Raw genomic sequence first — 52,079 nt, forward strand, 5'->3', positions numbered from 1 at the left:
AAACATGATTTTTTTTTCACAGATTACCTGTCTCATGTCTCACTACTGTCAGGAAACAGTGACAGTTTTATAAAAATAACTTTTTATCATATTTGTTTGTTGTTACCGACTGCAGCTTGACTCTGGTGAGCTCGTGTTTATTTTGAGGTTGAATCGATATGAAATCCTTTTTCTACTTCTACACCCTCATGTGTCACTGTCTGCACCTCCTCTCCACCACAAACGTATGACCCTTTAATATTGCTCTCTCTCCCTCAGACAGCAGGTACATTCATCACCGTCTTTCTTACACAAATTTGATTGAAATAGAGACAAACAAGCGCCACCCTCATATCAAGCTGTGCTGAGGTTCAGTGGCTGGCTGCTGTAAGCGGGCGTGTCTGTCTGCTTTCCTGTCAGCCTGTTTTTAAAGTCTATCTCTGTTGTTTCTCTACTTTTATAATCTAAACAGACTTCTGCAGTCAGAACACGTCGTTTAGTCTTTTTCTTAATTCCACCTTTTCTACAAACCAAAACCTGCAAGATGATATTTGATAGATGCTACAATCACATAAAAAGTCTGAATGTTTGCTGGAATCAGGGTTTGATCTCTTCGACCACCAGGCCTTTACACAGGGAGATCTGACAGGAGGTGACTGTTCAAATGGCCTTTTAAAAGATAATTCCTCTCCTCCTTTTTAAGATGTTTTACAGTGTAAGAATAACCCAAATACCCTGCAGAGAGAAATCAAAGGTCCGGCCAAAGTAAAAGCCTCTGAAATGTAACTCCAGAAAGAATAAGAAGCGTGTGTTGTGCAGATATTTTCAGTTTTGTGAATCCCACACAGTCTTCAGTCTGAAGAAAACACAAGGGAGCAGAGCAACTGGTGGAAAGTCAAAGCATCGATCCATCTCTCCAACATCTGAAATATTTCCAGAGAAAAATAAAAACCAGCTCATCCTCTGTTCTTGCCGGCGTGAATTTGGGCATTAGCAAACAGTTGGAAATGTACGACCTCCGAGGGGTTCAGCCCACACCGAAACCTCACAAACTGTGATCCGGCTAAGCTTCGCAGATTGTGTTGAGAATTTAATGAGCTGTTATGAATTCTGGGCTTGGTCGGGCAGACCACACAGAAAAAAAGCTTTCGTTCTCTCTTCAGAACTTTATTTTTATGTCTAGCATGTTGCTGAGCTTCTTTCAATTTCCGTTGGATCGTCGAGCTCGTTCTCATTCCCAGGGCGTTAAACACCGAGGCTGGTCACAGCCGTCGGCTTTCAGTACCGCTGCACGTAGGAAACGCACCAGGCGTTCCATTAACTATCATGTAAACCCATCTGTGACAAGAGTAAATGCTCTGAGAAAGTGTGCCGGGAGTGTGGTGACGTAGTCTAGAAAACAGTAACGTGTTCATTTGATTGTTGTATATTTACAGGGACTTGGTTGCAAAAACTTAGTTTCTTTTTGTTCTTAATACTGTGAACCTTTTCACATCCCCTCCGCTTGATAGGAAACCGTGTTTACGAAACGTTACGACAGTTTCCGTCGGAGAGAGGGAAGTTCGTCCCAAAGCTTGAAGGGTGTTTCATTGAGCTGTGAGTGTGACCACAAACGGAGTTCACTCCATCACGGAGTCAGTCAGAACAAGCAAAACAAGGCTGTTCCACTACGGTCCTGGTCCTGGTCCTGGTCCTGGTCCTGGAATGAGATTAGAGATGAGAATAGAGTAAAGGAAGTGGTCACTGCAAGCTGCAATTGTTTCAATTAAATAGCAAACACATGACCAACACGCTGCTCTGTTTGCACTGAATGCACTGTATCATGATGTCATGTATTTTGCCTTACCTATTGTTGCTGTTGTGATTCAATGTTGTCTTGTTATATATGTTGAATGCTGCTATTTGACCCTGTCTTGGCTCGGTCTCACTTGTAAAAGAGGTTTTAATTTCAAAGTGACTTCCTAGTTAAAGAAAGCTTATGAATGAATGAGTGGGGACGGTCCAGTTTGAGAAAGGGACAGAGAGCCAGGCCAGACAAAACAAACAAACTGTAGACAGTCCTCATGACAAAAACAAAGAAAAGCAGCTATTTGAGAAGCTGGAAACAGAGAATATTTGCCTTTTCTGTCCTGATGAAATTGTTGTTGATTACTTTTCTGCAACTAATTAACTAACTGATTAACGGACAACAAAAAGGATCCATGCTGCACAATGTGTACTTTAACTTTTGATACTTCAGGTACATTTTACTGTTATTACTTCTAATTTACTTTTGAAATACTTTTTACTTGTAATGGATCTTTTTATTGTTTAGTATTGCTGCTTTTTATTTGCTTCTTAAGCAAATAATCTGATCTTCCTCCACAACTGAATATAAGACATTTAGTGTTGCACATTCTGAGTGCGTCGTCACTTATTATGTTATTGTTGTTGTTGTTTATGCACTTAAGATATGAATCTAAATGTGATGCAGAAATGATGAGGAAATATTCAACGCATGATGAAATGATAAACAACAGCAGCATGAGAGAATGGGAGAAGAATGAACGATCTGTGGCAGTAAACTATTACATGTTGCTATCAGGGAGCTGTCATGTTGCTCACCTCTTTGTTAAAAGCACATTTCCATTCTGCATTATCCAGAAGCCAACGAGTATCCAGTAGCTGGGGGGGGGGGGCAGAGTCTATATAGTGACTGTCATTAATAAAGTGAGAGTGAAGCTGTGAGGAGAGAGCTGCCAATCAGCTGGAAGAGCAGCATTCGAGTCCCACGTGTTGGTTGTTAAGTGTCAAGCTCAATATCACCTTGGTGGAGAGGATGTCTGTAGGAGTCCAGTCTGGTGTCTGTGGAGCTAAAAGAACCACAAGCAGACTGTGACAGACTGTAACAGGGATGTTAGTTTTATAGAGTTGCATGGCCAGGAGGTGGAGCAAGTAGAGATTTGAATAAAATGCAAAGACAGCTCCATGTTTTAAAGCTAGAGTGAAGATACTAGTATCATAGTAAACTATAAAACTTGATGAATCCATCGGTACCAACCAGGTCAGACTAGCTGGTCATGAAGGAGGTTAAATAACGCTCCACACTTACGCTAAATTTTGTCAAAGAAAAACTGTCATGTCCATGTTCAAAGGGGTCCCTTGACCTCTGACCTCCAGATCAGTGAATGTAAATGGGTTCTATGGGTACCCACGAGTCTCCCCTTTACAGACATGCCCACTTTATGATCATCACATGCAGTTTGGGGCAAGTCATAGTCAAGTCAGCACACTGACACACTGACAGCTGTTGTTGCCTGTTGGGCTGCAGTTTGCCATGTTATGATTGGAGCATATTGTTTTATGCTAAATGCAGTACCTGTGAGGGTTTCTGGATCAATATCTGTCATTGATTTGTGGTCATTGATTTACAATAATAAATATATACATAAATTTGCATAACGCAGCATATTTGTCCACTCCCAGAGGATTAAATACTTGACTAATCTCCCTTTAAGGTTCATTTAGAACAGATAAAAAAATATGTGATTAGTTTATGATTCATCACAATTAACTTTGGACAAACATGCAATTAATCGCTCTTCTTTGCGTAGCAGCATGAGGTGTCCAAGGATGAGATGTCTGAGTTATACAGAGCTCTGGCAGAAATAATGTGGGATGTCAGCAGAGGAAATACTCTGGCAGAGATTCAAATGAACTGGGAGCTCCTGAGAGCCATAACGTCACCGTTGAAGATGTAATGAATTAAGGTTAGATAACATACAGTAGGTGTCGTGTGTTTCTGTCCACACACCACGTTGTCTTCAGGTGTATTTACAGTTGTATCTCTGGACACTGAAGAGCTGAACTAAATGGATAAATCCCCTCAACTGGGCTAAAAGTGACTCCCTTTCCAAACAGTGATTTCCTCCCATGTTCCTAAACTGGAGTTTAACGTTTTCTCTGCGTGTCTGACCTAAAGCTGACCTCTTCTCGGTGTTTCTAGATTGAAGCTGATTTCCTCAGTGACCGAACTGAAGTGGGTCTCATCTGCTCTCGTGACATTCAGCGCTGCCGGGAGAGGAGAGAGTGAGTGATGACAACCCCGACCGTTACGAGAGATGACAAGTGTCTAAACGAACAGCCTGTTCACGTCTCCCCTGTGTTTCCACCTCTCTCTGTGAGCTGCAGACCCTGCTGCTCCTCTGCTGAAGATAAATAATGACATTATTAATTAACACTCACTCGGGGAGGTAACCCCCGTCCTGCTGCAGAGTCCCATCGAACCCGCATGGCAGACCTGAGCTCGCATCACTCAAACACCACATGAAAAACAGCTACGTAGCTGTGTTTCATCTCCGAAAAATAAACCCTGGATCAAGTTAAATGAGGCACTCAGAAAGATAATTTACTCCCAGATTGGGAGCAAATTTAAACCCTTGAAGACTTTTTGGCAATAAATGGTAATAAATAATCATTCAACTGATTATTTCTTAGATTTGTCCAGGTAAATCTAGATCATCACTACTACGCTAACACCTGCTCTTAGTGTTTAGGGGGCGTTACCTATGCTAACACCTGCCCTTAGTGTTTAAGGGTCGTTACCTTTGTTAATACCTGCCCTTAGTGTTTAAGGGTCGTTACCTTTGTTAACACCTGCCCTTAGTGTTTAGGGGGCGTTACCAATGCTAACACCTGCCCTTAGTGTTTAGGGGGCGTTACCAATGCTAACACCTGCCCTTAGTGTTTAGGGGGCGTTACCAATGCTAACACCTGCCCTTAGTGTTTAAGGGTCGTTACCTTTGTTAATACCTGCCCTTAGTGTTTAGGGGGCGTTACCAATGCTAACACCTGCTCTTAGTGTTTAGGGGGCGTTACCAATGCTAACACCTGCTCTTAGTGTTTAGGGGGCGTTACCAATGCTAACACCTGCTCTTAGTGTTTAGGGGGCGTTACCAATGCTAACACCTGCTCTTAGTGTTTAGGGGTCGTTACCTTTGTTAATACCTGCTCTTAGTGTTTAAGGGTCGTTACCTTTGTTAATACCTGCCCATATAGTGTTTAGTGGGTCATTACCTATGCTAATACCTGCCCTTAGTGTTTAGGGGACGTTACCAATGCTAACACCTGCTCTTAGTGTTTAGGGGGCGTTACCAATGCTAACACCTGCTCTTAGTGTTTAGGGGGCGTTACCAATGCTAACACCTGCTCTTAGTGTTTAGGGGTCGTTACCTTTGTTAATACCTGCTCTTAGTGTTTAAGGGTCGTTACCTTTGTTAATACCTGCCCATATAGTGTTTAGTGGGTCATTACCTATGCTAATACCTGCCCTTAGTGTTTAGGGGACGTTACCAATGCTAACACCTGCTCTTAGTGTTTAGGGGGCGTTACCAATGCTAACACCTGCTCTTAGTGTTTAGGGGGCGTTACCAATGCTAACACCTGCTCTTAGTGTTTAGGGGGCGTTACCAATGCTAACACCTGCTCTTAGTGTTTAGGGGGCGTTACCAATGCTAATACCTGCTCTTAGTGTTTAGGGGTCGTTACCTTTGTTAATACCTGCCCTTAGTGTTTAGGGGGCGTTACCTTTGTTAATACCTGCCCTTAGTGTTTAGGGGGCGTTATCTATGCTAATACCTGCCCTTAGTGTTTTGGGGGTGTTACCTTTGCTAATACCTGCCCTTACAGAGTGTTTAATGGGTGTTACCTTTGTTAATACCTGCCCTTAGTGTTTAGGGGGCGTTATCTATGCTAATACCTGCCCTTAGTGTTTTGGGGGTGTTACCTTTGCTAATACCTGCCCTTACAGAGTGTTTAATGGGTGTTACCTATGTTAATAATAAACAATCGATTCATCTTTCAGATTTGGATGGTTAAGAACATTTGGTGCATCTGGAGTTGACTTATTTTTTCTCTATGTTGTTGGGATCACTGAGCATTTTCATTCTGTTTTCTGAGACAGAATTTGACCTGACCTTGGAATTGAATATGCATGTTTAATTTAGTGAACCACGAATGATGGACAGTCGCTCTTCCTGTGAGTGAACACAGACCACGCTGGTTTATATTCAACGTATTCCTAACTTCACTGCCACTGTTCAGCTGGTATTCTTTGTTTTTAAAAAAAAAAGTTTCTATCTAGTTTGAATTTCGCAGCCATCAGTTTGACCTTGCAATTGTATATTTAATTCAGTAAATCATAAATGATGGAGAGCATCTCACTTTCTGAGAAAACAAAGAAGCTCTCTATGGAAAAGTAACCCCCTCTAACAAGATATAATAATACATTCTGTGGACTTCTCCACTGCCCAACAGCTATATAAGGCTGTGGTCTCTGTGGACTTAATTATATTAAACAATCTAAACCTTACAGTTTGAAAGAGCTTACTTTATTAATTATTACACAGCTGTCAGCCTGCAGGTTTGTCACATAAGAACATTTAAAACCAGTAAATGCAGCAGGTGATTTGTTCATTTTTAACAGAGGAGATGGACCCGGTTCATTTCGTTCATTCTCAACTAGCGAACCGCTCCATGAACGACTCTTTTGGGTCTGTATATTTTTAATACCCCGGTTCTACAGTTCAGTGAATATTACAGATCCAACACGAAACTGACTCACAGAAAAAGTTGAATTTACAACGGACAGCACCACGGACAGAGCCATGGATTTATCAATACACAGCTCAGTTAGGCTACTGGTGTTTCTAATGGTCGGGGCCATAGATTCTAACTTGCACAAACCTCAATCAGATAAAGGATCAATGAGTCAGGCACACTATTCAACTAAACAACTGGTTAACAGCAGGTTAACAAGGGGGGTGGTACCTCCCCTCATTCTCCCTCCCATCGCCTGCTGGGTCACTTAAAAAAAAAACATTCAAACTTTATTACATTTGTACATACATGACATTTGACCTCTGCATTTAACCCATCCTAACATTTAGGAGCAGTGGGCTGCTTTCAAGAGCCCGTGGAGCAACTTGGGGTTCAGCGTCTCGCTCAAGGACACTTCGACATGCGGACAGTAGGAGCCAGTGATCGAACCGCTAGCCTTGCTGGTTAATTAATTAATTAAATGTACAAAAAAAAAAAAATCTGAAAAACGTACAAAAAAAAGTCTGAAAAATGTCTGTAAAAGAAAATTATGAAAATTTTCCAAAATGAAAACTCTGAAAAATGTCCTTAAAAAAGTCTGGAAAATGTTTGAAAAGTATCTGGAAAATGTCAGAAAAAAAAAAGTCTGAAAAATAGGTTAATTTTATTTTATTTATTAATTTTATCCCTAGATCAACGCTGTGAGCAGGATTTGAACCTACGCGGGGAAACCCCATTTCGAATCCAACGCCTTAACCACTCAGCCATCACAGCTACTACATGTCATTTTCTCTATATTAGTAACTCAATGAGAAGATTAATTTAATATCAGCTTTCATTGTAGATGTCAGCCGATTAGAATGTTGTCAGGCTGTTACATAGGCACTATCAGTCGCTATAAGCCCCATAGATGTGGGTCAATAGGGGCCTACTACACCCACTAGTAGGATTTATCATCTATTCACTTGGTAGATCACCGAAAGAAGGTAAAAAACAAGACAACAGTGACCTCTAGTGGTCGTAGTAATTATGACAGAAGCAGAAGCGGAGGTCATGTGTTGTAGTTTAGACAACGTGAAACTCCATAAGGGGAAGATGGATAGGACTCAAACCACAGTGTTTTCACCTAGGAGACCAGAGTTCACATCTTGTGTGAAACCGACAATGTGTTGTTGTTTTTGTAGTTATTCTAACCCAAAACACAATGTTTTTCCCTAAACGTAATTGTTTTGTTTTTTTTGCCTTATCTTAAAGAAGTTGTAGTTTTGTTGTCTAAACCTGAAGAAGTTGTAGTTTTGTTACCTAAACCTAAATAAGTTGTAGTTTTGTTGCCTAAACCTAAAGAAGTTGTAGTTTTGTTGTCTAAACCTAAAGAAGTTGTAGTTTTGTTACCTAAACCTAAATAAGTTGTAGTTTTGTTGCCTAAACCTAAAGAAGTTGTAGTTTTGTTACCTAAACCTAAATAAGTTGTAGTTTTGTTGCCTAAACCTAAAGAAGTTGTAGTTTTGTTGTCTAAACCTAAAGAAGTTGTAGTTTTGTTGCCTAAACCTAAAGAACTTGTAGTTTTGTTACCTAAACCTAAAGAAGTTGTAGTTTTGTTGCCTAAACTTAAAGAAGTTGTAGTTTTGTTGCCTAAACCTAAATAAGTTGTAGTTTTGTTGCCTAAACCTAAAGAAGTTGTAGTTTTGTTGCCTAAACCTAAAGAAGTTGTAGTTTTGTTACCTAAACCTAAAGAACTTGTAGTTTTGTTACCTAAACCTAAAGAAGTTGTAGTTTTGTTGCCTAAACCTAAAGAAGTTGTAGTTTTGTTACCTAAACCTAAAGAACTTGTAGTTTTGTTACCTAAACCTAAAGAAGTTGTAGTTTTGTTGCCTAAACCTAAAGAAGCCCTTCTTTGTGTGTTCAAAACATGACGTTTTATTCAGTTTTACATGTTAGAACGTGTTGCTTTCAAGTTTCACAACGTAATGACCCATATTTATGGTGCTTATAGCAACAGTTGATTACTTCATTATATTAACCAAAGAGATTGACGCTGTGAGCAGGATATGAACTTGCGCGGGGATTCCCCATTGGATTTCAAATCCAACGCCTTAACCACTCAGCCATCACAGCTTTCTGAAGGTGCATTCATACTAAATCTTGTCAGGCATTGTCATGATATGGTCTTAGAGCTATACTGTATACACAAACACATGCAGGTTAGTGTGTGTTTTTATCTTGAAAATTCTCCTTTCATTAAATTGAGCCCATCGTCTCATAACCCGTCCATGAGGGTATTGTATTGTTTTTCCACCGGACACGATGTCAAACTATGAAAAGCTCCCCAGCCTGCAGCAGTAAACTCTTATTTGTTATTCTGGATGTGCTCAGCATTAGTCTGAGGTCTTTAACTCTCCTGTTTGGGTCTTGTTTCTGCAGCACGGAGACATCCTGCTTCACGCTGTAAAGTTTTCATCCCAAAAATGCTTACGGTTTTAGGATCAGGTAGTGCCTCATTATGTGATCTATAGATTTCTTTATAAATGAAGTATTCAATTTGAAAGATATGTGTGATGTGCTTTTGATTATTTATTGATCAGTTGTCTGGTTTTCCACTTCAGCAACTTATTAAGATCCTGTCTTTGTCAAACACTTGTGACGGCTACACATTATCAATAATAACTGTAATCCTTCAAAGAACCAAGACACACCATTCTTCCCCAAACAAATTCAACTATGGTTAGCAGAATTAGTAATTGTCAGAGAGAATGTTGTCTTATTTCCTAAAACAGTTTACGTCTAACAGGGTGGGATTGCAAATCTTAAGGTTACTCGTCCAAATTGCCGCAATTAGGAAAATGCTTTGCCCTTTTCCTCCGCCGCTGCCCTTCTGCATGACATTTATATTACAGAGTGTCATGTAGGCGTCAGTGTGCAGCCTCATTATATTGCATGCACATTTTTTTTCTCCAAAAGGTGAACATGTTGAGATTGAGTTTTTCATATCGACCCGTCTCCTGCATTTAAACTGACTTCAGCAGCTCATTAAGATTCTGTCTTGATGAAATCAGCGTGGAGATGATCCCGTCGCCGTTGTACACACGTGAAGAATGTTTTAGAATGTCAGACTTTTCTACAGAGGCTTTCTTTCAATCAATCTCTCGTTTCATCATCATACTGTAGATGGAAATATGGTCCTACCCTCTCCTTTATGGTACAATATGAATGTGTTCAAAATATGGTGTTATAAACAATCTATTGTAATGTTCTTTTTCTTTACAAAACACACAAAGCATTTTCATCACAAAGTGCCATGATGTTGATTTTGGACTCCTGGTGTCTGGGAGTTCATTTTGGCTTTTGCCGGTATATTGTCAACATATTACAGGCTGGACGAGACAAACTTTAAATGGTGTTGCTGCTGCTGAGGTGCTAAAAATGGGCAGTTTCTGCCATCTGCAGGACAAACAGGAAGTCACAACCAGCCACTAAAGGGACATTTCACCCCCAAACACATCACAGACATCACATTTTCACATCACATACAAATGAAACAAAAAAAGGGGGAGTCATTTGGAAACAAAGGTAAAATAAAAATAAATAAGTAAAAAGGCAAAAACAATGTCTGATCCACTGGTCAAACTGTAAACACGGCCGACAGAAAGACCTGATCGTGTGACAGAGACTCGGTCAGATGAGGAGTCTTCACTGTAAAACTAAAGAGAAGTAAATGATGAGTGAAGCTGCAGCTCTTCCAGTGAGGACAGAACACACAGAGCAGAGAGGCGGTCTACCTGGACGTCATGGATCACCTGCTGCTGCTGTGGAGCTCAGGTAGGACTCTGCTTTAAACATCATGTGTTATTATTCACACCTTTATATTGATCTTTAAATCAGAGAACCACCTGATCACACACACCAACATCAAGTTTTTATTCACAGCTTCAGACCCACTGAAACATTAAAATATCCTCCTGCACCATGTCGTATCTCAGGATCATTTTACAGCTAACAGTTTTAGTGACGCTCCAACAGGAATCGACAGCTCTGAAGAGACTTTTGGACTGTTGGACGGACAAAACAAGACATTTAAAGATGTCACCTTAGACTCTGACAGACTGTGCTGCACATGTTTCACTGTTTCCTGATGTTTCCCTTCCTCACTGATTGATTCCATGAATAACAGAACGGACAGATTCATCAACTATTGGTATAACGGTTAGTTACAGCGGTAGTTCAGTCTGCTCTTAAGGACTGTCTGCTGAGGTCGACTCATTTACCAGGAAACGATAAGATCACTCTGACAGCATTAATCTGACAGCAGCATCTCAGCCTGCCCTGGTTGTAACGGTAACAGAAACCACAGTCCTAGAATCAGTAATCTGTCAGCAGCTTCTTATCAAAATATCAGTTCCACAGACACGCAGCTCAGAGGAGTTAACGACTACTACTAGAGTTCACAGTCTGTAAAGATCATCTTTAATGGACAGAATTTAACAAACGCAAAGGCTGCGACAAAGACACCCAAAACAACCACAATACGTTATAAAACAACCTCAAAGACACTCAAAACAACCACAATAAGTTATAAAACAACCTCAAAGACACTCAAAACAACCACAATACGTTATAAAACAACCTCAAAGACACTCAAAACAACCACAATACGTTATAAAACAACCTCAAAGACACTCAAAACAACCACAATACGTTATAAAACAACCTCAAAGACACTCAAAACAACCACAATAAGTTATAAAACAACCTCAAAGACACTCAAAACAACCACAATACGTTATAAAACAACCTCAAAGACACTCAAAACAACCACAATACGTTATAAAACAACCTCAAAGACACTCAAAACAACCACAATATGTTATAAAACAACCACAATAAGTTATAAAACAACCACAATAAGTTATAAAACAACCTCAATAAGTTATAAAACAACCACAAAGAGACTCAAACACAATAAGTAGCAGTGTTAGGGGTAGCCTATAGATTGAAAGCATGATTGCTGAGGAGGATGACATTTCATTATATTATATTACATCATATTACATTACATTATACTACATTATATTATATTATACAGGGACATCTCTACAAGTATTAACCTTAAAGAGGGAAAGTAAGTCAAAGCCATACTGGACAAACGTGAGTTTTAACAGTTCCTTCTGATAAATGAATTATTTTCTATCAGGTCAGTAATTCAGTTCATGTCAGCCTACGGTACACACTCGTCTCCTGAGCGTCTATCAGCGATTATACCTTAACTATCCAGATTCTAAGTAACTGGAGACTAAACTTTATTTTTCTACTCCTCGTAGATCATAAACCCTTTAATATAATAACGACTGGTTGAAATCGGTTGAGAAATGTAGACGTTATAGTGCTTTTTATCCAGAAAAACGGCAGCTCCCCCGTTCACTAGTACAGGGTTACAGCCCAGTCTGGCCAGGTCCATAAAGGCGCCACGTTGACGTATCGCTGCAACGGCCTGAAGCGTCCAATGCTGCGTCTATTTATACAGTTCTATGGGAGATTTCATGACTCGCTGGGCGAGCCGACCCAGTGTGCCCGACCCTACTCTGCCTCTGTTTGGCTATACCCTTTGTGACGGCCCCTCTGTGTCTGGATCTTGTACTGTGTTTGCTTTCTCTCATCAGGCTGCAGACCTGATGAGGCTAATCAGCAGCATGAGACACACCTGGGCCAGGTGTGCTCCCTGCTTAAAGCCAGAGCCTGCAGCAGTCTGGGTCCGGCAGACCTCCTTGCACATTTCACCTTTGTTAAATGGTTTTGGTTCTTTGTCTTTGTTTTACAGCACAACATCCATGCAGCACAATTTCACACATCCACTCCCTACACTACTGACTCTACAGACTCCTCCCAGACATTCTTTTGACTTTTTACAGTTTTAGGTTAATAAATCTCTTTATTTATTCAGTATACCCGTGTGTCTCCCGTTTTGGTCACAGTTCTAGAGCCGGGCTGTGACACCTTCCAGGCGTCTGCTAAACGCTAACATCTATAAACGATTCTTTTCTCACACACTATGAACATTTTTTGAACGTTTGTTTAATGCTAACCAAAGCAATGAACTAGAAAGGCCCGAATATTGGCAGTTTTATGAAAATTGATGTTGAATCAAAGTGACTTTAATAATGAAATAGCATACGAAACGTTGGTCTGTTTCATTGCTGCTTTGGTGCTCGGCCCTCGGGTATCTTCAGACCGAGTACCTTTGGACTACGGGAACAAAAACGTGAGCTGCCGGGTCTAGCATGCTCTCTTTCTCCTTCTAAACACATAGACATGTAAACTGAGAGAGATTTACTCAGTGATGCAGCCTACATACAATTCTCTCCAATATTAGCTAATAGTTAGTTTAGATCAGTAAATGTCTCAGTTCATGACGTTTTCTTTTTTCTAAAAGGTTTGCATACAGAGCCGGTCCTGACCTGAGATGTAAACCACCACCATGCCACACAATCACACCTGACACCCCAGTGCTCCTATTAAAGTGTAACTTCACCCACTGCATCATTTTAAAACAGAATAATAATATAGATATAAATTTGGTAAATGAATGTGGGTCTGCAAAAAGAAAGAATCATGCAGAAATAAATATATAAATACACAAATAAATACATACAATTTAATAATGAATAAATAAATTCAAAAAATGTATTTAAAATTAAAATAATAAATGCAAAAATAAAATTAAAAGTTTACTAATTAAATAAATATATAAAAGACAAAAATTAAATAGAAGAGTAGCGAATTAACACAAAGGTAAATAAATAAAGATCTTTTATGTGACATTTTATCAATTAATTAATGCCTACATGTATTTGTAGTATCGACAGCTCTGAAGAGACTTTTTGACTGTTGGACGGACAAAACAAGACATTTAAAGACGTCACCTTAGACTCTGACAGACTGTGCTGCACATGTTTCACTGTTTCCTGATGTTTCCCTTCCTCACTGATTGATTCCATGAATAACAGAACGGACATATTTATCAACTATTAATATAACGGTTAGTTGCAGCAGTAGTTCAGTCTGCTCTGAACGACTCTCTGCTGAGGTCAACACATTTAACAGGAAATGATAAGATCTCTCTGACAGCATTAATCTGACAGCAGCATCTCAGCCTGCCCTGGTTGTCACGGTAACAGAAACCTCAGTGCCATAATTAGTAATCTGTCAGCAGCTTCTTATCAACACATCAGTTCCTCAGACACGCAGCTCAGAGGAGGATAAATATCATGTATAAAACTAAAGAAGAGTAAATGATGAGTGAAGCTGCAGCTCTTCCAATGAGGACAGCACACACAGAGCAGAGAGACGGTCTACCTGGACATCATGGATCACCTGTTGGTGCTGCTGCTGCTGCTGCTGTGGAGCTCAGGTAGGACTCTGCTTTACACATCATGTGTTATTATTCACACCTTTATATTGATCTTTAAATCAGAGAACCACCTGATCACACACACACCCTCAGACTGTACTATACTAGCAGTACAACCTCATACTATACTAGCAGTACAACCTCATACTATACTAGTAATACAACCTCATACTATACTAGCAGTACAACCTCATACTATACTAGTAATACAACCTCATACTATACTAGTAATACAACCTCATACTATACTAGCAGTACAACCTCATACTATACTAGTAATACAACCTCATACTATACTAGCAGTACAACCTCATACTATACTAGTAGTACAACCTCATACTATACTAGCAGTACGTACTAGTAAGATGTGATTTCCAATAATAAATATATTCATACATTTGCATAAAGCAGCATATTTGTCCACTCCCATGTTGGTAAGAGTATTAAATACTTAACAAATCTCCCTTTAAGGTACATTTTGAACGGATACAAAATGTGTGATTAATTTGTGATTAATCATGATTAAATATTTTAATTGCTTGACAGCCCTAATTTAAAGGAAAAAAAGGATTTGTGTGGCCCTACGCAGCTGCATATTCAGCGTATCTGGCGGGCCGACACTGATCATCACCACACACATCACATCACATCACATCACATCACCTACACACTCAAAGGAAGAAAAGGCAAACAGGGAACATGGATGCTGTAAAACCGTACACATTAAAGTTGATTAAAATAGTTAATCTGGATTAATCACAAATTAATCACGCATTTTTATATCCGTTCAAAGTGAACCTTAAAGGGAGATTTGTCAAGTATTTAATACTCTTATCAACATGGGAGTGGACAAATAGGCTGATTTATGTAAATGTATTTATTTATATATATATATATATGTGTATATATATATATACATTATTGAAAAACAATGACAGATATTGTCCAGAATATTGTACTAATTTTCATAATGAAGTAGAAATGTATAAAGAAAAGAATACAGCAATATATAATCTTGGGGAGATAAATAAGGAAGAAAATGCAAAGGGAAAATAAATAAATACAATTTAATTATTTATAAATTCATTTATTAATTTAAAATAATAGAAAATAAATGCAAAAATAAATATATCAATTTAAATGTCAATAAAATGAATACATAAATACTAGGACTGTCAATCAATTAAAATAGTTAATCATGATTAATCACACACTTTTATGTCTGTTCTAAATTAACCTTAAAGGGAGATTTGTCAGTATTTAATCCTCTTATCAACATGGGAGTGGACTAATATGCTGCTTTATGCAAATGTATTTATATATTTTTTATTGTAAATTAATTAACAACACAAAACAATGACAGATATTGTCCAGAATATTGTACTTATTTTCATAATGAAGTAGAAATGTATAAAGAAAAGAAAACATAAATAAATAAGTTTTGGAAAATAAATAGTGAAGAAATTGCACAGGGAAAATAAATAAATAAATACAATTTAATAATTTATAAATTAATTTATTAATTTAAAATAAATAGAAAATAAATAAATACATTTAAATGTTAATAAAATGAATACATAAATACTACGACTTTCAATAGATTAAAATAGTTGATCATGATTAATAGCATTTTTATATATCTGTGTTTTAAACTTGGTCTCTAAATATTCAGTCTTTAATTTTATTTATCCTATTTTAACACTTTTAATGGTTCTTTTGTGTAAATTGTTTTAAGGTTGTATTATGATTGTTTTAATGTTTATGTGAAGCATAAATTGCGCTATAAGTGTTCTATATGAATAAAATTCATTATTACTGTTATTATAAGGGCGGCCTTATCAAAGTATTTCGGGGCCGGATCTGGCCCTGAAGCCAGTAGTCTGGGTTAAACTGTCAAAGAGAGAACGGGAACGCGCTGCGTGCATTTTACTGACATTAAGCGTCATGATTTCTGGATTTCCTGTTAACTGATCGCTGATATTTTGATGCTTCCAAGTTGCCTGAAGTTTGTTTAAATGAACGGGTTTATATCAACTGATAAGAGATCACCTCAGCTGAACGATTAGACATCACTGGAGAAGATGATCTGGCCTGATGTTTTACAGAGGTGTAGAACCGCTGGAAAGGGTGGACCCCACAACTGGGCAAAAAAATTGCGACCCCACAAGGGAGGAAAACAAGTTTGTGTGTGTGTGTGTGTGTGTGTGTGTGTGTTGAATGCAATAAGAAAAGTGCTATTGTAGAATATTAAAGGCAGAGTTCAACATTTGGCGTCAGGACATGGTTAGCTTAGCTTAGCATAAAGAGTGTAAACAGGGGGAAACACATAGCATGGCTCTGTCCAAAAAAACATTCATGGTTATTTAGTTTTAATCACACACTTTTATATATATTATATGTTATATATTTTTATATATAAATAAATGTAAATGTTAATAAAATTAATACATAAATACCAAGGCTGTCAATCAATTAAAATAGTTAATCATGATTAATCACACATTTTTATATCTGTTCTAAATGAACCTTAAAGGGAGAATTGTCAACTATTTAACACTCTTATCAACATGGGAGTGGACTAATATGCTGCTTTATGCAAATGTATGTATATATTTATTATTGCAAATCAATTAACAACACAAAACAATGACAGACATTGTCCAGAATATTTTCCTAATTTTCATAATGAAGTAGAAATGTATAAAGAAAAGAATACAGAAATAAATAAGTCAAGGGACAAGGGCCCCCTTTGAAAACGGACATGCCTTTTCCTTATGTGTTCTAGTCTCATATGATACCTGTATCTTCACTCCAGCTTTAAAACTGAGCCGCTACAACCTAAAAATCACAAGTTGTGTTAATTCATTAAAGAAATGGATGGCATTAAAACATATTTGCTTTAACACATTAACTTGACAGCCCTGGTTATAATCTTTAATTTTCACCAAATCAAACCAAGTGTTTGATTCTATCTTTAGTCAGTTGTTATTGCTGTAGTCAGTGGAGCCGTATGTGTACTCAGTAATGATCTCTCTGGGCGGTGGGCTTCATGGTTAGTGACTGAGTCCGCCATAGATTCAGACTCATGACACATTGAGAGGAAACGATGCAGCACGTTATCAGTGATGCTGTTTGTAAACTGCTCTGATTGATATCAGCCTCACTGTCTCCTGTTCACTCTCCTACAGCCGTATCTGAGCTGCATTAACCTACTGCTAATGCTAACACAACAATTCCTGCTGCTGCTGCTTCACATTAAAACACCTCAACTGGACAAACACAGTGGGACGTTTATTGTGAAGCAGCCACAGGAAACCCAATGTATTCATCACTGAGGACCAAAACAGGAGAGACCATAGACATATATATATAAACTGGAAAAACAAAGTTCGGAAACTTGTGTTTGGTCGATTATTTGGTGACCAGCATGAGGAGGAAGTGCCAGGCTCTTGTGGCTGCGTATGGATATTCCACCGCTACTGAGGCTCCTGACGGTGGATTAAATGAATAAAGTGTAAAATTGCCAATATCTCTTGTTTGTTCCTTGTTACTGATAGAGAGTTCAATCATCCAATCCACCAAACAACTCAAAACAAGAGTCAATTCCAACAGGAGAATACACTGTTTACCATTGGCAGAGCATTTTGGCAAATATTTCTTTGGCGCTACCCACATAATCAGCTGTGCTGCTCATCTCACAAATGCATGATCCTTACAAGTTGGACATCATTGCGAAGGTAAATAAACAGGCTTTCCAACGATGTAAAATACAATGACCATTAGCATTGTAACAACAGAGAAATAATCGACCAAACACAAGTTTCCGAACTTTGTTTTTCCAGTATATATATATATACATAGACATGTATACATAGACATATACTGTGTATATACAGACATGTATACATAGACATGTATACACAGACATACATACATTGACATATACTGTGTATATAGAGACATGTATACATAGACATGTATACACAGACATACATACATTGACATGTATATATAGACATATACATAAATATATATACATAAAAATGTATATATAGACATGTATACACAGACATATATACATAGACATATATATATATATACAGACGTAGGCAAAGTTGTTGGTACCATTCCGTTGAAGAGAGAAAAACCCACAATGGTCACTGAAATAACTTGAAACTGACAAAAGTAATAATAAATAAAAATTTACTGAAAATTAACTAATGAAAATCAGCTGTTGCTTTTGAATTGTGGTTCAACAGAATCATTTTAAAAAACAAACTGATGAAACTGGCCTAGACAAAAATGATGGTAGCCCTAGAAAAGATGTAAAATAATGTGACCATAGGGACATATTAAACTAAGGTGTGTCCTGTAAATAGCATCACAGGTATCTTCAAACTTGTAATCAGTCAGTCTGCCTAATTAAAGGGTGAAAAGTAGTCACTGTGCTGTTTGGTGTCATGGTGTGTACCACACTGAACATGGACCACAGAAAGCTAAGGAGAGAGTTGTCTCAGGAGATGAGAAAGAACATTATAGACCTTCATGTTAAAGGTAAAGGCTATAAGACCATCTCCAAGCAGCTTGATGTTCCTGTGACTACAGCTGCACATATTATTCAGAAGTTTAAGGTCCATGGGACTGTAGCCTACCTCCCTGGACGTGGCCGCAAGAGGAAAATTGATGACAAATCGAAGAAACGGATAATACGAATGGTAACCAAAGAGCCCAGAACAACTTCCAAAGAGATTAGAGGTGAACTCCAAGGTCAAGGTACATCAGTGTCCGATCGCACCATCCGTCACTGTTTGAGCCAAAGTGGACTTAATGGAAGACGACCGAGGAGGACACCAAATCATAAAAAAGCGAGACTGGAATTTGCCAAAATGCATATTGACAAGCCACAAAGCTTCTGGGAGAATGTCCTTTGGACAGATGAGACAAAACTGGAGCTTTTTGGCAAGTCACATCAGCTCTATGTTCACAGACAAAGAGATGAAGCATCCAAAGAAAAGAACACTGTACCTAATGTGAAACATGGAGGAGGCTCGGTTATGTTATGGGGCTGCTTTGCTGCATCTGGCACAGAGTGTCTTGAATCTGTGCAGGGTGCAATGAAATCTCAAGACTATCAAGGCATTCTGGAGCGAAATGTGCTGCCCAGTGTCAGAAAGCTTGGTCTCAGTTGCAGGTCATGGGTCCTCAAACAGGATAATGACCCAAAACACAGCTAAAAACACCCAAGAATGGCTAAGAACTAAACATTGGACTGTTATGAAGTGGCCTTCTATGAGCCCTGATCTAAATCCTATTGAACATCTGTGGAAGGAGCTGAAACATGCAGTCTGGAGAAGGCACCCTTCAAACCTGAGACAGCTGGAGCAGTTTGCTCACGAGGAGTGGGCCAACATACCTGTCGACAGGTGCAGAAGTCTCATTGAGAGTTACAGAAATCGCTTGTTTGCAGTGATTGCCTCAAAAGGTTGTGCAACTAAATATTAAGTTAAGAGTACCATAATTTTTGTCTAGGCCAGTTTCATTAGTTTGTTTTTTTAAATGATTCTGCTGAACCATAATTCAAAAACAACAGCTGATTTTCATTAGTTAATTTTCAGTGAATTTTTATTTATTATTACTTTTGTCAGTTTCAAGTTATTTCAGTGACCATTGTGGGTTTTTCTTTCTTTAACGGAAGGTTACCAACGATTTTGCCTACGTCTGTATATATATAGACATGTATACTCAGAAATGTACATAATAGACATATATATAGACATATATATATAAAGACATGTATACATAGACATACGTACATAGACGGGGTCCTAAAAATCAGGGAAAGGGCTCTAAATTCCCCAGCATTCACTACAACAGTGCAACATTTATGCTGCAGAATGCTCGCTCAATTAACAATAAAGCACTACTCATCCATGATATCATCACTGACAGGAAAATCGACTTTCTCTGCCTAACTGAGACTTGGCAAATTCAGCAGGATTTCATGGCACTTAATCAAGCCACTCCCCCTGGATATGTCTACATACAGAAGCCTCGCTCCATTGGTCGTGGCAGCGGGCTGGCTGTTATACATCGAGCTGACAGCTTCAAAAGACTTCTCAAAACCCACCTCTTCACCAAGGCCTATGGCCCCTAGCTACTGTTATGTTCCATTTGTTGTGTTTATTTATGTCTATGTTGAAGCGTCCTTGGGTTTCTTGAAAGGCGCTATATAAATCCAAGTTATTATTATTATCATTATTAAATTAACTACATTTTAAGATGATCGAGGGGGCCGAAAACTGGAGCTCTGGCCCTTTCCCCCCCGGAGTTATGATATTACAAAGTATTCCCAAATTGTCTGCGCTCTCAGCGCAACCCTTCATCTCATCTGTCCACCAGATGGCAGGCTCTTTGGGTATTGCCATTGAACGGGGTTGTCCTTAATCACTTGGGTATTGCCATCAGACGATGCCCAAAATATGGCCTTAACTGGTTAAAGGTCAAGAAAGGTCAACGCGTCCACTGGCAATACATTAATATTGACATTTTTAGATTTCGAAAACCATTGATTTTTTCCTTCCCTGGAGGCGGAGCTTCCCGTGTGCCAAGTTCGAAGTAAATCAGAGAAAATTGATAAAATGGCTCAAAACACTCTGAGAGACAGAAATCCAATTCCAAGTCGCTACGATTGGCCGAGGTATTGCCATTGGACAAGGTCCACTCGGCATACCTGAGGCTCTGCAGTAAGGTATGTGAAGTGGACTTGATTTGTCCACTTCACATACCATACTGCAGGGCCTCGGGTATGCCGAGTGGACAGAGGCCATATCTACAAAGTGCCTTGGGCAAGGAGGCTGAAAGCTACAGGGCTAGTTCCTGGAGGCCAAGGCACCAACATAGTCAAAGTCCAGCTCCACAAACATAACGATGTTAACAATATAGCCTTTGTCCATTTGGCTTACCGACTTGTTGAAATCGGTTGAGGAATGTAGACGTTATAGTGCTTTTTATCCAGAAAAACGGCAGCTCCCCCGTTCCCTAGTACAGGGTTACAGGCCAGTCTTGCCTGGTCCAATATGGTGCCCACGTTGACGTATCGCTGCAACGGGCTGAAGCGTCCAATGCAGCGTCTATGTATGTATTTCTATGGGAGATTTCATGACTCACTGGGCGTGCCGACTCAGTATGCCAGCCCCTACTCTGCCTCTGTTTGGCTATACCCTTCCAGACGTTCCAGGCGTCTGCTAAACGCTAACATTAGCGTAGCTATAATGCTAACCAGCGCAATGAACTAGAAAGGCTGAATATTGGCAGTTTTATGAAAATTGATGGTGAATCAAAGTGAATTTAATAATGAAAGAGCATACGAAAATTGTAAAAAACGTACCGTCGTTGGTTTGTAGTGGCCAAACGGCGGTACTGCAACATCCAGCCAGTCTCAAGGCACCCCGCCAGCAGCTCCGTCACGTCTCCAAAAATGTACTTAAAACAATAAATATTTGTGTATTTCTACAGGACTCCAGGCTGAAGAAAATCACAACTCAACAGGTAAATACAAAAAGAGAAATAAAGAAATAAAGTCAAGTCTCAGTTTAATCTTTTCTTAAATTCACTTCTTTTACTGACGACTCTCTTGTTTCTGTTCAGAGTCCGTCAGGTTGGTGGGAGGAGACAGTCGCTGTGCAGGAACACTGGAGCTGAAACATCAGAGAGGCTGGAGACCAGTGGATGGCCGTTACTCTGGCTGGACCCTGAAGGAAGCAGCAGCTGCCTGCAGAGACTTGGACTGTGGCTCTGCTGTTTCTGTAGAACAGAGAAAGGAGTCCTCAGTCAGATCTGTGTGGTTGATCAGGTCTGTCTGTGTTCAGTCTGGATATACTCTGAGGGAGTGTGCAACATCAGATTCCTCTAGCTCCATCCTGAATCTCACCTGCTCAGGTAAGCCCATCAGTGACATCATCTGTGACATCATCTATGACAGTAATGTACCCATAATGACACACACATGCAGCAGCTAGAATCCCAGCAGCCATGATGGAGTCTGTTGATCTGCTGCCTCCGTAAATCAGCTGCTGAATGCACCAAGATATATATCTGTAGATATGAAATAGGCTTGTCGCGGTAGTCGGTGTTACATGGTGGTCGGGCAAACACCGATTACATTACGTCCCCACCGTCCCCACCCTCGTCTTGCTTTTTATACAGTAATAAAACCCATTTACTTTATGTTGGTGTGTCAGCGGCATGTTATCAACAGATAGTCAGACGACGGAAGCTACGATCTGAAAGTGAATTCATCTGCTCCGTAAGGAATCAGCTCAGAGTAGCAGGAGTCAGGTTTCACACACAGGATGAGAGAGAGCTGACAGACAAGACGATGGCGGAGGATTTGGTGTCGAAGCGAAAAGCAAACGCACCTATTTGGATATATTTCAAATTTAAACCCAAATGCTATGAGGTAACCACAACGTTAATGAGGTAATCGCCGTGAGGAGGACACAGTGGGTGTGTGCGGCGCAGCGGCGCCAGGTAGACCTCTACAGCCCCTCAGCAAAAGCTCTACTGGAGAGGCGAGACACACCGCCACCCGGCGGTAGAGATCAGAGTCAGCACGCTACACATGTTGACCGTCATCTGTTCTTGTAAAATGTCCGGTGTAATCGGTAACACCGGTGTTGCCATCAGTTTATTAACCGGAGGGAACATTTCCTCACCGTCACATCACTGATATGAAACATACATGTCTGCTGCTTCAGGAGTCCCCTCGGCCAACCAGCAACCAGCCTGAAAGGACTCCTTCTTCAGCTTTACAGCTTTCTGGAGATGAACTCATGTTGGAACTGTTCTGAGTCCAGTTTGAATCACTGAATTGTTGTTTCATGACATCTTTTTATTGAGTGTCTGGTGTCTTTTATCTCTCTCTATTTCATCTTCTATCATCTCTCCAGACTCTGTCAGACTGGTGAATGGGACTAGTCTGTGCTCAGGCAGACTGGAGGTGAAGACTAACCACTCTAACCAGTGGTGGTCCTCAGTGTGTGAAGCTGACTTTGACCAGCAGGATGCAGAGGTGGTCTGTAGGGAGCTTGGCTGTGGGGCTCCTTCAGTTCTCCAGGGGGCGCTCTATGGAGACGTGGAGACTTCAATGTGTACCAAAGAGTTCCAGTGTGGAGGAACTGAGTCTGCTCTCCTGGACTGTAGAAGCTCAGGCTCAGAGAGAAACACCTGCTCACCTGGCAAAGCTGTTGGACTCACCTGCTCAGGTAGAAGAGGAGCTGCAGCTCTGATCTGGTTCATTTCTGTTCTAATGAAACTCACTTTATTCTTTTACTGACGACTCTCTTGTTTCTGTTCAGAGCCTGTCAGGTTGGTGGGAGGAGACAGTCGCTGTGCAGGAAAACTGGATCTGAAACATCAGGGAGACTGGAGACCAGTGGGGGACCGTGACTCTGACTGGACCCTGAAGGAAGCAGCTGCTGTCTGCAGAGACTTGGACTGTGGCTCTGCTGTTTCTGTAGAACAGAGAAAGGAGTCCTCACGGAGATCTATGTGGAGGATCAGGTCTGACTGTGTTCAGTCTGGATCTGCTCTGAGGGAGTGTGCAACATCAGGTTCCTCTAACTCCATCCTGAATCTCACCTGCTCAGGTAAGCCCATCAGTGACATCATCTATGACATCATCTATGACAGTAATGTTTCCAGTATGTTCCTTCCTCCGTCACAGTGACAGTCGGTGGTTTCCATTGGACTGAACTGTAAAGTTATCCAGGACAATGACATCCTAAAGTGTAGAGAAGTGTATGGAGAGCTGTTTTAACATTTAATAGCTCAGCTTGACTATCAAGAATTAACATTAGAGATATCTACAACTACATTCTGACTAGTCGTAATCACATTGTGACTAGTCAGAGCTCTTATTCCAGATATCTATAACATCATTGTGACTAGTCCAAATGATAGTTATAGATATCTGTAATTCAGTTCTGACTATCCTTAATAACAGTTTCAGATATCTCAAACCTCATTATGACTAGACAGAATTAAATTGTAGATATCTGAAACTGGAGTTACGACTAGTCATAATTCAGTTGTGGATATCCGTAATGAGAAACCCCATACACATGAATGGTAAAAGTAGTTTTAATCATACTAGTCTAAATGTAATTACAGATATCTAGAATTAGAGTTATGACTAGTCTAAATGTAATTACAGATATCTAGAATTAGAGTTATGACTAGTCTAAATGTAATTACAGATGTATAGAATTAGAGTTATGACTAGTCTAAACAACGTTGCAGATATCTCTGATGAATCTCCTGTCCAGCTATTAAATGTTTAAACAGTTTGCCATAGAAGTGGGCTTGTTTCTGAAAGCTTGAAACTCTCCACAGACTGCTGAGCTTCACCTGACAGGACACACCTGTCTGTCTGGAGGCCTTTCCCATTTCACAGTTCCTACATCCTCCATTCCTTTCCTCGCCTCCTCTGCTAGTGTCTTAGTCCCGCCCACCAGAGATGTGAGCTGAGGAGGCGAGGAAGAGACGCGAGGAGAGAGGAGTTGAGGCAACAGGCTTTTAACAAAATGAGACCTCCTCTCCTCAGAGCCGTCATTTTAAAGCCACATCAATTAAATATGACATGTGGCCTCTTTGATACGTCACAGGTGTCTCTGTTCACATTTCTATTTCATCAATTTGTGTGTTATTTTAACTAAATTCTATATTCACCCACCAGCAGCTCATTTATATGAATGTTCCCTTTAAACCAGAAGGCTGGATTTATTCTATTACATCAGGGCTGTGTATTGGAAAGAATCTGGTGATACGATACGTATCATGATACAGAGGTTACCATTCAGTATATCACCATATATTGTAATTTATTTTATTTAATTTTAGGAAAACTGTCATAGTATAAAGAACACAACACCATATGCATAAAATCTGAGTAAAATAAGTTACTTTTTTATGCAATTAACATTTATCACAGTCCCTGTAACATCCAACATCATAGCACTACGTTGGCTAACACTTCATTTTACAGCTCCGCTACTTCCATGGTGATTAGGTGATAATTAGCAAGTAACCTATTTGATATTTCTTTAGAATTACTGCCAAATTACCCCAATATTTACCTCAAAATCTATCTAAAACTACTTTATTATAAACATTATTTAATAATTATCTGCTAAAATATCATGTAAAGGTTAAAATAGGGCCCTGAGGCTTGAGAAGAGGCTGTGTGCTGCTAGATAATCGATGGCAGGGACCGCTCTGAACTCCTCCAGTTGGAATCACTGAATTGTTGTTAATGACATCTTTTTATTGAGTGTCTGGTGTCTTTTATCGCTCTCTATTTCATCTTCTATCATCTCTCCAGACTCTGTCAGACTGGTGAATGGGGCTAGTCTGTGCTCAGGCAGACTGGAGGTGAAGACTAACCACTCTAACCAGTGGTGGTCCTCAGTGTGTGAAGCTGACTTTGACCAGCAGGATGCAGAGGTGGTCTGTAGGCAGCTTGGCTGTGGGGCTCCTTCAGTCCTCCAGGGGGCGCTCTATGGAGACATGGAGGCTTCAATGTGGACCAAAGAGTTCCAGTGTGGAGGAACTGAGTCTGCTCTCCTGGACTCTCCAGAAGCTCAGGCTCAGATAGAAACACCTGCTCACCTGGCAAAGCTGTTGGACTCACCTGCTCAGGTAGAAGAGGAGCTGCAGCTCTGATCTGGTTCATTTCTGTTCTAATGAAACTCACTTTATTCTTTTACTGACGACTCTCTTGTTTCTGTTCAGAGCCTGTCAGGTTGGTGGGAGGAGACAGTCGCTGTGCAGGAACACTGGAGCTGAAACAGGGAGACTGGAGACCAGTGGGGGACCGTTACTCTTACTGGAACCTGAAGGCAGCAGCTGCTGCCTGCAGAGACTTGGACTGTGGCTCTGCTGTTTCTGTAGAACGGAGAGAGGAGTCCTCAGTCAGATCTGTGTGGTGGATCAGGCCTGACTGTGTTCAGTCTGGATCTGCTCTGAGGGAGTGTGCAACATCAGATTCCTCTAACTCCATCCTGAATCTCACCTGCTCAGGTAAGCCCATCAGTGACATCATCTATGACATCATCTATGACAGTAATGTTTCCAGTATGTTCCTTCCTCCGTCACAGTGACAGTCGGTGGTTTCCATTGGACTGAACTGTAAAGTTATCCAGGACAATGACATCCTAAAGTGTAGAGAAGTGTATGGAGAGCTGTTTTAACATTTAATAGCTCAGCTTGACTATCAAGAATTAACATTAGAGATATCTACAACTACATTCTGACTAGTTGTAATCACATTGTGACTAGTCAGAGCTCTTATTCCAGATATCTATAACATCATTGTGACTAGTCCAAATGATAGTTATAGATATCTGTAATTCAGTTCTGACTATCCTTAATAACAGTTACAGATATCTATAACCTCATTATGACTAGTAAGAATTGAATTGTAGATATCCGTAATGAGAAACCCCATACACATGAATGGTAAAGGTAGTTTTAATCATACTAGTCTAAATGTAATTACAGATATCTAGAATTAGAGTTATGACTAGTCTAAATGTAATTACAGATATCTAGAATTAGAGTTATGACTAGTCTAAATGTAATTACAGATATCTAGAATTAGAGTTATGACTAGTCTAAATGTAATTACAGATATCTAGAATTAGAGTTATGACTAGTCTAAACAGCGTTGCAGATATCTCTGATGAATCTCCTGTCCAGCTATTAAATGTTTAAACAGTTTGCCATAGAAGTGGGCTTGTTTCTGAAAGCTTCAAACTCTCCACAGACTGCTGAGCTTCACCTGACAGGACACACCTGTCTGTCTGGAGGCCTTTCCCATTTCACAGTTCCTACATCCTCCATTCCTTTCCTCGTCTCCTCTCCTCACGTCTTAGTCCCGCCCACCAGAGATGTGAGCTGAGGAGGCGAGGAAGAGACGCGAGGAGAGAGGAGTTGAGGCAACAGGCTTTTAACAAAATGAGACCTCCTCTCCTCAGAGCCGTCATTTTAAAGCCACATCAATTAAATATGACATGTGGCCTCTTTGATACGTCACAGGTGTCTCTGTTCACATTTCTATTTCATCAACATGTGTGTTATTTAACTAAATTCTATATTCACCCACCAGCAGCTCATTTATATGAATGTTCCCTTTAAACCAGAAGGCTGGATTTATTCTATTACATCAGGGCTGTGTATTGGAAAGAATCTGGTGATATGATGCGTATCATGATACAGGGGTTACCATTCAGTATATCACCATATATTGTCATTTCTTTTAATTTAATTTTAGGAAAACTGTCATAGTATAAAGAACACAACATCATATGCATAAAATCTGAGTAAAAAAGTTACTTTTTTGTGCAATTAACATTTATCACAGTCCCTGTAACATCCAACATCATAGCACTACGTTGGCTAACACTTCATTTTATAGCTCCGCTAATTTCATGGTAATTAGGTGATAATTAGCAGGTAACCTATTTGATATTTCTTTAGAATTACTGCCAAATTACCCCAATATTTACCTCAAAATCTATCTAAAACTACTTTATTATAAACATTATTTAATAATTATCTGCTAAAATATCATGTAAAGGTTAAAATAGGGCCCTGAGGCTTGAGAAGAGGCTGTGTGCTGCTAGATAATCGATGGCAGGGACCGCTCTGAACTCCTCCAGTTTGAATCACTGAATTGTTGTTAATGACATCTTTTTATTGAGTGTCTGGTGTCTTTTATCTCTCTCTATTTCATCTTCTATCATCTCTCCAGACTCTGTCAGGCTGGTGAATGGGACTAGACTGTGCTCAGGCAGACTGGAGGTGAAGACTAACCCCTCTAACCAGTGGTGGTCCTCAGTGTGTGAAGCTGACTTTGACCAGCAGGATGCAGAGGTGGTCTGTAGGGAGCTTGGCTGTGGGGCTCCTTCAGTCCTCCAGGGGGCGCTCTATGGAGACGTGGAGGCTTCAATGTGGACCAAAGAGTTCCAGTGTGGAGGAACTGAGTCTGCTCTCCTGGACTGTAGAAGCTCAGGCTCAGATAGAAACACCTGCTCACCTGGCAAAGCTGTTGGACTCACCTGCTCAGGTAGAAGAGGAGCTGCAGCTCTGATCTGGTTCATTTCTGTTCTAATGAAACTCACTTTATTCTTTTACTGACGACTCTCTTGTTTCTGTTCAGAGCCTGTCAGGTTGGTGGGAGGAGACAGTCGCTGTGGAGGAACACTGGAGCTGAAACATCAGGGAGACTGGAGACCAGTGAGTAACTATTACCCTGGTTGGACCCTGAAGGAAGCAGCTGCTGCCTGCAGAGACTTGGACTGTGGCTCTGCTGTTTCTGTAGAAGAGAGAATGTCCTCATACAGATCTATGTGGAGGATCAGGTCTGACTGTGTTCAGTCTGGATCTGCTCTGAGGGAGTGTGTAACATCACATTCCTCTAAGTCCATCCTGAATCTCACCTGCTCAGGTAAGCCCATCAGTGACATCATCTATGACATCATCTATGACAGTAATGTTTCCAGTATGTTCCTTCCTCCGTCACAGTGACAGTCGGTGGTTTCCATTGGACTGAACTGTAAAGTTATCCAGGACAATGACATCCTAAAGTGTAGAGAAGTGTATGGAGAGCTGTTTTAACATTTAATAGCTCAGCTTGACTATCAAGAATTAACATTAGAGATATCTACAACTACATTCTGACTAGTCGTAATCACATTGTGACTAGTCAGAGTTCTTATTCCAGATATCTCAAACCTCATTATGACTAGTCAGAATTGAATTGTAGATATCTATAACTGGAGTTACGACTAGTCAGAATTCAGTTGTGGATATCCGTAATGAGAAACCCCATACACATGAATGGTAAAAGTAGTTTGAATCGTACTAGTCTAAATGTAATTACAGATATCTAGAATTAGAGTTATGACTAGTCTAAACAGCGTTGCAGATATCTCTGATGAATCTCCTGTCCAGCTATTAAATGTTTAAACAGTTTGCCATAGAAGTGGGCTTGTTTCTGAAAGCTTCAAACTCTCCACAGACTGCTGAGCTTCACCTGACAGGACACACCTGTCTGTCTGGAGGCCTTTCCCATTTCACAGTTCCTACATCCTCCATTCGTTTCCTCGCCTCCTCTGCTAGTGTCTTAGTCCCGCCCACCAGAGATGTGAGCTGAGGAGGCGAGGAAGAGACGCGAGGAGAGAGGAGTTGAGGCAACAGGCTTTGAGACCTCCTCTCCTCAGAGCCGTCATTTTAAAGCCACATCGGCGTGTTTGTAATTGTAGACTCGGGTTATATACTGTATAGTGTTTTAAACTTGATAACGGCCTCAATAAAGTTGTTAAAAAAAAGAAAGAAAAGAAAACATGAGTGCCGAGAAGACTTATGCAAAGTATACACGGATGTATCGTCGCTCATAGCTCCTTCGGCGAGCCTTCTCGCTCCTCCAGATGCATTTTAGGAATTGGATAGTTAGAATTGGGATGTCCTTCAAGATGGAGCGCTGAGATCGATTTCTGGATCACAACCCGGCGCACCGAGGATCGAGGAGACGAGGAGACACAAGATCAGGTCCATTTAGTTGAACTGAGGGTCCATAAAAATGAAACGGAAACGGCGGTGCAGTGAACACTCTGTTGTGCTACGCTAATGCACTGCCTTTATAATACGGCGGGATTCGTGCACGTCGCGGCTGATCGGGTAACACCTCTGACACACCCACCAAATGAGAGGAAACGCACCTCAAAGCCTGTTGTGCACCATTTCCAGGAAACACGCCGTTCAACCCGGAAACCGTAGCAAACCAGTGCACGCTGTTTTCAGACTGAACGTGCTCCGGCTCTCAGCCAATCATCTCTCTGTGTTTACAGACCTGCTGCTTCAGCCCAACATCTCTGGGTCCTCCTCCGTGGACCGGGTCTCCGAGGCCCAGCAGCAGGGGTTTCACGTGCTCAGGGGCTCCACCTTCACCATCAGCTGCTCCGTCCAGCCACAGTACCCAGGAGGCTCCTTCCAGCTCACCTTCACCTCCTCCACCTCAGCACTCAACTACACCCAGCCAGCTGTCAATCACTCCGCCCACTTCCTGTTTCCTGCTGCAGAGCCCGCCCACCAAGGAAGCTACAGATGTGTTTATCACGTCTATGTTTTTTCTCACGACTTCTTCTCTGAGAGCCGTCTGATCTCTCTCACCGTCGCAGGTAAGCTGACTGTTTACATGCAGGTTTGGAAAATGTGGAAATGATCAGCTGACAACAGAGAAGCTTTCATTCTCTAATCAAGAACTGGGCTTATTTTAATAATTAAGGACTTTGATTATTTCATAAGAAGTTTACTTAATTTTGTAATTCAGGATTTTTTTTTATTTCATTATAATTTTCCTTATCTTTGTATTTAAGAAGTTTGATGAATTTTGTCGGAGCCTTCAGAGATCACAGCGATTAAAACATAAATATAAATTAGAGGTTTATTCTACGTGGAGATGACGTCACTTTAGGACGTCTGCTCACAACCGATTAAAGAGAGAGATGTAGTACTAGTACTACTTAATTTAAGTAGTACTAGTAGTACTTCATCAAAGTGCTTTAAGGGTTATGACATGTTCAGTCATAATAAGTCCGTGCATGTTGTTGTTTGTGGAATGACACTGTGACTACTGTCATTGTGTTCCACATGTCATATAGTAACCACACTTGTACAAAGTGGATGAATGTCAACAGCAAACAGTCGACTGGAGGACGGAGCATGTTTGGTTGTAAACATATAAAAGTCTCACTAAAGTCACGTCAGTTGTATTTCTACAGATTAATCTCAGAGGACTTTCTAATCTGTCCAACAAAGAACAGTCTCCGTCCTCAGAGCCTGGATTCACATAAAGCAGATTGAAGAAGTGCTTTTAGATTTCAGGTCACTACAGTTTGTGTTTAATGGGAGCTGTTGGACTCATGATGTCATGTGATGTGATGTGATGACTGTCCATGTGTTTGATCAGATCTAAGGCCTTTCATCATCAGAGCGATCGTCCTGCCGCTGATTCTGCTGTTGGAGAACATTGGCCTTTACTTCTACTATAAGGTACTGACACACGTCTGTTGTTCAGACCGCTGACTGACATGAAGCACTCAGTCTGTGTTTATTGAAGTGAAGAGAGAGGAGTGATGCAGGAAGTCACATCTGTGTGCTGTCATGTGTCTCCAGGGCAAGAGGGGGCAGAGGCCGAGCAGACGGGAGAAGGCTGAGCCGGATTATTATAACCTGGGTGTTCCTGCAGCTGAAGAGGAAGGAGCTCAGGGAGCAGAGTAGCACCTCCAAGGAGCTCATCTCACATCCAGATGGATTTATAACACAACCCAGCAGCAGCTCATTTTAGACGCATGTTCCCTTCAAACAAGAAGGCTGCTTCTATTCTATTACATCATATACTATCATTTGTTTCACTCTCAACATGAAAACCAACAATGTGTTAGTCTCTTGTAGCCCATTGGTTCCTCCTGAAGATGTAAATCTCTAAAAACACCTCACAAACATAAAGTGTCATTGAAAACTAGACTTGAAAGCAGGAATACCGGAGTCCGACCCAGGCCGATCGGGAACAGTGCTTTATATTAAATTAAGATAAATGTAGAACATTGATATATATCCTCTAAAGTCTGTATTACCAGTCAAATCTGAAGACAACTGAAGAATGACATCCTGAGATCAGAGTAAAAACATGTCACCGACTGTTGGATCTGTAGATCTGGAGCACATCCAGGGTTGGTGAAGCACATCTGCTGCCACGTTGACAATCTGTTGGTGTTTGTGATTCAACAATATCTATAATGAATGAATCAAAGTCATGTAGCCAGCAAACAAAGCAGAGTATTAAAAACCAGAGGCTGTTTTCACACCAGTTTCATCTGGTTAGTGACACATGAACTTTATGAGCTCACTTTAGCGCTCCCTTGTGGTTCACATGGCTCATTTATTGTTGTGAGCAGGACCACATTTAGCTAAAAAAATAACCATAATAATACCATTGGGAGCAAAAATATAAGAGTATTAACAGCTTATAATGTGATGAAGGAATTTTAGTATTTCATTAGAATTTTGCTTAATTTTGTACATAGGGAAAATTTATAATTGAAGATTTTACTTTTACTACTTTTTTTTCTAATGAAGGATTTTGCTTATTTCATAAGAATTTCACTTAATGCTGTAATCAAGAATTTTGCAAATTTTCATAATTAAGTAATTTACTTATTTATTTAAGAATTTTACTTAATTGTTTTAATTAAGGAAATTTCTTATTACATAAGAATTTTAATTAATTTTATTTCAGTAGAATTTGGCTAATTTTTGTACATAAGGAGATTACTTAATTTTGCACTTAAAGAATGTGCTTAATTTCTATGAATTTCACTTACGTCTGTATTTAAGGAATTTACCAAATTTTGTACTTTGGGAATTTTCTTGATGTTGTACTTAACATATTTACACAAATTTATAATTCAGGATTTTACTTTTACTACATTTTTTCTAATGATGGATTTTGTTCATTTTATAAGAATCTCACTTAATGCTGTAATCAAGGATTTGATGATTTTCATAATTAAGTAATTTACTTATTTTTTAAGAATTTTACTTAATTTTGTAATTAAGGGATTTTCTTATTACATTAGTATTTAACTTAATTTTATTTCAGTAGAATTTGGCTAATTTCTGTAAATAAGGTGTTTACTTAATTTTGCACTTAAAGAATGTGCTTAATTTCTATGAACTTTACTTTTGTATTTAAGGAATTTACCAAATTTTGTAATTGTGAAATTTTCTTGATGTTGTACTTAACAAATTTACACAAATTTATAATTGAAGATTTTACTTTTACTACTGTTTTACTAATGAAGGATTTTACTTATTTCATAAGAATTTCACTTAATGCTGTAATAAAGGATTTTGAAAATTTTCATGATTAAGTACTTATTTTTTAAGAATTTTACTTAATGCTGTAATAAAGGATTTGACGATTTTTATAAATAAGTAATTTACTTATTTTTTTAAGAATATTACTTAATTTTGTAATTAAGGGATTTTCTTATTACTTACAAGTATATGTATAAAGAAAATACAGAAATAAATAAGTGAACGGCTCATACACAGTCATTACAGTAAGTAAGTTTGGGGAAATAAATAAGGAGTGAAATGCAAAAGGAAAATCGTGCAGGAATAAATAAATAAATAATAATGCAAAATAAATAAATAAATGTAAAAATGAATGAAAATAGATCAATGAATAAATAAAAGGAGTAAATAAATAAGGGAATAAATACAAATATAAATAAATATGACAGAAATATCAATTTATGTCACATTTTATCAATTGATTAATGGCTACATTTATTTTTGATATTATTTTTCGGACATTTTTTTCAAACTTTTTTTTCAGACATTTTTCAGACTATTTTTCAGACTTTATTTTATTTTTTTTTTTACTGTTTTCAGACATATTTCAAACTTTTTTTTCAAACTTTTTTTTCAGACATTTTTCGGACTTTTTTTTAAACTTTTTTTTCAGATTTTTTTTTTTTTTTACCTCTTTCAGATATTGTTTAGACTTTTGTTTTCCAACATTTTTCAAACTTTTTTTTTCAAACGATTTTTTCAAATATTTTTTGGATTTTTTTTTCAAACTTTTTTTTCAGACATTTTTCAGACTTTTTTTTTTTTTTTTAATCTTTTTCAGACATTGTTTAGACTTTTTTTCCAACATTTTTTTTCAGACTTTTTTTTTTTTTTTGCCTTTTTCAGATATTGTTTAGACTTTTGTTTTCCAACTTTTTTTTCAGACATTTTTTTTCAAACTTTTTTTTCAGACATTTTTTACAAACTTTTGTTTTCCAACTTTTTTTTTTTCAAACTTTTTTTTCAGACATTTTTCTGACTTTTTTTTCAAACTTTTTTTCAGACATTTTTCTGACTTTCTTTTCAGACATTTTTCAGACTTTATTTTATTTTTTTTTTACTGTTTTCAGACATATTTCAAACTTTTTTTTCAAACTCTTTTTCAGACATTTTTCGGACTTTTTTTTAAACTTTTTTTCAGATATTTTTCGGACTTTTTTTCAAACTTTTTTTTCAGACTTTTTTTTTTTACCTCTTTCAGATATTGTTTAGACTTTTGTTTTCCAACATTTTTCGGACATTTTTCAGACTGTTTTTTTTTTTTTACCTCCATCAGACATTGTTTAGAATTTTGTTTTCCAACATTTTTCAAACTTTCTTTTTCAAACGATTTTTTTCAGACATTTTTCGGACTTTTTTTTAAACTTTTTTTTCAGATTTTTTTTTTTTTTTTTACCTCTTTCAGATATTGTTTAGACTTTTGTTTTCCAACATTTTTCTTTTTTACCTCTATCAGACATTGTTTAGACTTTTGTTTTCCAACATTTTTCAAACTTTTTTTTTCAAACGTTTTTTTCAGATATTTTTTGGATTTTTTTTCAAACTTTTTTTTCAGACATTTTTCAGACTTTTTTTTTTTTTTTAATCTTTTTCAGACATTGTTTAGACTTCTTTTTTCCAAAATTTTTCAAACTTTTTTTTTCAAACGTTTTTTTCAGACATTTTTCGGACTTTTTTTACAAACTTTTTTTTCAGACTTTTTTTTTTTGCCTTTTTCAGATATTGTTTAGACTTTTGTTTTCCAACTTTTTTTTCTGACTTTTTTTTCAAACTTTTTTTTCAGACATTTTTCTGACTTTCTTTTCAGACATTTTTCAGACTTTATTTTATTTTTTTTACTGTTTTCAGACATATTTCAAACTTTTTTTTCAAACTCTTTTTCAGACATTTTTCGGACTTTTTTTTAAACTTTTTTTTCAGATATTTTTCGGACTTTTTTTTCAAACTTTTTTTATCATTCTTTTTTTTTTTTACCTCTTTCAGATATTGTTTAGACTTTTGTTTTCCAACATTTTTCGGACATTTTTCAGACTTTTTTTTTTTTTTACCTCTATCAGACATTGTTTAGAATTTTGTTTTCCAACATTTTTCAAACTTTCTTTTTCAAACGATTTTTTTCAGACATTTTTCATACTTTTTTTTTTTTTTTTTTTACCCTTTTCAGACATTGTTTATACTTTTTTTCCAACATTTTTCAAACTTTTGTTTTCCAACATTTTTCGGATTTTTTTTTCAAACTTTTTTTCAGATATTTTTTGGATTTTTTTTTTCAAACTTTTTTTTCAGACATTTTTCAGACTTTTTTTTTTTTTTTAATCTTTTTCAGACATTGTTTAGACTTCTTTTTTCCAAAATTTTTCAAACTTTTTTTTTTCAAACATTTTTTTAATACATTTTTCGGACTTTTTTTACAAAATTTTTTTTAAGACTTTTTTTTTTTGCATTTTTCAGATATTGTTTAGACTTTTGTTTTCCAACTTTTTTTTCAGACATTTTTTTTCAAACTTTTTTTTCAGACATTTTTCTGACTTTCTTTTCAGACATTTTTCAGACTTTATTTTATTTTTTTTACTGTTTTCAGACATATTTCAAACTTTTTTTTCAAACTCTTTTTCAGACATTTTTCGGACTTTTTTTAAAACTTTTTTTATCATTCTTTTTTTTTTTTACCTCTTTCAGATATTGTTTAGACTTTTGTTTTCCAACATTTTTCGGACATTTTTCAGACTTTTTTTTTTTTTTTACCTCTATCAGACATTGTTTAGAATTTTGTTTTCCAACATTTTTCAAACTTTCTTTTTCAAACGATTTTTTTCAGACATTTTTCAGACTTTTTTTCAAACTTTTTTTTCAGATATTTTTCATACTTTTTTTTTTTTTTTTTTACCCTTTTCAGACATTGTTTAGACTTTTTTTCCAACATTTTTCAAACTTTTGTTTTCCAACATTTTTCGGATTTTTTTTTCAAACTTTTTTTCAGATATTTTTTGGATTTTTTTTTCAAACTTTTTTTTCAGACATTTTTCAGACTTTTTTTTTTTTTTTTAATCTTTTTCAGACATTGTTTAGACTTCTTTTTTCCAAAATTTTTCAAACTTTTTTTTTCAGACTTTTTTTTTTTTTTGCCTTTTTCAGATATTGTTTAGACTTTTGTTTTCCAACTTTTTTTTCAGACATTTTTTTTCAAATTTTTTTTTCAGACATTTTTCTGACTTTCTTTTCAGACATTTTTCAGACTTTATTTTATTTTTTTTACTGTTTTCAGACATATTTCAAACTTTTTTTTCAAACTCTTTTTCAGACATTTTTCGGACTTTTTTTTAAACTTTTTTTTTCAGATATTTTTCGGACTTTTTTTTCAAACTTTTTTTATCATTCTTTTTGTTTTTTACCTCTTTCAGATATTGTTTAGACTTTTGTTTTCCAACATTTTTCGGACATTTTTCAGACTTTTTTTTTTTTTTTACCTCTATCAGACATTGTTTAGAATTTTGTTTTCCAACATTTTTCAAACTTTCTTTGTCAAACGATTTTTTTCAGACATTTTTAATACTTTTTTTTTTTTTTTTTTACCCTTTTCAGACATTGTTTAGACTTTTTTTCCAACATTTTTCAAACTTTTGTTTTCCAACATTTTTCGGATTTTTTTTTCAAACTTTTTTTCAGATATTTTTTGGATTTTTTTTTCAAACTTTTTTTTCAGACATTTTTCAGACTTTTTTTTTTTTTTTTAATCTTTTTCAGACATTGTTTAGACTTCTTTTTTCCAAAATTTTTCAAACTTTTTTTTTCAGACTTTTTTTTTTTTTTGCCTTTTTCAGATATTGTTTAGACTTTTGTTTTCCAACTTTTTTTTCAGACATTTTTTTTCAAATTTTTTTTTCAGACATTTTTCTGACTTTCTTTTCAGACATTTTTCAGACTTTATTTTATTTTTTTTACTGTTTTCAGACATATTTCAAACTTTTTTTTCAAACTCTTTTTCAGACATTTTTCGGACTTTTTTTTAAACTTTTTTTTCAGATATTTTTCGGACTTTTTTTTCAAACTTTTTTTATCATTCTTTTTGTTTTTTACCTCTTTCAGATATTGTTTAGACTTTTGTTTTCCAACATTTTTCGGACATTTTTCAGACTTTTTTTTTTTTTTTTACCTCTATCAGACATTGTTTAGAATTTTGTTTTCCAACATTTTTCAAACTTTCTTTGTCAAACGATTTTTTTCAGACATTTTTCATACTTTTTTTTTTTTTTTTTTACCCTTTTCAGACATTGTTTAGACTTTTTTTCCAACATTTTTCAAACTTTTGTTTTCCAACATTTTTCGGATTTTTTTTTTCAAACTTTTTTTCAGATATTTTTTGGATTTTTTTTTCAAACTTTTTTTTCAGACATTTTTCAGACTTTTTTTTTTTTTTTTAATCTTTTTCAGACATTGTTTAGACTTCTTTTTTCCAAAATTTTTCAAACTTTTTTTTTCAGACTTTTTTTTTTTTTTGCCTTTTTCAGATATTGTTTAGACTTTTGTTTTCCAACTTTTTTTTCAGACATTTTTTTTCAAACTTTTTTTTCACACATTTTTCTGACTTTCTTTTCAGACATTTTTCAGACTTTATTTTATTTTTTTTACTGTTTTCAGACATATTTCAAACTTTTTTTTCAAACTCTTTTTCAGACATTTTTCGGACTTTTTTTTAAACTTTTTTTTCAGATATTTTTCGGACTTTTTTTTCAAACTTTTTTTATCATTCTTTTTTTTTTTTACCTCTTTCAGATATTGTTTAGACTTTTGTTTTCCAACATTTTTCGGACATTTTTCAGACTTTTTTTTTTTTTTTTACCTCTATCAGACATTGTTTAGAATTTTGTTTTCCAACATTTTTCAAACTTTCTTTGTCAAACGATTTTTTTCAGACATTTTTCATACTTTTTTTTTTTTTTTTTTACCCTTTTCAGACATTGTTTAGACTTTTTTTCCAACATTTTTCAAACTTTTGTTTTCAAACATTTTTCGGATTTTTTTTTTCAAACTTTTTTTCAGATATTTTTTGGATTTTTTTTTCAAACTTTTTTTTCAGACATTTTTCAGACTTTTTTTTTTTTTTTTAATCTTTTTCAGACATTGTTTAGACTTCTTTTTTCCAAAATTTTTCAAACTTTTTTTTTCAAACGTTTTTTTCAGACATTTTTCGGACTTTTTTTACAAACTTTTTTTTCAGACTTTTTTTTTTTTTTTTGCCTTTTTCAGATATTGTTTAGACTTTTGTTTTCCAACTTTTTTTTCAGAAATTGTTTTTCAAACTTTTTTTTTAGACATTTTTCAGACTTTTTTTTTTTTTTTTAATCTTTTTCAGACATTGTTTAGACTTTTTTTCCAACATTTTTTTTCAGACTTTTTTTTTTTTTTTGCCTTTTTCAGATATTGTTTAGACTTTTGTTTTCCAACTTTTTTTTCAGACATTTTTTTTCAAACTTTTTTTTTCAGACTTTTTTTTTTTTTTGCCTTTTTCAGATATTGTTTAGACTTTTGTTTTCCAACTTTTTTTTCAGACATTTTTTTTCAAACTTTTTTTTCAGACATTTTTCTGACTTTCTTTTCAGACATTTTTCAGACTTTATTTTATTTTTTTTACTGTTTTCAGACATATTTCAAACTTTTTTTTCAAACTCTTTTTCAGACATTTTTCGGACTTTTTTTTAAACTTTTTTTCAGATATTTTTCGGACTTTTTTTCAAACTTTTTTTTCATACTTTTTTTTTTTTTTTTTTACCCTTTTCATACATTGTTTAGACTTTTTTTCCAACATTTTTCAAACTTTTGTTTTCCAACATTTTTCGGATTTTTTTTTCAAACTTTTTTTCAGATATTTTTTGGATTTTTTTTTCAAACTTTTTTTTCAGACATTTTTCAGACTTTTTTTTTTTTTTTTAATCTTTTTCAGACATTGTTTAGACTTCTTTTTTCCAAAATTTTTCAAACTTTTTTTTTCAGACTTTTTTTTTTTTTTGCCTTTTTCAGATATTGTTTAGACTTTTGTTTTCCAACTTTTTTTTCAGACATTTTTTTTCAAACTTTTTTTTCAGACATTTTTCTGACTTTCTTTTCAGACATTTTTCAGACTTTATTTTATTTTTTTTACTGTTTTCAGACATATTTCAAACTTTTTTTTCAAACTCTTTTTCAGACATTTTTCGGACTTTTTTTTAAACTTTTTTTTCAGATATTTTTCGGACTTTTTTTTCAAACTTTTTTTATCATTCTTTTTTTTTTTTACCTCTTTCAGATATTGTTTAGACTTTTGTTTTCCAACATTTTTCGGACATTTTTCAGACTTTTTTTTTTTTTTTTACCTCTATCAGACATTGTTTAGAATTTTGTTTTCCAACATTTTTAAAACTTTCTTTTTCAAACGATTTTTTTCAGACATTTTTCATACTTTTTTTTTTTTTTTTTTACCCTTTTCAGACATTGTTTAGACTTTTTTTCCAACATTTTTCAAACTTTTGTTTTCCAACATTTTTCGGATTTTTTTTTCAAACTTTTTTTCAGATATTTTTTGGATTTTTTTTTCAAACTTTTTTTTCAGACATTTTTCAGACTTTTTTTTTTTTTTTTAATCTTTTTCAGACATTGTTTAGACTTCTTTTTTCCAAAATTTTTCAAACTTTTTTTTTCAAACGTTTTTTTTCAGACATTTTTCGGACTTTTTTTACAAACTTTTTTTTCAGACTTTTTTTTTTTTTTTTGCCTTTTTCAGATATTGTTTAGACTTTTGTTTTCCAACTTTTTTTTCAGACATTTTTTTTCAAACTTTTTTTTCAGACATTTTTCTGACTTTCTTTTCAGACATTTTTCAGACTTTATTTTATTTTTTTTACTGTTTTCAGATATATTTCAAACTTTTTTTTCAAACTCTTTTTCAGACATTTTTCGGACTTTTTTTAAAACTTTTTTTATCATTCTTTTTTTTTTTTACCTCTTTCAGATATTGTTTAGACTTTTGTTTTCCAACATTTTTCTTTTTTACCTCTATCAGACATTGTTTAGACTTTTGTTTTCCAACATTTTTCAAACTTTTTTTTTCAAACTTTTTTTCAGATATTTTTTGGATTTTTTTTTCAAACTTTTTTTTCAGACATTTTTCAGACTTTTTTTTTTTTTTTAATCTTTTTCAGACATTGTTTAGACTTCTTTTTTCCAAAATTTTTCAAACTTTTTTTTTCAAACGTTTTTTTTCAGACATTTTTCGGACTTTTTTTACAAACTTTTTTTTCAGACTTTTTTTTTTTGCCTTTTTCAGATATTGTTTAGACTTTTGTTTTCCAACTTTTTTTTCTGACTTTTTTTTCAAACTTTTTTTTCAGACATTTTTCTGACTTTCTTTTCAGACATTTTTCAGACTTTATTTTATTTTTTTTACTGTTTTCAGACATATTTCAAACTTTTTTTTCAAACTCTTTTTCAGACATTTTTCGGACTTTTTTTTAAACTTTTTTTTCAGATATTTTTCGGACTTTTTTTTAAAACTTTTTTTATCATTCTTTTTTTTTTTTTACCTCTTTCAGATATTGTTTAGACTTTTGTTTTCCAACATTTTTCGGACATTTTTCAGACTTTTTTTTTTTTTTTACCTCTATCAGACATTGTTTAGAATTTTGTTTTCCAACATTTTTCAAACTTTCTTTTTCAAACGATTTTTTTCAGACATTTTTCATACTTTTTTTTTTTTTTTTTTTACCCTTTTCAGACATTGTTTAGACTTTTTTTCAAACATTTTTCAAAATTTTGTTTTCCAACATTTTTCGGATTTTTTTTTCAAACTTTTTTTCAGATATTTTTTGGATTTTTTTTTCAAACTTTTTTTTCAGACATTTTTCAGACTTTTTTTTTTTTTTTTAATCTTTTTCAGACATTGTTTAGACTTTTTTTCCAACATTTTTCAAACTTTTGTTTTCCAACATTTTTCGGATTTTTTTTTCAAACTTTTTTTCAGATATTTTTTGGATTTTTTTTTCAAACTTTTTTTTCAGACATTTTTCAGACTTTTTTTTTTTTTTTTTAATATTTTTCAGACATTGTTTAGACTTCTTTTTTCCAAAATTTTTCAAACTTTTTTTTTTCAAACGTTTTTTTCAGACATTTTTCGGACTTTTTTTACAAACTTTTTTTTCAGACTTTTTTTTTTTTTTTTTGCCTTTTTCAGATATTGTTTAGACTTTTGTTTTCCAACTTTTTTTTCAGAAATTGTTTTTCAAACTTTTTTTTTAGACATTTTTCAGACTTTTTTTTTTTTTTTTAATATTTTTCAGACATTGTTTAGACTTTTTTTCCAACATTTTTTTTCAGACTTTTTTTTTTTTTTTTGCCTTTTTCAGATATTGTTTAGACTTTTGTTTTCCAACTTTTTTTTCAGACATTTTTTTTCAAACTTTTTTTTCAGACATTTTTCTGACTTTTTTTTCAAACTTTTTTTCAGACATTTTTCTGACTTTCTTTTCAGACATTTTTCAGACTTTATTTTATTTTTTTTTTACTGTTTTCAGACATATTTCAAACTTTTTTTTCAAACTCTTTTTCAGACATTTTTCGGACTTTTTTTTAAACTTTTTTTCAGATATTTTTCGGACTTTTTTTCAAACTTTTTTTTCAGACTTTTTTTTTTTACCTCTTTCAGATATTGTTTATACTTTTGTTTTCCAACATTTTTCGGACATTTTTCAGACTGTTTTTTTTTTTTACCTCCATCAGACATTGTTTAGAATTTTGTTTTCCAACATTTTTCAAACTTTCTTTTTCAAACGATTTTTTTCAGACATTTTTCGGACTTTTTTTTAAACTTTTTTTTCAGATTTTTTTTTTTTTTTTTTACCTCTTTCAGATATTGTTTAGACTTTTGTTTTCCAACATTTTTCTTTTTTACCTCTATCAGACATTGTTTAGACTTTTGTTTTCCAACATTTTTCAAACTTTTTTTTTTCAAACGTTTTTTTCAGATATTTTTTGGATTTTTTTTTCAAACTTTTTTTTCAGACATTTTTCAGACTTTTTTTTTTTTTTTTAATCTTTTTCAGACATTGTTTAGACTTCTTTTTTCCAAAATTTTTCAAACTTTTTTTTTTCAAACGTTTTTTTCAGACATTTTTCGGACTTTTTTTACAAACTTTTTTTTCAGACTTTTTTTTTTTTGCCTTTTTCAGATATTGTTTAGACTTTTGTTTTCCAACTTTTTTTTCTGACTTTTTTTTCAAACTTTTTTTCAGACATTTTTCTGACTTTCTTTTCAGACATTTTTCAGACTTTATTTTATTTTTTTTTTACTGTTTTCAGACATATTTCAAACTTTTTTTTCAAACTCTTTTTCAGACATTTTTCGGACTTTTTTTTAAACTTTTTTTTCAGATATTTTTCGGACTTTTTTTCAAACTTTTTTTTCAGACTTTTTTTTTTTTTACCTCTTTCAGATATTGTTTATACTTTTGTTTTCCAACATTTTTCGGACATTTTTTCAGACTGTTTTTTTTTTTTACCTCCATCAGACATTGTTTAGAATTTTGTTTTCCAACATTTTTCAAACTTTCTTTTTCAAACGATTTTTTTCAGACATTTTTCGGACTTTTTTTTAAACTTTTTTTTCAGATTTTTTTTTTTTTTTTTTACCTCTTTCAGATATTGTTTAGACTTTTGTTTTCCAACATTTTTCTTTTTTACCTCTATCAGACATTGTTTAGACTTTTGTTTTCCAACATTTTTCAAACTTTTTTTTTCAAACGTTTTTTTCAGATATTTTTTGGATTTTTTTTCAAACTTTTTTTTCAGACATTTTTCAGACTTTTTTTTTTTTTTTAATCTTTTTCAGACATTGTTTAGACTTCTTTTTTCCAAAATTTTTCAAACTTTTTTTTTCAAACGTTTTTTTCAGACATTTTTCGGACTTTTTTTACAAACTTTTTTTTCAGACTTTTTTTTTTTTGCCTTTTTCAGATATTGTTTAGACTTTTGTTTTCCAACTTTTTTTTCAGACATTTTTTTTTCAAACTTTTTTTTCAGACATTTTTCTGACTTTCTTTTCAGACATTTTTCAGACTTTATTTTATTTTTTTTACTGTTTTCAGACATATTTCAAACTTTTTTTTCAAACTCTTTTTCAGACATTTTTAGGACTTTTTTTTAAACTTTTTTTTCAGATATTTTTCGGACTTTTTTTTCAAACTTTTTTTATCATTCTTTTTTTTTTTTTACCTCTTTCAGATATTGTTTAGACTTTTGTTTTCCAACATTTTTCGGACATTTTTCAGACTTTTTTTTTTTTTTACCTCTATCAGACATTGTTTAGAATTTTGTTTTCCAACATTTTTCAAACTTTCTTTTTCAAACGATTTTTTTCAGACATTTTTCATACTTTTTTTTTTTTTTTTTTACCCTTTTCAGACATTGTTTAGACTTTTTTTCCAACATTTTTCAAACTTTTGTTTTCCAACATTTTTAGGATTTTTTTTTCAAACTTTTTTTCAGATATTTTTTGGATTTTTTTTTCAAACTTTTTTTTCAGACATTTTTCAGACTTTTTTTTTTTTTTTTTAATCTTTTTCAGACATTGTTTAGACTTCTTTTTTCCAAAATTTTTCAAACTTTTTTTTTCAAACATTTTTTTCAGACATTTTTCGGACTTTTTTTACAAACTTTTTTTTCAGACTTTTTTTTTTTTTGCCTTTTTCAGATATTGTTTAGACTTTTGTTTTCCAACTTTTTTTTCAGACATTTTTTTTCAAACTTTTTTTTCAGACATTTTTCTGACTTTCTTTTCAGACATTTTTCAGACTTTATTTTATTTTTTTTACTGTTTTCAGACATATTTCAAACTTTTTTTTCAAACTCTTTTTCAGACATTTTTCGGACTTTTTTTAAAACTTTTTTTATCATTCTTTTTTTTTTTTTACCTCTTTCAGATATTGTTTAGACTTTTGTTTTCCAACATTTTTCGGACATTTTTCAGACTTTTTTTTTTTTTTTACCTCTATCAGACATTGTTTAGAATTTTGTTTTCCAACATTTTTCAAACTTTCTTTTTCAAACGATTTTTTTCAGACATTTTTCGGACTTTTTTTCAAACTTTTTTTTCAGATATTTTTCATACTTTTTTTTTTTTTTTTTTTTACCCTTTTCAGACATTGTTTAGACTTTTTTCCAACATTTTTCAAACTTTTGTTTTCCAACATTTTTCGGATTTTTTTTTCAAACTTTTTTTTCAGACATTTTTCAGACTTTTTTTTTTTTTTTTAATCTTTTTCAGACATTGTTTAGACTTCTTTTTTCCAAAATTTTTCAAACTTTTTTTTTCAGACTTTTTTTTTTTTTTTGCCTTTTTCAGATATTGTTTAGACTTTTGTTTTCCAACTTTTTTTTCAGACATTTTTTTTTCAAACTTTTTTTTCACACATTTTTCTGACTTTCTTTTCAGACATTTTTCAGACTTTATTTTATTTTTTTTACTGTTTTCAGACATATTTCAAACTTTTTTTTCAAACTCTTTTTCAGACATTTTTCGGACTTTTTTTTAAACTTTTTTTTCAGATATTTTTCGGACTTTTTTTTCAAACTTTTTTTATCATTCTTTTTTTTTTTTACCTCTTTCAGATATTGTTTAGACTTTTGTTTTCCAACATTTTTCGGACATTTTTCAGACTTTTTTTTTTTTTTTTTACCTCTATCAGACATTGTTTAGAATTTTGTTTTCCAAAATTTTTAAAACTTTCTTTGTAAAACGATTTTTTTTCAGACATTTTTCATACTTTTTTTTTTTTTTTTTTTACCCTTTTCAGACATTGTTTAGACTTTTTTTCCAACATTTTTCAAACTTTTGTTTTCCAACATTTTTCGGATTTTTTTTTCAAACTTTTTTTTCAGATATTTTTTGGATTTTTTTTTCAAACTTTTTTTTCAGACATTTTTCAGACTTTTTTTTTTTTTTTTTAATCTTTTTCAGACATTGTTTAGACTTCTTTTTTCCAAAATTTTTCAAACTTTTTTTTTAAACGTTTTTTTTCAGACATTTTTCGGACTTTTTTTACAAACTTTTTTTTCAGACTTTTTTTTTTTTTTTTTTGCCTTTTTCAGATATTGTTTAGACTTTTGTTTTCCAACTTTTTTTTCAGAAATTGTTTTTCAAACTTTTTTTTCAGACATTTTTCAGACTTTTTTTTTTTTTTTTTAATCTTTTTCAGACATTGTTTAGACTTTTTTTCCAACATTTTTTTTCAGACTTTTTTTTTTTTTTTTGCCTTTTTCAGATATTGTTTCGACTTTTGTTTTCCAACTTTTTTTTCAGAAATTTTTTTTCAAACTTTTTTTTCAGACATTTTTCTGACTTTCTTTTCAGACATTTTTCAGACTTTATTTTATTTTTTTTTACTGTTTTCAGACATATTTCAAACTTTTTTTTCAAACTCTTTTTCAGACATTTTTCGGACTTTTTTTTTAAACTTTTTTTTCAGATATTTTTCGGACTTTTTTTTCAAACTTTTTTTATCATTCTTTTTTTTTTTTTACCTCTTTCAGATATTGTTTAGACTTTTGTTTTCCAACATTTTTCGGACATTTTTCAGAATTTTTTTTTTTTTTACCTCCATCAGACATTGTTTAGAATTTTGTTTTCCAACATTTTTCAAACTTTCTTTTTCAAACGATTTTTTTCAGACATTTTTCGGACTTTTTTTTAAACTTTTTTTTCAGATTTCTTTTTTTTTTTTTTATCTCTTTCAGATATTGTTTAGACTTTTGTTTTCCAACATTTTTCAGACATTTTTTTTTTTTTACCTCTATCAGACATTGTTTAGACTTTTGTTTTCCAACATTTTTCAAACTTTTTTTTTCAAACGTTTCTTTCAGATATTTTTTGGACTTTTTTTTCAAACTTTTTTTTCAGACATTTTTCAGACTTTTTTTTTTTTTTTACCTCTATCAGACATTGTTTAGAATTTTGTTTTCCAACATATTTCAAACTTTCTTTTTCAAACGATTTTTTTCAGACATTTTTCGGACTTTTTTTTAAACTTTTTTTTTCAGATTTTTTTTTTTTTTTTACCTCTTTCAGATATTGTTTAGTCTTTTGTTTTCCAACATTTTTCAGACATTTTTTTTTTTTTTACCTCTATCAGACATTGTTTAGACTTTTGTTTTCCAACATTTTTCAAACTTTTTTTTTCAAACGTTTTTTTCAGATATTTTTTGGACTTTTTTTTCAAACTTTTTTTTCATACATTTTTCATACTTTTTTTTTTTTTTACCTCTATCAGACATTGTTTAGAATTTTGTTTTCCAACATTTTTCAAACTTTCTTTTTCAAACGATTTTTTTTCAGACATTTTTTGGACTTTCTTTTCAGACATTGTTCAGACTTTATTTTATTTTTTTTACTGTTTTCAGACATATTTCAAACTTTTTTTTCAAACTCTTTTTCAGACATTTTTCGGACTTTTTTTTAAACTTTTTTTTCAGATATTTTTCGGACTTTTTTTTCAAATTTTTTTTTCAGACTTTTTTTTTTTTTACCTCTTTCAGATATTGTTTAGACTTTTGTTTTCCAACATTTTTCGGACATTTTTCAGACTTTTTTTTTTTTTTTTTACCTCTATCAGACATTGTTTAGAATTTTGTTTTCCAACATTTTTCAAACTTTCTTTTTCAAACGATTTTTTTCAGACATTTTTCGGACTTTTTTTTAAAATTTTTTTTTCAGACATTTTTCATACTTTTTTTTTTTTTTTTTTTTTTACCCTTTTCAGACATTGTTTAGACTTTTTTTCCAACATTTTTCAAACTTTTGTTTTCCAACATTTTTCGGATTTTTTTTTTCAAACTTTTTTTCAGACATTTTTCGGACTTTTGTTTTCAAACTTATTTTTCAGTCATTTTTTCAGACTTTTTTTTTTTTTTTTAATCTTTATCAGACATTGTTTAGACTTTTTTTTTTTTTTTTACCTCTATCAGACATTTAGACTTTTGTTTTCCAACATTTTTCAAACTTTTTTTTCAAACGTTTTTTTCAGACATTTTTCAGACATTTTTCAGACATTTTTTTCAAACATTTTTTTTTCTTTTTACTTTTTTCAGAGATTGTTTAGACTTTTTTTTTCAAACTTTATAGATATTTTTAGATATAGTATCCTGAGATACTATATCTAAATATAGTGATAGAGGTACTTCTTCCACCACTGAACATGGTCACTACCCATCTATCTGTTTAGAGGAGGGATCTGTTTATTTTAGTATTATTTGTATATATATATATATATATATATATTCCAGTCAATAGTGGACCCAAATCCAACCTGTTATTTATTTTTTTTCTATGTGTATATATATATAATGTTTTATTATTATTATTATTATTTTTTTATTTTTGTATTTATTTCCTTGCCAATCTCCTGCTCCCCACTCCAGTCCAGCAGCTGGAGGTAATGCACCTTTTAGCTGGTAAGAAGAAGTGTACTGTCCCTTTAATACTTTCTCTGTAGCGCGTTTTGGACTCTGTCGCTCTCCGTAGTTCCAAGGCCTATGGAAGGAGGCTAGCACATGGGTCTTGTGTGTTTAGTACCACGCATGCGCAGTGTAACTCAAGTGCAGGCCATATTCTACTGCGCATGCGCAATCCCCACGGAGATAAGACGCGATGATGACGCGTGACGCAACCTTCTCTTCATAGGCCTTCATGTTTTTTCTCCGCTGCTGCGCCACTGATTCATCCTGAGAGACTCAGAGTTTAACGGAGATATTCAGAGTTTAACGGAGAGACTCAGAGTTTAACGGAGAGACTCAGAGTTTAACAGAGAGATTCAGAGTTTAACGGAGAGACTCAGAGTTTAACGGAGAGACTCAGAGTTTAACGGAGAGACTCAGAGTTTAACAGAGAGATTCAGAGTTTAACAGAGAGATTCAGAGTTTAACAGAGAGACTCAGAGTTTAACAGAGAGATTCAGAGTTTAACGGAGAGACTCAGAGTTTAACGGAGATATTCAGAGTTTAACAGAGAGATTCAGAGTTTAACAGAGAGATTCAGAGTTTAACGGAGATATTCAGAGTTTAACGGAGATATTCAGAGTTTAACAGAGAGATTCAGAGTTTAACAGAGAGATTCAGAGTTTAACGGAGAGACTCAGAGTTTAACAGAGAGATTCAGAGTTTAACGGAGAGACTCAGAGTTTAACAGAGAGACTCAGAGTTTAACGATGTGTAACACATATTCCAACAGCTCAGATCAGATCAGATGAAAAAGACATTTACAATAAAATAAGTAACATTTCTTAATTCACGTGTGCCCTTTATTACTTATTTTAGGTTATTTACAGTAAACGCACAATTACATAACTTGTGATATAACAATAGAAACCACTGTAATATTATTAGTGTCTCACATAATACATAATAATATTAATAATAATAATATACTGACTACATCAGAACAGAGGCAGAACTTGTGTTTTAAATTCTTTAACTAAAGTTACATCTGATCAGATCCATCAACGACCCGGAGCATCCTCTGTCTCTGGAGGAACTCAATGTCGTGGAGCAAGTCCGAGTCCAGGTACGCACCTTTAATTTGATTTACTACTGGGTGAATGCAGGAAAAAGCAGGATATGCCATCGATCTGTCTGTTACTGACCTGACTTTACAGAACTTTTACTGCACTTACTAAAGAAATAAACAAGTAACTTTCACACTCTCCAGCCGTCCTCACTGCAGAAACATCCTACGTCCTTAACGAGTTAAAACAATAAGTTAATTGCATTCAGTATGTTGTTAATTAAGTCTCTTTCTATCTGTGTGTTTTTCTCAGGTTAATGATGCAGAGAGCATTGTGGGTATTGAGTTCACGCCCACCATCCCCCACTGCAGCATGGCAACACTCATTGGCCTGTCAATCAAAGTGAAGCTGCTGCGCTCGCTGCCAGACCGATTCAAAGTATGTGTGTGTGTGTGTGTGTGTGTGTGTGTGTGTGTGTGTGTGTGTGTGTGTGTGTGTGTGTGTGTGTGTGTGTTTGTGTGTTGGTACTATGAATGCACATTTAATATCACCTCCTTTGAGTGTTAGTTAATATGAACAACATGTCATACCGTGTGGGATTTCTGTCTAAACGTTGTGTGTTCTTTCTGTTTCTGCTCAGATTGACGTCCACATCACTCCCGGGACTCACGCCTCAGAGGAAGCAGGTAAATATCACACAGAGACGGCAGGCATGATGGGATATTAGACCATATTCCCCACTAGTCAGGGGTCAGCAACCTTTACTATCTAAAGAGCCGTTCTGGGTAAAAAAAATAAATCTGTCTGGAGCCGCAAAACATTTGATCATTGTGATGAAGGTAACACAGTTTATGAGGGCCAAAGAGCAAATGTACTACGGAGTGTTATATAGTATTATTCCAGAATAAAGTCACAACTTTACCAGAAAAGGAGAGGGGCTAAAGAGACACATGTGGCTCCGGAGCTGCAGGTTGCTGACCCCTGGCCACTAGTCATAATACTGTAGTTACTGTTAAATGCGAGGACTTGATTGTATGTTATGTGATTTTTCTTCTATGTTGTGCAGTGAACAAACAGCTGGCAGACAAAGAGAGAGTTGCAGCAGCTCTGGAGAACTCCTCTCTGCTGGAGGTGGTCAACCAGTGCCTGACCCCCCCTAAGGGCGTCTGAGCAGCCAATCAGCTTCATCGTCTTCTGCTTTCAGCCACTGATCAGCCAATCGTGTTCGGCTCTGTCTTTGACGACTGAGGTGTGTCTGCCAAGCTCTGTGTCCGGCCGCCCATCACCAATACAGGTGTGAATAGCTGCAACTGGCGGACACTGATGCAGCAAACCCAATTATTGAATGTTTCCTCCTAAAGAGAGCCATACAGACGGCTAGTCATCATGCAGAACAGTCTGCACAAAGCAGTATTAGTAATTCTACTTCCATCTGTGAATTTTTGTGGTGAAAAAGTTGAGAAACTCTGCCCGTCAGGTCATTCAGTGTATTTCCTGTTTTATATTATTAAATCTGTATTCTAACGGATGCAATGAATCATTTTTAGAATAATATTTAGACTCAACATCTGCAGCAACAATCCACACACGTATATAATATTGATGCTTTTGACATCATATTAAAAATGTATAGACCAGAAATTACAAATAAAAGATGAAGATATTTTTGTGTGTTTTTTAAGATGTATTTCTTCAGGGATATAAATAATTTCATCAGACATTGAATTAATGGTTTTCACTTGACCTTATTGAAACAATTCCATGAATGGCAATTAGGGCTGGGCGATATTAAGGAAATCAAATATCACGTTATTTTCAACCAAATACCCTGATATCCAATCCAATCCAGTCCAAATCTATTTATAAAGCACATTTAAAAACAAAGGTTGACCAAAGTGCTGTACAATTATACATAAAAACATAAAAAACAACAATAAAACAACTAAGACCAACTTAAATAAAAATATTCAACTCTCATGCCGAGCCAAAAGCCATTAAGGAATAAAAGTGTGTTTTGAGGTTTGATTTAAAAGCAGGTAGTGTGGGCGACAGCCCAACATGTGGAGGCAGAGCGGTCCAGAGCTTTGGAGCTGCAACTGAAAAGGCTCGGTCACCCCTGAGCTTTAAAGGTCCCATATTGTGCTCATTTTCAGGTTCTTACTTGTATTTTGGGTTTCTACTAGAACATGTTTATATACTTTAATGTTTAAAAAAAAAAATTATTTTCCTCTTACTGTCTGCTTGAATATACCTGTATTTACCCTCCGTCTGAAACGCTCCGTTTTAGTGCATTTGTATGGAATTGCAACAGAATTGCGTTGCTAGGCAACAGCTCGGGTCCATGTTTACGTCCTGTCAGCTCATGTCATTCACATCCACTGCAAAAGGAAATAAACTGGGGCCCATTTAGAATGTTTACGTTTAAAACCTTGTAATGGTCTAAATATTGTATATTTGTGACATCATAAATGGATAGAAATCCTGATGGCTTGTTTCAAATGCACAGTCTCTGAATACGGGCTGTGTGTGTTTCTCTGTGGATTGAGCGTTTCGATACTTTCACAGTATTTATATAGAACTTAAACCTGCTTTATAATATAAAAGCCATGAAAATGTCACTTTTTACAATATGGGACCTTTAACTTTGACCTTGGGGACAGTCAGAAGCAACTTGATCTGAGTGTCCTTGATAAAAGATGTGGTTTTAAAAGGTCTGAGAGATAAGTTGACGATTTATATGTTAATGATTAAATCTTAAAATCAATCCTAAAAGGCACAGGGAGCCAGTGAAGTGAAGCCAGAATCGGGGAGATGTGCTCACGTTTACCAGTTAAAAGACGAGTTGCCGCGTTCTGAACAAGCTGCAGGCGACACAGAGAGGCTTATTGGCGAACACCAACCTAAAGTGAATTACAATAATCAAGACGTGTGGTGATAAAAGCATGCATTACCTTTTCGGAATCATAATGCAAAAATATTGTTGGGTTGACCATCAGTGCTTTCACAAAATATTTACACAATTAGATTTTTCGATGAATAATCATCAAAAAGTTTACAAGTTCACAAGAAAATTGTTCAAAACAGTCGATATAAATATAATATTTAAACATCTGATTCATCTATGCACAGACTCAGATGTGTTTTTAGGGAAATCCAATTTAATATTAAAGCTGCGAGCAGCGATGAACGGGCCCTCGCACCTTCCCACACGTCGGGGGTACTGGCGGGACGGAGATTGACGCCAGGAACAATGAAACCAGAACTCTGATGAGTGCCGGTTTCATCAGACTCTACGACAAACGGTTCATGAGTTATGAGAGGGGGTGGGGCTAACGTCTTGGGGCGGGGCTATAAATCTATATTGACATGTAAATGTCCTCAGGACTGGACCCTTATCATGCCTGAGAAATCTGGGGCAGATCGGACTATGTACAGTTGAATTACAACAACTTCCTGTTTTATGGCGAATGGCTCAAAATGGCCGCCACGCCACGGTCAGGTCGTTTAGTAAAAACTCTCCATTTGAATAACTTTTCATACTCAAGGTCTTAAGATGGTCCTCACCAAATTTCAAGTCGATCTGATTAAATCTGTAGGAGGAGTTCGTTAAAGTAAACGGCCTA

At 34.9% G+C, this 52,079-nt stretch overlaps 3 protein-coding genes and 1 non-coding gene across 4 annotated transcripts; 3 read left to right on the forward strand and 1 right to left on the reverse strand.

Moving 5' to 3' along the window:
* Positions 1–8,588: 8,588 nt before the first annotated feature.
* Positions 8,589–8,670, reverse strand: trnas-uga. The gene has a single exon. It is a non-coding gene; the product is annotated as a tRNA-Ser (tRNA).
* Positions 8,671–10,340: 1,670 nt separating this feature from the next.
* Positions 10,341–22,745, forward strand: LOC119495727 (soluble scavenger receptor cysteine-rich domain-containing protein SSC5D-like). Its single transcript, XM_037782484.1, has 6 exons — positions 10,341–10,371; positions 12,210–12,259; positions 13,876–13,957; positions 21,473–21,505; positions 21,605–21,895; positions 22,714–22,745. The coding sequence occupies exons 1-6, from the start codon at positions 10,341–10,343 to the stop codon at positions 22,743–22,745; spliced, it is 519 nt and encodes a 172-aa protein (XP_037638412.1).
* A 579-nt stretch (positions 22,746–23,324) lies between these two features.
* On the forward strand, positions 23,325–31,508 carry LOC119495092 (scavenger receptor cysteine-rich type 1 protein M130-like). The gene is made up of 6 exons (XM_037781301.1): positions 23,325–23,604; positions 27,768–28,082; positions 28,176–28,463; positions 29,866–30,195; positions 30,987–31,069; positions 31,193–31,508. The coding sequence occupies exons 1-6, from the start codon at positions 23,505–23,507 to the stop codon at positions 31,295–31,297; spliced, it is 1,221 nt and encodes a 406-aa protein (XP_037637229.1). The 5' UTR covers positions 23,325–23,504; the 3' UTR covers positions 31,298–31,508.
* Positions 31,509–48,425: 16,917 nt separating this feature from the next.
* LOC119496236 (cytosolic iron-sulfur assembly component 2B-like) lies at positions 48,426–50,123 on the forward strand (the record flags this gene model as incomplete). The annotated part of the gene is made up of 4 exons (XM_037783405.1): positions 48,426–48,515; positions 48,769–48,894; positions 49,097–49,142; positions 49,523–50,123. Coding segments are annotated over 4 exons (366 nt in total), but the record flags the coding sequence as incomplete, so codon positions are not given.
* Between the last annotated feature and the right edge of the window lie 1,956 nt (positions 50,124–52,079).

The sequence above is a fragment of the Sebastes umbrosus genome, chromosome 10, assembly GCF_015220745.1.
Source record: "Sebastes umbrosus isolate fSebUmb1 chromosome 10, fSebUmb1.pri, whole genome shotgun sequence".
In the NCBI taxonomy this organism is placed as follows: domain Eukaryota; kingdom Metazoa; phylum Chordata; class Actinopteri; order Perciformes; family Sebastidae; genus Sebastes; species Sebastes umbrosus.

What these genes read in the sequence shown, in the direction of transcription:
- LOC119495727 (XM_037782484.1), top strand. Translation starts at nt 10,341, where the DNA reads ATGGATCACCTGCTGCTGCTGTGGAGCTCAG. An exon ending in GCTGCTGCTGTGGAGCTCAG is followed by an intron (nt 13,958 to 21,472) that starts GTAGGACTCTGC and finishes GTATTTCTACAG; the next exon opens with GACTCCAGGCTGAAGAAAAT. An exon ending in AGAAAATCACAACTCAACAG is followed by an intron (nt 21,506 to 21,604) that starts GTAAATACAAAA and finishes GTTTCTGTTCAG; the next exon opens with AGTCCGTCAGGTTGGTGGGA.
- LOC119495092 (XM_037781301.1), top strand. Translation starts at nt 23,505, where the DNA reads ATGTGGAGGATCAGGTCTGACTGTGTTCAGTCTGGATCTGCTCTGAGG. An exon ending in CCTGAATCTCACCTGCTCAG is followed by an intron (nt 23,605 to 27,767) that starts GTAAGCCCATCA and finishes TCATCTCTCCAG; the next exon opens with ACTCTGTCAGGCTGGTGAAT. An exon ending in GATCTCTCTCACCGTCGCAG is followed by an intron (nt 30,196 to 30,986) that starts GTAAGCTGACTG and finishes GTGTTTGATCAG; the next exon opens with ATCTAAGGCCTTTCATCATC.